Source organism: Pteronotus mesoamericanus, unplaced genomic scaffold, assembly GCF_021234165.1.
Source record: "Pteronotus mesoamericanus isolate MK-2021 breed Mesoamerican mustached bat unplaced genomic scaffold, CSHL_Meso_final contig_75, whole genome shotgun sequence".
In the NCBI taxonomy this organism is placed as follows: domain Eukaryota; kingdom Metazoa; phylum Chordata; class Mammalia; order Chiroptera; family Mormoopidae; genus Pteronotus; species Pteronotus mesoamericanus.
In genome coordinates, this window is record NW_026555249.1 from 3249350 (window position 1) to 3321438 (window position 72089).

Below are 72089 nucleotides of genomic sequence, written 5' to 3' on the forward strand. Positions count from 1 at the left end.
AACGTCATTGAGTTTTGGATATATTTTTATTTGAATTAGGGTGAGTGTCTATTTCCTCGTGTACAAAAGTGGATATGACAATGCTTTCTATTCCTACATATCACACATTGGGTGGAGTGATTTATATATAAATATATGATATATGTCACTTATATTTATACATTATATATAACATCTATTGTATATATTATATGGCAGGAATGATGATTACTACATATTCCTTTACAGCAACCAGGGGACCAAGACTGCTACAAAAGAATATATTATATTCCTAAAACAACAACATAATAGTTATCATCTATTCATTTGTAAAATAATGAAAGTTTATTTACTTCAGTTTACTTACCAGAATCAGAGTCAAATGGTCAAAAGTGAAGCAATTTAAGCTCTTCACCTGCCACATGAATTGCCTAAAAAAATTATGAACCACCAAATATTCCTTAACATCAAGCATTGTTACCCTTGGCATTGTATGGTTGACTCACAGGACCCTATCTTAATACCCCACCATATTAGTAACATTACTTAGGCATTCTTTTAGATTATATTAGTTGCTACTTCCACAGAACTGAAATGGAGGCTGAAGAGATAGAAAGATACTATTAAACACCAAAAATAATTCTTAGGTTGAAAACCTAAGAACTTATTTTTCAAAATGGGTCAGCAAACACAATTCACCTTTTAGTAGAATTGAGTGCTGGAGCTGGTCCCACTTGAAAAACATTAACATTATCTTTGATTGTGGTGATAATTAGATCTGCAATCTATCCTGAGGTCCTACATCTGGTAAATTAGTTTCTTGACTGAGTTAGATTCCAGTGTCAGCAAGGACAACAGAAGGCACTCCATGCCTCAGGGCATCTCATCTGGCCACTTCTCTTTGACCTGTGAACGTCACACAGTAGTGACTTGTACTTTCACCAGCTGCCCAACTGTGTTTTGGATCCATGTGTGACCTTTACTAAGTTATTGAGTATGAATGAACAGTTAACAGGGATTCACATAGCTATAGTGCAGTCAGTTCATTACATAAGTGACTGAGTTCATTTGTAGAAGTGTTCTTTAAACTATCTCTGTGAATATCTCACTGCTTGAGATGGAGAAGGAGTAAATTTTAATATGATTATGAATAGTAAATAATATATTAGAGGAAATATTCTTTATCTTTATATCAATAGACATAAACTATTCACAAGAAATACAGTATAGTGTATAGAAGTCTGCCAGTACTACAGTGAGATTCCCAAGGAAATTAGCTATGTATCCTCTCCGATGTTGGCAACACTCTCAGGGAGGACAAAGAATCAATTCATCTGGCATCTCACTGTAACATTACCATACTTTTTTTATTTTTCAAAATGGAGAATGAGCAGAGGGTATCTATCTATCTATCTATCTATTTATCTATCATCTCTGTATCATCTATGTATAGGATATGATGCTGAGAGTGCTTGCTGCCTCTCTGACAAACTATAGTTTCCAGAGTTCTTCAATAGGCTTTTAACAAAATAATTTGTTCATAGTCATGCCATGACATTAATTAAGAGATTCTCTTATCACAAGAGGCTGCCACCAAATGGGCCCATAATGGAGTATGAATTGGAAAATCTAATACCTTTCGCTAAACCCAGTTGCTTGATATAACAGACACAGTAATTATTCTCTTCAAAACTACTCATGTTCTTTGCAAAAGCAGACACTTTGTTGGATAGACAAAAATTCCTTCCTCATGTTTAGCACCTGCTCCATAATCAATTTATGTTTAGAGTCAGGAATAATTTGTAGATATCTAGAAGAAATAAAAGTCACATTTAGCCACCAGTTTTCTTGAACCCTGAAGCATTTTAGGGAATCTCTGTGATAGAAGACCTGAGTGAAATGTTAATTATTTGGATGGCAATCATAAGCAATTTTGTCTTGAAGGGCACTTTCAGTTCAAGTAATAGACTAGAGTCTAGATTACCAAGACATAATTTTTATTCTATTAGAAATAATAAGCAAAAACCAATACTATTTTAGCTAAAATCTGGGCCAAGGTTCACTGAAACAGGTATATCACAGGATAATGACTGTGATATGGTAAAGTGTAAGTCTGGTCTGGACATGCCCTAATAGTGCAAGGGAAATCTGGGTCTTGTATGACAATTGGATGGAGAGCTAGGTATCTCACAACCATCAAGCATGCACATGTATTAAATAGGTCATTCCAAAAAGAGTTAGGGCAATGAGTAATCTTTGATTGGTCAAGAATAACCCTACCAAAAAATGAAACCTCTACAACTGCTACAGTTATAATAATCTTGTCTTCGGTGCCCAAATTATGACCAACATTGGAGCAAACTTGAATAACAATCTCTTAACAAAGATGTAATATGAGGCATACAAAAGCAAAGAAAAGAACTATGTGGTTCTTCTAGTCCAACACTATGGTTTGCAATGGTCAGCTACTCTGGATTAATCTTTCTTCTGCAAACATATAATAGGACCTTGCCCCATACATAGAAAGTTGTAAAAAGACACCTGACAAGAATGAAAGGTTTCTAGTGGATATAGATTAATAACAAAACTTGGGTTATGTTGCAGTCACATTACTCTCATTTTCCCAGCCAATATCACAAATTCATGGAGCCTGTGACCCCTCACACCTAGAAGAAAATTAATACCTTCTTTCTAGCCACTCATAACACATAACAATTGATTGTTGTTGTTTACAATGCAAGTTAGGCAAACAACAACAACAACTCATTAAAAGCAATTATCCTGAGGAAATCATCAGTGTAAGGAAAGAGGACATACCCTGCCTCGTGACCTGCCATACCCTCTCCTTACATGAAAAATCTCCCATGTTTGATATATTTTATGTATATATTTTAATTTAATGTAATATTTATTTATATTTTAGAGTAGCATCAAAGTCTAAAAATTAGATATTCAAATAGACATTCTGAAAGAAAAATGGAATTTGCATTATGAGATGCTCAAAATTGGAACTTCTGTTACTAGAAACTACAAGGTAAAACTTCTTGCCATAGAGGAAAATGCTCTCAGTATGGTTAACCATAGCTTGTCATATACTCACTGAGGAATTATCAAACTACCCTGCATTAGAGAACAAGAACCATTACACCAAAGTGGAGAGATGATAACAGCTACTCTGTGACCTCTGGGATGACCAGAAAATTTTTCTCCCATTTAAGAACTCTAGAGGCCCAAAGGGATGAAGTGTCCTAGAATTAAACTGAAAACAATTTTAGTATCAGGTCTGCTGTCTGGGACATAAGACCTACTTTGTCTCATGTGATTTTCTTTAGGAAAAATCAAGTGAAATAAAATTAAAATAAAAACAAAGATGAAAAAGTTTAAGATATATAGTATTATATTTTAATCCAATCTGTTATTGATTATAAGATACAGTGAAATTCCAAGATAACAAAAGCAAAACCAATGCACATCTTAAAGGCAATAAACTGAAATCCATATTGAGACTTGCTGGAAATGTGTAGATGGTTAAACTACTAAATTAAAATGTGTGCAGCATGTGCCTTCTGCATATCCAAAGGCTGAAGAATGAAGCTAAAGTACACATATTGTTTGGTTTCTGTTCCCATATTAGACTAAAGAGATTCCTAAATATTCAGAAAAAAAGGGACCCACTTCATCTGGCAACAGAGACCCAACTTTTCTGTAGGATTCTGTTAGGGTAGTCCAGTTGAACCTCCTTTGAAAACAGTGACATTTCTTCAGGAAATTCAAGTAGCAATGTCTAGAGTTTTGTTTTTTTTTTTAATTTATTTACTTTTTTAAATACATTTGTCTCTGCCTCCCCCCCACCTCTTTCCCTTGCCCCCTCCCACCTTCCCTCCCTCAGCTCTTCCCCCTTGGTTTTGTCCATGAGTCCTTGCTATATGTTCCTTGACTTTCCCCTTCCCTTCCCTTTCCCTGCCCCCCCCTTCCCTCTTGTCTCTGTTGATTTCTTTTCCTTTCAGTGTTGCTGGTCATATTTTCTTTGCATCTTTGCATTGTTGGTTAGAGTTGTTAATATACATCCATCTATTACCCAAATTGGGTATTACTACTAATTATTTTATGTGTAAATAATCAAGTGAAACAAACAATAATCTTTGATATGTAAGAAACATACAGTCACTTCTTGGGGCCTTGCAAGAAGCCAATGCAATAAAATAAGAAATAACGAACAATTATTATTTGAAACAGTGAAATGAATCAGCCTTTGTCCATTTATGATCTTACCCTAGAAATTCAAGAATAGATCTAATATTCATCCAAAGACAATAAGTAACAGTTGTATGCTGGATGGTTTACATAAGTTACCATTTAATTTTAATAACAGTACTATGAAGAAGTCATCTCTTACAATTCCATTTTACAGATGAATAAACTGAGACACAGTTTTTTTAAAGTCACTCTGCTAGAAAACGACAGATCTGGGATTTGAACACAAGTTGCATAGTTGCCCAATCTATACCTTTACCAATTATACTGTATCAGTTCAATGAGGAAATTAGGTACAAAATTAACATTAAAAAATGAGTACTTTCACATGCATCAACAATCCCTAACTGAAAATTTATTAGAAATATCTTATTTTCAAAATTATAACATGCATATAAATATGTTTTTATAAATATAAATGTATAGGTATAATTTTAATTGAATATACAAGACATGTATGGATAAAATGTAAAATTTTTACTCTAGTTCAGAAATGCTTAAATTAATCAATCAACAATAATGCTACTTTTTAATACAAAGCAATATTTAAAAGTGGCCATTTTATTAATAAATTCAATGCAATATATGTAAAAATTTGAGAATTTTCAGTGAAATTAGATATGTTTTTTCTAAGTCAATAAAAACCTCAATGAGAAGAGCCAAAACAAAACAAAAAAAATGACACAACCATAAGGGAAAATATACTTACCAATGATAACTTGGACAAGAGTTTGATCTCCAAAATATACAAAGAACTCACATGACTTCATTCCGGGAAACAAGCAATCCAATTAAAAATAGGATGACATACAGAGGACCTAGAGACACCTCTCCAAGGAGGACGTACACAGGGCCCAGAGACATATGAAAGGATGCTCAGTATCACCAGCCATCAGAGAAATGCAAATTAAAACTACAGTGTAATACCATTTCACAGCAGTCAAAATGGCCATCATAAACAAATCAAATAACAAGTTCTGGCAAGGTTGTGGAGAAAAAGGAACCACAGAGCACTGTTAGTGGGAATGCAGACTGGTGCAGCCGTTGTGGAAAACAGTATGGAATTTCCTCAAAAAGCTAAAAACGGAACTGCCTTTTGACCCAGCAATTCCACTGCTGGGATCATACCCTAAAGAACCCCGAATCACCAATTCAAGAGAACCATTTCACCCCAATGTTCATAGCAGTGTTATTTACAATAGCCAAGAACTAGAAACAGCCTAAATGCCCATCAGTAAATGAGTAGATCAAAAAAACTGTGGTACATTTACACAACGGAATACTACGCAGCAGAAAGAAAAGAGGAGCTTCTATTCTTCATGACAGCATGTATGGAACTGGAGAGCATTATGCTAACTGAAATAAGCCAAGCAGTGAAAGACAAATACCATATAATCTCACCTATAGGTGGAACTTAATCAACAAAACAAACAAGCGAGCAAAAAAGAACCAGAGAAATGGAAATAAAGAACAAACTGACAGTGACCAGATGAGAGGTGGGGAGGTGAATAATGAGGTAGGAAAGGGAAAGGTCAAGTCAAGGAGCATGTATATAAAGGACCCATGGACAAGGACAATGGGAGGTAGGGGATGATTGAATGTGAGAGAGGGGGGTGGGCAGGTAAGATTAATGGGGGGAAACGGAGGCAACTGTAATTGAAGGACAATAAAAAATTTTTGAAGGACCTGACAGAAGAATGAAGAGTAGAGAATTGAATTCATGGGTTTCTATCATGGAAAACTCACATAACCTACAGAGTGAAAAATAGGTTTGAGAATGGACTTTCATAAAACAATCAGAAATAGGTTCTTACATAAATAACAACTGCGTTATATACCAAAAGCATAACAATTCAAATTATTTAAGAAAGGATACATGACTCAAAAAATTATATTGATTCAATTGTAAATATTTGGAGAAAAAAGTAGCTCATCATATATACAAATTAATTAGGCATTTGCTATTAATCTGAATAAGAAACAAAGTAATAGAACAAAATACATGCAACTGTTTCTTATAATCTTTTATGGGGTAAGATACAGTGCTAATTCATTTTATTGTGTTTTTTATAGTTTTTTTTTCCCATTCTGTGTTAGATAAAAGAAATGTTTGAAGAAAGGTAACAACACCAGTTATCCTACAGAGTTTTTTAGACCCTGGATAAAATAATTATTTTATTTAATCAAGTGAAGGAAAGAGAAGAATGTAAAAGTATATAAAAAAATCTTTTGACTTACTCTCTATTTTTTTAAAAAAAGATGCTTCATAGTATCTATTCACTGCATATATGCCTCTGAGTAAATTCCAAAGCAAAATTTAATGAGTGTTGAATTATCTGTCAGATAGAGAAGATCATACTGATTATTTCATATAATCAAAAACCATCAGATTGAAGTTTCTAAAGCTGAAAATAATATAATTATATAGTTCTCTACTGAACTATTCAAAACATACTTTGCATTTCAATCAATTAAATAGTTGGAGGAAATCTTTCATTGTTCTTTTACACCAATTTTTTAACTTAGAAAATAAATTTTTTATTTGAAAAAATGTGAAGACTGACTCACATGAATGGGCCTCTGGGTTACAGTCAATCACTTCCTAGACTGGTCAGGATATTAATATATTTGCTACTTAATTTTTCTAAAACATATATGTCTAATTATATATTGTGGTTATTCCAATTCTTGAACCACCCCTATTTTTTATAATAAAAGTAAAATTGTTTACTAATTCATTTTCAATTTAAATCAAATATAAACTACTCTTAATAAACAGAAAAATATATATTCAAAGCAATACATAATTTTTACATTTACTTGTATATTCTTCCTGAGATAAGTTACTATTTTAAGTTTCATTTTATTTTGACTCTCCAAAGGACAACAGAAGTCTTAGTTATGAGGATATGTCTTCTCTAGACTTAGAGAATAGCGACCCAGCTTTCTTGCTGCCACAATCATTATGCATCACAATATACATGGTACTTCTGATTGGAATCACCTGATTTTATAGATGGATTAAGACTTCTGGAGGTTTTCAGCTTGAGGATGGGGAAGGAAGCATAACTGTCTCAACTCTACGCTGTGAGCGGCTGGTCCTGAGCGCACATGTCCTATGTCTGAATAGTAAATGAAGTCAATACACTTCGCCTAACTCATATAATGTCAGAAAAGGTTCATATTCAAACTTTACTATCTTACAGTAGGCTTTGATAATGCAGTTTATTTTACTGTTTGCCTATAGAGTTAGATGCCTCAGATTTCTATTTTTAGTATTATAAGTGAAATGGCTGACAGCTATTGCTTCTTGGGTGCCTACTATGTCAATGATGCTGTTCAAAATACATAAATATCCTCCCCCAAACTCTAGGAAGTAGATACCATTATTACGCCATTTGGCATGACAGAAACTAAGAATTTGTCAAAGAGAGCGCAGTGGATAATTATCATAACAAAGGCAGTGGGCTGCACTGTAGACCCCACACTCCTAGACAGTGTGCTATATAGTGCTGATTTCCCAAGGATGACAGTGAATTCATTTATAGAAGGTTCAGGAAAATTGGTTTTATATAATTTTTTCCTCTAACTTTAGTGATACAAAGTATTTAGGATTAGCCAGTATTTGTTAACAGAGTAAGCCCTTACTTAGTTCATCAATAGGTTTTTAGCAATGTGGCTAAATAGTATATAATGAAATCAATTTTACCATAGACTAATTGATATAAAGAAGTTATATTCTTAGGACATTTTATCCACGTCATAACAGAAGGATGCTATTCAAGGACCCGCGGTACAGTTGTGTTACTTATGGTATTTAGTCTATGTCACAAATTAAGATATTTATTAAAATGTTTAATGGATCTAGATAAATGCACTTTAAATATAAATTCTTACCAGAGAAACATTTTGGTTGTTCTATTCACACATTCCCTTCAGAATTAGACAATCCTTATTTCCTGAGATAAGAAAAACTTTGTAATTCTCCAACTCTATAATTTTCTCCTGAGTTGCAACTATGTCCATTCTAAGAATAGAGTTGTTAAAAGCAGATTAGTCAGTCTAAGTGTGACTTTTTGTTACTAGCATCTGCAAGGTGGGTAGAATTAACTGGAAAGAGAGAAATTAAGACATTTACCAATTTCTCCATGTGCTATACTCCTAGTGGATTCATACTTCTTCCTTCTCCAATTCTCTCTTTATCTCTTATTTTATTTTTCCATACATAAGCATACATAATCATTTCTATTTCAATGATTTAGAATATTTTCTTAGAGTAAATAATGTGCATGCATTATTGTTTATTTTCTTTAAATTTTGTCACATGCTGCAAAAAAAAATGATTCTTGCAAGGCATATTACATCTGAAACTACTTAAAGGAAAATTGATGTGATGAATCAAATATAATAAATGGCTTCACACTTTGTGTAGTATAATTATTTTAAATTAGAAGAATTATAAGTTTGGTACATTGGTTTTCAGTTGAGTAAGGCTATTCTTTTCTTATTCAATCAGGCAAGTAATACACCAAATTAAATAATGTAATAACATAAGTGTTTCAATTTCAAACAGAGGGGAAGAAAATGTAACATTTGCCTGAAAATCAAAAAAAGCATTCAGATTTCAAGCAAATTTCAAACAATACCCAGTATATCAATAGTAGGAAATAATGTCTCTCTGTATAAAGAATAGATTGGATGCATAGAGCTACCTTTTAAAAAAAAAAAAAAACAACAAATTCTTTGTTTCTTTCTTGCGGGAAACAATGGGGTTTTGGTCAATGAGGTCCGTCCATTAAATAACATTAAATGGAACAGTGTTTTTATTTCAATAATGATCCTTAATGTTTTATTCCATAAACCTCATGTTTAATAAGATAATGCCTCCAGTAAAACTAAATGTAACAAATTATCATTAGCATGATTTTTTTTAAAAAAAAATAAAAATATGAACTGGTAATGAGAGCACCTGATACATTGTCATACTGAATGTATACGTTTATTTCTTCTGATTAGATTGCAAGCTCTGTACAGCCAGGGACCATGTTCTAGGCCATTGTATTTTTGATAAGCACTTCATGAATTAATGAATTATCATTATTCATTTTGATATTCTCTCAATGTGCATCCTTCCTCCCAAGTCCCTTTTTCTGTATACTTCTGTATATGTGTGTATATTCTGTGTGTATATATATTCTGTGTGTGTGTGTGTGTGTATGTCTATATATGAAGCTTCATAATGAGTAAAAAGAGGGGAGTCTCCACAACATGTAGAACCATGCTGATTCCACTTTCCAGCAATGTGCTTGCTAAACTGAACAAGTTAATAGAATCCTCAAGGTTCAAGTTTTCACCTAAAAAATGAAGAAAATAATATCTATTCAATAGGATTATGAATAGTATTAAAATAAATAGCACTGGAAAATTGTTTAACATAATTAATATTCAATAAACATTAATAATCATCTTTAAAGATTTTTTAAGTTGCCTGAGATCTTACTTTTCACAATGCTCTGGTCATTGACAATACTGCAATCATTCTTCAGCTAAGCAAACACTTTACAAACTATGCATGGCCTTTGTCTAGTGTTATGGACTAAATGTCTACCTCGTTCCAGAATTCATATTTTAAAGACCTGACTTCCAGTGTGATCATAGTTAGAGGTGGGATCTTTGGGTGGTGATTAGGTGAGAAGGGTGAAGCCCTCATGAATGGGATTCGTGACCATATAAAAGAGACCCCAGAGAGCTCTCTTGCTCTTCTGCCATGTGAAGACGCAGTGAGAAGAGGACCATTTATGAACCAGAAAGTGGGCTCTCACCAAACACAGATACTGTCTGCACCTTGACCTTGGACTCCCCAGTGCCCAGAACCTTGAGAAATAAATGTTTGTTGTTAGGCTGCCCATTCTTATAGTGTTTTTGTCAGAGCAGTCTGAATAGAGTAAGACAGCTTCAGCCATGCTTTCCGAACAGCATGATCTTCCTCACCAGATCCATAGTTAAGAATCATTCTCACTGAGAAACACCAGATTATTTTAATATTAAACACTTTTCTTACTAGGTTCGTTTATTTATATTTAATATCCCTTTACACGTGCACCAATAATGTACTGTATTCTGAATTAAAAAAAAAACTCTATGGTATAATCACTGTAACAATGTATAATTTCACATGGCTTCTAACCCATTAACTATTAAAGGTGGAACCCTGTAGAGCTACAAAAGCTCACTTACACTAAATCCCTTTTGGGGAATCTGAAATGAATGCAAGAGAATGTTGGCATAAATTAGAAACACTAGAGAAATGCTAGAAAGTCTCCCTTTATTGCACTCATGTATATTCGCACTTACTGCAAAACAAGAGTCGCTCTCAGTGGATTTCTGGAAGATTTTGGTCACATTGTTTTTGCAAAATTGATGGTGATATAAAATGTTAGCAACAACTGCAGTCCCTGAGCCTTCAGTTTGTTTTTCATTTGGAAGTTGTCTCTCACATTTCCAACTCTGATGAACATCTTCAATTACTTTCTAAAATGACAATATTCATATTTGTGTAGTCAGGGAAGTTGAGAAAAGCCTTGTTCAGAGGGACTCAGGAGGCACTGGTGTGTATTAGAAAATATCTAATTACATCAACAGAGTAATTCTTTTATATTTGCACTAAAACTGCCTTTTAAACATGTAGATGCCTTATTTTGCTTGCTGTGAATGTTTTATTTCTTAAATATTTTAATATGAAAAACTGAACTAGCAATTAGACATTTATTCTATCACCTATATGTCTATCTATCTTCTATCTATCTATCTCTCATCTATCATCTATATCTCTATCTATCTATCATCATCTATCTATCTTAGTCTCTGAATGTGTAAGGTTAATAGCAGAGGCCCTGTCTAATCATAAGTTGATGCAGTGACAAATACGCTGCATCCAACTGACAAGTGGAGCATAGAGGAAGTTAATATAGAGAACCAGCAGGAAGATTAGCTTGTTTTACCTCTTGAATCATCTGCTGAAGATGAGAAAGATCCTTGCCCTGAATTTAGAACTAAGCTATTCCAAACTTTCCATAACGATGTCAACCAATATTGTCATAATATGGCATATCTTCAACATATTCTACATCTCTTCCAAATGGTCTATGCATCAACAGTCCTGTATCTACATTATATTGCATTAATCTCTTGTCTTCCATCCCACATTCTTGCCCTCTGTACTTCCCCTTTTTTGGAATGTTTCCACAGCAACTTAAATAGCGAAGCAATGTGAACCCACATAGCTATAAGAGGAGCTAAAAATACAGTGTAGCTCAGTGAGTGGACCTAACTGGGATGCAAAAATAGCAAAAATGATATCATTAAATGCTCAGATTTGATGATATTCACACAACAGAGATAATTATTTGTCCAGTATAAATAGAGCTATTGTTACTCTGGCTTTTTTACTGCTGAATTTAACTTTTAACTAGCAAAGTAAAAAAGAGATAAAAGCTTTATTTTAGCTGAAATTCAATTAAGTCTTATTTCAATCAACCATAGCCCTACACATTTTTTAAATGAATGAAAGTTTAATGTTTTAAACTGGGAATATAGTCTATTATGTAAAAAAGTTGTATTAGGAAAAATTCAAAATCATTAGAATACTGTAGGACATTTTTAAGTTAATGCATACTTTCTACTACAGTGTAATACATTTTTATGAAAGACAGTCTTGCAGTTTAGATCCCTGATCAGGCATATTGTGAAAACCAGAGAGCTTTAAAGGAGAATCTTCTTTCAGGCGCTTGAGGATGCATTAAGAAACTGTCTCAAAGACAAACCATGAGGCCCAAATAATTCTTGGAAAAAATGGGGTAAGTGTCTGGCTTGAAAGTGTTTCTCCATGTTTTTAGAAAAATATACACAACTTTCTCTCTGAAAATTATCTATTTTTGCGAAGGCTTTTCACATAGAATCTGACAAATTCCTAATATGTTTACTCCTTCTAAGACATTGAGTCATGTGACTTAATTACTATGAATTTCTTCACCATAAAATTGATAAAATAATGCATTCCTTAAAAAAAAACTGAATGATTAAGTGGGATAGTTAAGTCCTTAGCACAGGGTATAACACATGCTACAGTCAATGAAAGGCAGCTTATTGTTATGAAGGGTCTAAAAACAATTTTGGGGAAGAGGGTGTCTTGATACACTTTTTCTACATAAATGTAGTTGTATTTTTTCCTATTATTTGAGCAGTATCATATGTGAAAACTTACATGTCAAACAGTATTATGAAAGTAAATAAAAGAAGAAGGGAGGGAGGGAAGGAGAGAGATTATGAATGTAGAGACCAAAATAAAATTCAGTAACCTAGTAATGAAGAATGGCTAATAAAAACATTTTGGTTTAGAGAAAAGTATGGATATTTTTTCCACTGAAAGGTATTTTGTTAACCAAATAATTATGAATCACTCTTCCTTTGGATTACAAAATTTTTTTAATTTTCTGCTTAAAAGAATTAGAGTATTAATATGAAACAGATGTTTTGAGGATTAACTATCAAAGTTGCTACTAATTATTGAAATTAATCAATGGCTAAATAACTATGAAAATTTCTCTTACAAAAAAAAAGCTTTAAAAGGATAAACTGCAAAGAAGTTTATGATGGTGATTATGTAATAAAGAGTATTTATAGCATTGTGAAAGTTTCATTTTAACTTTATCTGATTTGAAATAATGTAAACCATTTAAACATCCAAATTACTGCATCACCATGAAAATTAGGCCTTGGATCAATTTTTAAAATGTATTAACCTTCTAGTTGTTATATATGCTGGGGTGGGCAACAATTGTTAATACACAAGCGCAGAGTTTATTCTTGTATTTTATTTATTAATTTCTATTTTTCCATGCCAACAACTGTAAACCTACTTTTGCCACCCTCTATCTATTTGTTAATTACATGAATACTCAAAATAATACCCAGTTGTATAGTCTTCAACAGTCTTTGAATAAATGGTACTGCTAGATGTTAAATTCACCTCTTGAATTTAACATTTCTTGAACAACACCTTTTTAAGAATTCTTGTTTCTGTGCACAACAAAAAGTGACCCATTAAAATTTCATTTTAGTAAACAAAGCTCATCTATGACTTTATATATGGTTTTATTTGAGAAGATCTATTAGTATTATCTAGTCCTCAAAATATATACCTACATATTATGGTCATAATTTAATTTTAAATATACTTTTAAAAAGGCAAAAGGATTCATGGAAAAAATATATTAAGGTTGAATTTAAATAAATAAATAAATATACTTTTATATTATTATTTTTCACTTAAATAAATCTTATTAACAAGTCAATCTACTGCAAATGTTTTGTTCATACAAAAATTCATGAATATCTCTTTCTAATTCCTATGTTAAGCTTACAACAGTCTTATTTATTTCTATTACCTTTAGAAAAAAAAAGATTCCTTGATGTTTTTCTTTCGTTTGTACCTTTGGATGTGAATGGCAAGAATTTAAAATTTAGGCTTTAGGAGTTTTTTTGTTTTCATTGTGTTTTCTAAGAACTTTAAGAAGTTAGAAGAAAATAAGAAACAGAAAGAAAAAAACTCTCATCATATATAACACCAGATAAGTGCTCTAATCCCCAAACAAAACCCTGTGAGAAAATCTAGACCTGGATCATATTTCTATTTAGAAGTTGCCACATTCCTCCTTAGACCTGAAGCAAGCTATATATCTTCTCCAAAGTATGCTCTGTTGACTTGAAAGACACAGTTATCAATTCTGAATGGAATATAATATAGAGGTATTTATTGAATGCATAAAATAGTTAAAGATTAGAAAAGGTGTTGAAAACTCTAGAACAGAGGCAGGACTAGAGAAAAGAGAAGTAGATTTGCAATGCAATTTTAGTGTCCATTGTCTATGTTCTCAAATTTTACTGTGTATTAAAATCATTTACACTACTTATTGAAACCCAGATTTCTAGATTCCAAACATAAAGTGTGCAGCCCAGCAATATGTATCTCTAGCAAGTCTCTAGATAATGAAGGAATGGCTGATTCAGGGATCCCAGTTAAAGAAATACAGACCCCTGTATCCAAAATTACTAACACAGAAAGAACTCCACAAATGTGTGGGGGAAAAATAACTGCATGGAAACTGTGTGGAAAAAAAAGAGACAGGAATACACACATATATCAGAATTATTTAGAAGGTAATTTGAAAAGCCACTTGCAAAGAAATGATCAGAAAGAATCAGAGACTTTTTTTCTATTGAGAAAAATGACTAAGATTTTTAAAAATGTATAAACAGAAAAGGAATCAAAGAGTATAATTTAAAAAACAAATTAAGAAACACAAAAGACTCTCAGTTTTTTATGTTCTAAAATATATTACAGACAAGGTAAACACTCAAAAGAAAAACCTGAAAATAATGATCAAAAGGTTCAAAACAGAAGAGAAAAGGTTATACCACAAAGATAATGAAAACTAAATGAGCTAGTGAAATTTAGGGAGCAATTAGAAAAGAAAGCAAAATACAATAAATAAGATAAATTAATATTAAAAACAACAAACATAAAAAGAATAACCTGAAAATATAGGTAACTGCTAGTTAGACCTGATGAAAATATTTACAGAAGAATCAGAAGATATGAGAATGAATGATAGACATGAAGACATAGTCAAAATTGGGTTCCTATAAACATAACAAATCTTGTCCTTTTGTCCTCAGGATAGCTGTCTTATTTAAATAATATTTTAAAATATTTTATACATTATGTCTATATTTCTGGAAAAATATTGGGAGGGTTATACATAAGATCACTCCTGGATTTTACAGAAATTATACTATAATATTGTATGTCCAGTAAAATTCCAACTATGTAATATAAAATATATATTTTTTAAAATGTTAAAAAAAGTTAACTAAAATGTACATGGTATTATCTGTTTGGTTGTGTTATGTGTAGTAGATAGGATTCTCTAACAAATAAATTACTGAAGTTCTACTCAAAGTCTCACATATTTTATTCCTAGTATGTGTCACAACAGCTTTATGAAGGTTAACTTTACAAGCAAAATACTAAGTCTTGAACCATGTGAATTTTCTCTCCATGTAATAATTGAGTGGACTGGAGAAAACCATCTATAGATCATCGCTGGCTAATAAAAATAGTCTAGTGGGGAAAAAAATCTCTTTAACACCCAACTCGGTTCTGAGGAGTGTCCAAACAGATTCTATCTTCTGTATGTCAGATAAAGAAATAATAAATTGTGTTGGGAAATAGCTGGTTGAAATTAAGAACTAAATCTGGAATCAACAACATAACTTTAACAGTACTGCTTTTGTGATTTGTGGTGCATTAGCTGACTTTATTAAGCTCCAGTTTTCTGATTCTAAAATGTAAATTATGGTAAGTAATATCAATCTTGCAAGGTTGCAGTAGGAAGGAAGTAAAGGAGACCATGTTGGTAGATGTGTTTGGTATAAAATAAGCTTTCAATATAGGCTATCTATTTTCTTAATAAACAAATACTACTAAAAAAGAAAGAAGACTCTGAGGAGCAACATTTTGAGGCAGCAGGAGCCATGAATAAGCCAAGGGTTGGAATAGAGAAATATCTTACCTGTGGGAGACCATTGGATGGAACTGCATTCATGAATTTATCGAGTCAGGAGCAGGTTATCTTTGGCAAAAATAAAACACCTCACCATTTTGTCTGATGTCCACTCTGTCCTGATCTACTTTCTATATTCATGATCATTTGCTGTCTGTCTTTTGATACATTTCTATTTTTCCAGTACTTTTAATGTATTCGTACAATAAGTCCTCATTAATGAAAGCATTTAGTTTCATCTCTGCCTTCTAAACATAGCCTGCTGCCCTTCTGATAGTCATTTACATATCATTTCCTTTTGAACATTCTTATCTATATTTTATTTCAATACTTTTCAAAATCTTGTCAAGTCTTGTTCCAGGTTCTTCTGCACCAAAGTACCTGGAATGTTAGTTTAAAATGAAGATTCCTTTTTAGAAATGGGGTCACCTTTCTATATGCAAAAGAAAACTTCTAGAATTAAAGCTTAGAATCTGATCACTTTAACTTCCTATTCACAGAAAACTCAATATTAAGTCATTTTAGAGTTTATTAGTTTTCTTTTCTTCAACCTTTAATCAGTGATTTTCAAACAGCCATTTGGGGTTATTTGATTCAGTTTCTAAGAAGTCTCCATTTATAATCACCTTAGGTAAAACTGATTGAGCTTTCTGTGGATTACAATGGGAAGTAACATTTTAATATTATTTTATAAATTACCCATGTAACAATGCAGTAGCTTGAATCATTATTGAAAAGCTTCAAGTGATTATACGTTTCATATTTTTTTCAACTAAAATGTAGTGGAATGCTGGGCCCAAGTCTTAAAACTTCCTGTATGATTTATAGAGACCAATAAAGTACTATTTATACTAAACATTACATAAAAACAGTAATTTGATAAAGTTTTCTAAGACTGCTAGCCCTCCTAGAAAGTAGAAAAATATTCTGCCCCCATGAGTATTTATTGTTTAAATTTCTGAACACCCAGTTAGCATAATGAAACTTATCCAATCTAAATACCAATCTAAAGCCTTCAGCAGGAGATTTATAAAGGTTTGTGTATGTGCCCTACATATGTGGAGGTAGCAAATAGTGTGGAAAAACAGACACACATAAGGCAAAAGTTATATATGTTGAAACGAAGAAAATGGTTTCTAATAAGTATCCCATGGATGACCTTTATTATGTTATCTTGCATATATTGGTATATTTGCTATTCATAGGAGGTGGTTTCAAATATTCTCCCACCTGCCTCAGAAACCTGATACTGTATATTTAGTGCTTTATTAAGGCACATTTGTACATATCATAAAATTATATATTCAACTTATACAAAAACCGCATTCTGAACATATTGAAGAGAATTTTAGCAAGTTGAAAAGGTTACTACTATTTTATCACCACTATTTAAGATTTGTCAAAAAAAAATGACAGGATTGACAATATTTCCCTGATATTTATTTCATTTTATTTATTTAAAGCAAAATTCATCAAGTTATGTTCATTCTGTTCAAATGTAATACACTTTATATATTTAGTTGACTGAAATTAAAATACCAACTGAACGAAATATGTTGTGACTTCAGGGGAAAATTTTTTAAAGAAAACATATTTTGAAATTTCATATTGAATCAATCATTATTTCTAACACTAAAATTTTCATAGGAATGAAAGATGGATGAGATGGTGATAAAGGCAAATAGTTTTTATGATATTATAAGGTTTTGCCTTGTTTTATACCCTGTTTGACAAACAATGACATATGTCTAAAATCTGTCAGTATGATGGATGGGAAGCATAAATCACATTATCTTATGTCAACACTCTTCTCAGAACAATATTTTAACATAAATTCACTGCTCTGTCATGAACGTGACCCTTGAGAATAATAAAGAGAGAACATATAACATTAAGCCGGATCCTGTTTCTATAGTTATTTTTAACATCTTTTGACTTAGGAAACTTAAACTTTCGAAAGAAACTTCAAAGATATAAACTATATTCCATACACATTGAGGGCTGTTAATATATCAAAATGAAATATTAAGCATATAAGCTGTTGCTTGTTAATATGGACAAGGACATTCTAGTGAAATTATATTTTAAAGTTAAGAAAATAAAGTACCAATGCACAATTTTGGAGTTTTAGTTAAAATATATTTGAATGAGTTTATAAAAGCTCATACAGTTTTAATGCCATCTTGACTGCAGTTTTGTAACTAATGATTTCTAGTAATTTATAAAATGTTCCAAAATATAAAATCACAAACCTCCTGACCACTGAGAAGCATTACTTCAGAAAACCAAAAAATATATATATATATATACACATATATATAATTTTAACTCTTTAATTTTATAGTGTTTGTGAATATATTACATGTGTCCTAAATATGTTTGGTTAAAATATTGTTTCATTCATCAGAGCAGTGCCTTCTGCAGGGGCAAGATAACTAGACTCAAATTTGTTTAGGCAGTGTTTTATCAACTACATTTGAATTTTAATAAAATTATCTAGAATTCTGATTGGTGTATCTGAGCTTCTCCACCTCAGCCCCCAAACTCACATGCATTTGACTGTGTCCCCTTCGCTAAGGCGGGATGATGAGCTCCTGTCCATGACATCAAACAAGCGAATCTTTGACTTTTTTGTGTTAGAAGACATAGTCCCCTCACACTACCACTGACCTCAATTTTTTCACTACACTGAGTGAATCAATCGAAATGCCTCCCTGCCAACAAATAACCATCTAGTGGAGTTTCCTTCTATAGTTTCCAAGTCTCTCCCAGTTGTCCTGAAGCATAGAACAGAAAGGCATTTTCTCTAATGACAGTTGTTCTGCCTAAAGGAAATTAGACTCAATTGTCATGGCACAAGGTGAAGGGATATTCTGATCTTTTTAACCACACGATAGCAAGTGGAACTACCACAAGTATTAATGTAGTTGCTGAAGCATTATTACTGCTATTTTTATCTTCATTTGTTCATTAGTAAGTCATCTGACTAAAACAAGTTATCTGAAAGAAAAACAAAAGTTCACTTCATTTAGTACTGTGTAGTTTTAATACATGCCAAGAAAAAGCTTTGTTTCCAGAGTGTATGATCACCCCACATAATTTACACTCAAACTCTGTTTTACCTCAAAGTACTTGTCTATTTAAAGGTTGATCATTATTCACATTTTCTACTGAAGCTGGCTATACACATAAGTCCATCTGAAAAAAATAATAATATGATTAAATTCAGTAATATGATAACCTATAACTAAAATGCAATTTGGATTCAACTAAGTCATTTAATCTTTATTTTTCCTTTTCTTGATAGGTGTTTTTATTCTTTGTCACAGTTTTCATTTCTAAAATCACAACATAGGAAAGGTTATAAAATTAGGTAAAGATTAAATTTATGTCATGGGAAAAATCCTGATTTGAGGATAACTCTAACAGTCCTCATCATTTTGCCTAGAATGGCAAGTGACTCAGACAAACTACCAGGCCAATCTGGAATTCCCAAGACGAGACATATATTAGGTCAGGTAGGACAAGCCTCTATGATGGATTGGCTATTACTCTGAGATGAATGCAACTATAGTTTCAAGTGAGCCCATGTTCCCTTGATGTTCTTATTGAAATTCCCAATAAGGCTGCAGTCACTTACCGAACCATAAAGGTGGCAATAACCTTGGATATAAAAAAATAATAAGATATTGGGAGACATGATAATATAAATAAGGCAATCTGCATAACTTTGTTGAAAGAATTTATTCCCTAGATAAATAAGAATCACAGAACATTTGGATTTAATTTATAGACATGTAGGACCAAACCATTCTCTCAAAACGGTCCTTCTTGAATTCTTTACAAATATGTAAAGGATAATATAAAAGAATAGCTCATTTTTATTATGTGGAAAAGAATTCAAAGAAGTAAATTATTTTTAAATGAAGGAAATGTAAACATGATTATTTCTGTCTCAACCTTGTCCCCCAAATTCTTCATTGCTCCCCTATATCTTCAAGCCTGAGAAACACGCATGATAAGAAAGTTACAAGTGGAATTACACTATTATATATGTGGAAATAAAGTCAGAGAAAACGCAAACTTAATTTCTTTAAGTGAGTCATTTATTAAGAGTGACAAGAGAGGAAACTATATTGTGAGCTACCTGGTGCGTGCCTAAGTTTGCCCAATGTTTCTTTGTCTTGTCCGAGCATAGCGTCCAGGTGGCTTTCTCAAGTAACTGCCTACCTCTGCAACCACTGAACAAGAGTGCGAGGGGCTCATTCAGTATTATGGATGCCATCACCAGAGCTACAATCTTGAATCGAGATACTGACATATCCTAAACAACACCCAGTACATATCTTAATTCCAACGACTAGTGAAGTATGCCAACAATATGTTTCTCAGCCAACTAGACAGTTTCCAAAAAAAAATGCTTCTAAGCTTAGCTAATGCAGAATTAGAATGGAGGTCCTTTCTTGACTTTTATTTCTTGGTGGCAAAGGGAAAAATCAATTAATAGTGTGACCTTATCTTCAATCCTTTAATGTTCTGATTTTCTGGTGGTATTCATCTTATCCCACGAAGTGGCACTCACTGCGCCTTCAGCACAAAGCCTCAGGCAGTGCAGTAATATTTGATTGGATTCATTGCTATGGGCTGCAGTGCTCCTGAGAACATTTTCATTGTCCTAAAATTCAAAGAGCAAAAATCTCAGGAGAATGCATTCAAGATTGAGGTAAGGATAGAAAGATTTTGAAAGAAAAATTTATCAGTTCTTTCCTTTAAACATGAGGGGCTGCTTGGATAAAAGCTGGTGATTCTATAAAGAAAATTTATCAAAATCAGGTAATTGTGGACAGCTTATTTCTGACTTCCAAAGACATATCTGGATTTAGGAAAAGATAAGCTTTATTAGGGAGGAAGGCCTTTTAAGAGATGACATTTCTTAGAATTCTGCATAAGAGAAAAAAACAGGGTATCAGGTGAAGCACATGTGAAGTATTCTCTTTAGCATAAAAGCTGAAATTACAAGTCAATCACACTAGGAGAGAAAATTCCCAGTGATCTATACCACTAGAAGACATTTGATCACCTACTGAGTGGTAGGATTGTTACCCTTATCAATTACTCACAAAACTTACACTAACAGTTTATTAAAACGTAGGCAAATTGGAAACCTCAAACTCCTGGGGGAAGAGTAATGACATTCTCATCCTTAGGGCACAGATGCAAACCAATTTCACCTGAAGAAAAGGAACAAGAAACAAACATTCTGCCTCTGGGGACAGAGTGGGCACATGTGCTGGACTCTGATCTACTCAAGGAAGGGCATGTGGTCGAAACAGACCACCACCTTAAACCAGGGCCACACTGAATGTCTAAGATGCAAACTTAATCAGAGGTATGATATAAAGGAAAGCTTAAAGCTAAGAGGGAAGATTAGGAATCAAAGAAAAAAAATATAACAATCTTGGCAAATCATCCCTACCCCACATGTTAAATACAGTATCACTAAAGAACTTGAAGACTGTGGATGAACTTAGAGTAACAGTATCAACTACAAATCTCAAAACTACCCCGACTATTGATTAGATTAACTCCCCTCACCCCACATATTAAAAGCCAAGTAGAAGTATGCTCAGGTCCAGGCATAAAATGGTTTACCTTCATTGTATATAAGCTGATATAATCAAAGAAATAAAATCCCATCCTACTTATGAATTCCACATTCAAAGGGAGAGGATGGTATAAAGATGTGAGTCATTGGGGAAGGGGCCTCTTAGAATTCTGCAGAACACAGAATGAACACCACTGATCTCTAAATTTAACACACAGTAGACACCTTAACTGGCTCCCATTTCTGTTAATGGTAGAACTAAGTGAGATAACATTAGGGAGGTCTTCTTCCACATACAAAAAGATTGTGGTCAAGCCAATCTTTTACCCCCAAAAAATAATTTTTGGCTATTGTGTAAATCCCTGGAATTAAACCTAAAGAGAATTTCATAAAGAAAAAGAATTATAGTCATGCATCTTTTTTACTAATTGGAAAACAATCATCAGATGATTCCTGTCATTCATGAAAGGAGAGGTTATTAAGAATTACAAGATGAGTGATTAATCTCAGACCAATTAACATCTAAACTTTTATTTTTACTTGACTACTTTCATTGCGCATTTGGAATTTGAGGCCACGCTTACTGCATGTGGCATTTGCAAACTATTACTTTGTTTACATAACTGCAAATATTTAAAATTTTTCTATGTGTGAAAAGTGTTCTAGAAATAATATTCCCCTGTAATATTCATTCACACTTTATTAATAAGAACATTTAGCATGCCAAAAGGAAATGACTGCATCCTCTAACTAAGGATACATGATAGGCATAGAGTTGGGCTTTGAAATCTAATTATATATAAACATTACAGGAGTTTTTAAATGTAAAATATAATGAACTAAAAAAAATCTGTGTTCAGAGAATAAAGAGACATTTTCCAATTGTAAGGATCACAGAAGTGTTCATGAAAGAAATGGCATTAGTGAGAAATTTTTAGTGTGATTTGCATAATTAGACATAGAAAAAAGATTTCTTGTTTGAAGGGGAAAACATGGGTAATTAATAAAAAAGGAAGAAATAAATCATAATTGAAAAATAACAATTTGATTGGGAATAGTAACAGGAAATTATCACTCTGGCTTATGTGGAAGACAATTTAACCATTACTTCCCAAGGACAAAGCCAGTGGGAGAGACAATAGATGAAAGTTCTAACTATCAGTAAGGGGAAAAATGTGTAGCTTGAGGGTACTTTGCCAAATGAATTCATCATTCTTTGTAAAGCAAAATCAAAAAAAATTTTATAGGAGGTTAGGAAGGCAGGTGCATTTGTGGCATTTAGGCAAGTACAAAAATTAGAATGAAATATTTTTGGAATATTGGCCATAATTTTGAGGATAATAAAAGGATGTCTGAGGCAACAAGAGTTAAAATATTGTGACAGAATACATTTGCCTTTGAAACTATGAAAAAAGCTTTAAATTTGTTCCCTTTAGTGTGCCATCACCTAAGATTTAAATAAGCCCTTCTCAAAAATGAATACCCTCACAAAGGAATTAAGAACAGATAGATGCTAATGTATGAAAATTGAGAAGTAAATAAAGAACAGTTGAGAGAGGGAAAGAATTATATACTACGGGATTGTAGTTATAATTGGAAGGTTAAACATTGTGGAAGTAGAGTGGTTTTAAACAAAGGAGAGGTATAGAGTTAGGTCTAACTGTCAATATTTCAAAGTCCAAAGAGACCAAAGCTAATTGAGGTATACAAGGACCTGCAAGGTCAAAGAATTGAAAACACCAACAGTCTCTTTGAAGTCTCAGACATATTGGCAGAATAGAGTGGGAAATTATAATCAGGTGTGTTAATAACTGAATATAATGAGAGGAGCTAGCTAGATAATATACAGTTTTAAGCATTGTTGTAAAAGTAGTTGGTGTGAACTTCAAAGGAAAAGGTGTTGAAATTTTGAAAAATCAACAGAGAGCTTTGAAATTGTCAAATTCTGTCCTTCGTCTTAAGAAATGGTGAATGGAGCAGCAGAAAATATAATATTTAATTACGATTTGTGCTACATAAACTATATAATCTGTATGATAAAATTAAACGGTGAAGCAATTAGTAAAGTGTGGTCCTCATCCTTTAGTGGTTAGAGACCATGAGAGCTTTTCTAATTATAGAGTGTTTACATAGGAAGGTAATGGCTTGCTTACAACAAATATTTTGTAGGGAAGTTTAAGTGAAAATGTACAGGATAATATAATAAAAACTTCAAAAATAAAGAGACTTCCTGAGCAAAATAAAGAATTAATTTGAGAGAAAGTGAGCAAAGCCCACTTTCAGAATAACCAGATATAGTTGCTGACAGCAGATTGGACATGACATTTCATACACTTACCTTTTAAATGCTGGATTAATTGAGCAATATCTATATGCAAATTGTGTAGAACCTTTGCCGTCACTTTGCAAACCTATCACTTTGCCTAGTGAATGTAATAACTCTTTAAAGAGATTCAAATAATTGTATAATGAAGTGCAGAGAGCAGATGACTTCTTAGTCTACCCTGAGCAACTTTACTTTAAAGCCATGACGATAAGAGTATTCTGGAACAGTTGATCTTAAATGGAATTACCTGGTAGAATGCTAAAAGATCACACTGTACTAAACAAAGAAAGAATGAGTGCTGGAAAAGGGATAAGGTAAAACATATTCTTCTATTTCTTATTTTTAATTGACAAAAAGATAATCTGGTCCAAAGCAATAATAGCAACAATGTTAATTTTTTATAGTACTTGTAAAAGTTAATGTCACAGAGAGCGAGGGAGGAATTATGAATATTCTGTCAAAGAATCTGCACTGCACATGTGATTTCTTTTTAAAGGCTTTGTAAACAAATTTTTATAAACTATATAGCCTGTGACAAATGTAGGATGATATTTAAAATTATGATCTCAGATAAATGCACTAGAACTCCAATCTTCAGAGTTCACATGTATTTAAATTCTAATGCACTTGTCTTTTAAAACATAATTTTTACATTTACATTTATATGACTATATTTTACATTATATGATAGGATCATTTTTACACTGAATTTATAGTTTATTTTTCTACTATTCATAAAATTTTATTAATACACAGCTATTTTAATGTAAATAGAATAAATAATGTAAGAACAGTTCTTATACTAGAGGATTTTTTCATCAAATTGTAACCTTTTAACTTAGAAATACCCATTTGAGAGCATATTTTGTAAGATATTATCAATAAAAGTTAACTATAGAAGAAGTCCTTCATTTTGTAACAAATTGTGCAAAAAATATGAGTAAAGTCATGCAGAACTAAATGGCAGTGTGTTTGTAGATAAATCTCATTATATATATATAGTACAGAAAAGTGAACATGAAAGATAAAGTGTCATTAATGTTTTAATTAACATAAATATGTTTGTAATCACTCGAATTTCTGAGATGTTATGTACAAAAAACAGATTATTTAAAAAAACACACTGGAACACATTTAATGTCATAATTTCTTTTAAGTTACTTAAAATTCAGTGAAAATTTTTATCTCTTTAAGGATATATAAGTGAAATAAGATTCTAATGCAATACTCAGCAGTATAACGTAGTAATACATAACACAATAACATAATTCATAGGCTTAAAATGAAAATATTGCCATTGATTTTCTAAGCATGTTCCAAGTTGTTTTTAAAAGTTGAGTAAATCTGAGTTGTTGCTTAAGAAAAAACAGTTAGTGTCCATGGGCACATTACATATGTATACATGTATCATAGATTATCATAGATTATGTAGGACTTGTTCACTTATGAAATGCAAACCCATCAGTTATATAGGTGGTGTTACATTCTAGAGTCTATTAAAGCAACACAATTGAAGCAGGACAAGACTCGAAGTTAGGAGTAATCTTTGAAGTCAAAGAATTCCTTCGACTACTTGAGGAAGCTACAAACCCCCAGAATCAAGAGCAACAAATTACTATTTCCACAATTCTGCCAGAAAATTTATAGTATTTAATTAAAAGTTTATGTAACTGGCACTAGCAGAGAACATCAGGTAACTAAACAGGGTGAGGTAAAAGTAGGTTTACAGTTGTTCATATGGAAAATAATACAATAATTAATAAATAATAATATAAGAATAAACTCTGTGTTATGCATACTCACAACTGTGTATCTTTTTTTTGCCCAGTCCTGTATTGAGTGAATAAAGTTGAATAACATCCTTCCTTAAAGTGTATGTGTGAACTCACTGATAAATAACTACAAAATAGTTTTAATCCTCCCTTGAGGATATATTTATTGATTTTAGAGAGAGGAAAGGAGGGAAGGAGAGAGAGGGAGAGAGACAAGGATGTGAGAGAGAAACATCAATCAGTTGACACCCATATGGGCCCCAACCAGGGCTCAACCTAGGTATGTGCCTTGACCAGAAATCAAACCCACAACTTTTTGGTGTACCAGAATATGTTCCAACCAAACCAAGCCACTAAGCTAAGGCAGTAATGACCAATTAAAAAAAAAAATGAATGAATGTCACCATATATGCTTTTTCAAAGAAAAAATATGAAAATTCCCACAGGGATTCAAATACATGTCTATATCATAATTTGTGGCTTTTATTTTAAAGACTACTGTTCAGAAAAAAATTGTACTTTAAGGAAAAATTATGAACTATGATCTTTCTTCTGTTCCCACACATAATTCTAAATGTGGAGAACAACTGATTTTAACTAGTATGTAATCATTCAAAGGTAAGAGAACCAATGAAACTAAAGTAAGCATTTTAATGTATACTTTTGCAGCATCCTCGAAGTAATAATAAGAAGACATAAAATTAAGTAAATCTGGTGCTAAACAGAATAACTAGATAATTTCAAGGCAATAGTTACATGAGATTTAAAAATTTTAGATGTATTTTCATAGTAATATTAGAAAATGCAAACTGTCAATTCAGACTCAAGAGATTCAAAGATCTTACCCATAATAAAATTAACTAATAATTTCAGAATTGTTCAATGTGTTAAGCCATGGCCTACTTATACTTAATATTTATAAAATCTCCACATATTTGGATACACATAGGGCAAGTACCTATGAAGCAGGATGGGTAACATTAACCATTTTTATCTTACATTATTATTTTAAATAGAATATTATACAATTTCAAAATTAATACTATCACATAATCAGTAATAATAATGTACGTTTTAATATTATGCTTGTGTGAATTCAGTTAACTTTTTAGGATTCCTTAAACAGCAAATATAATTTATTTTGCTTAGGTTTATACACCAATTTTGGTTATTTAGTTACGAATATAATAGTTTCTTTGAATTTGAGATACAGATCTTTTACAAAATGTCTACTTGTACAGTTCTATTGCACTGTGCCTGATATCTAGTATTTTCTAGAAATACATAATAAAAATTTCATTCCTGACTTCTGTGAACCCTTAGATATACATCTAACTGTATTTGGGTTCCTGTTGCTTAAACTTCTTTTTGTTCTTCCTCCTCACTTCTAAAATGTCCTTTTTATAGTTAAAAAAAATACCTTTTTTAACCTGGTTTAAAGTTGGCCTTATTTTACTAATTTGGGTCAATGCATCCATTTCTGTCATTTTAAATGGACCTTTTTTTCCCTAGGTGAAGTGGCACCAAGCAGACTCTGGCTTATATGAACAATTTTCAGGTCAGTCTTTTCTCAGAAACCCATCCTGTTAAATGTCCTCAAAATTCATCATCCGCTTCAGAGAGTCCACATCCTGTCATTGGCAACACTCTAGGAAAAATGTTTTGCTTTTATGCCTGTGTTATTTTATCCAAAATTAAATAAATATCATGTTAATTTGTAAAGGAAATATCAAAAACAAAAATATATTAACGGAATTATTATCAGGTAAAACAACTTTCTTTTCCCTTCATTTGTTTATCCAACAAGTATATAAATACTTAATATTTTTATGACATTGTGTTAGGTACAGACACAAAAAGATGAAAAAGTGAAATGCACTCACTCAGACCTTGGTGTAAGAGCTGAGATTAAATATATCCATGAGCATACACTACAGAAGGTCATACGACATAAAAGAATAATATATATTACCTGTGGGAACTGATCCATAGATGACAGGGATCAATACCTTTCTTGCACTTTTCAGTTTTTCAGTATTGCTCATGTTACTATGTATACTTTTAGCAGGCAGTCAAACATCTCCTCCTTTGGGGAACTCCTTTGACATAAATTGTCAAAAAAAAAAAAAAAAACTTTTCATGGTCTAAAGAGGTAGAAATTAACTATTTGGTGTGACAATACTCGTGTCTTCTAAAAGTTATCATTTATCATCAGTCAAATTATTACTTCGTAAATGTATCATGCATTGCTTGTGATTCAGTGACAAGGCATGGTTGTTTTAAGCAACAGGCAGTAAATGAAGCAGGAAGTCACAGCAGTGACAGTGATTAATAGCCTTAAAAATGTAGGGCCAAAGTTCTAATCACATGTCTACCTTTGTTACATTGTGCTCTCAGTCTATAATCTATTTTCAGATTCTTTTTCCTATCAAGCCCCCTTAATTGTTGTTCTCAAGCTTGTTCCTAACTCCCTTTTTTCTGATTATGTTCTCTGCCTTTTGGGGAACTTGTCCACACCCTTATGTGGTAGGCTCCCAAAATTCCTGCATCCTGGTGTGTTCACCGTGTATAATTCCTTCCCTTTGATTAGGGGCTGGACCTATAAAGTAATTGGATACCATTCCTCTGGGCATATTACATAGCCAGTATATTGCATTCCTCCTCAGTGTCCTCAGGAAAAAAAATACAAACACCTTAAAAAGTTTTATAGGTTTCCTTGTGATCTTGCTCCTACAAATCTCTTAATCCTCATATCTTGACACTACTCTTCCCCATCCTCTTACAAAGGACTTGTTCTTTAAAATGCTGTCTCTTTTGCTTTTGGAATTTAACCATGCCATTCCTTTTCTGTGTTTTGTGGATGTTTTAATTTATCTAACATGTATGTCTGACTTTAAGTAAAACAGAGTATTTCTTGAATGACATTGGCATTAACTCATTCTGTTTTATTGTAAAAGCTTCTAACAATAGCATTGCAGTGAAAGTTTTTGAAAATATTGACCATGCTTCAGTTTGTAGGGCTTCCCTTGGTGGTCTTTTCCTCTTTCACAGTTCTTCTTCTTCCCTAACACAGGCTGAGGCCTGCATTCTTTTGGGATATAATTTACTATCAGGCTTCCTCTTCAAAAACAGGACCTGTCTGATCAGAGCTCTCTCTCATACTAAACACACTGGTCAACATTAAGCTCATCTCCTAAAGCACTTGTGGTCAGAAGGTTGTATTCCAGGAAAATACCTGCTAAGCTAAGACATCATAGATAGTTACATTATTATTGCAATGTTTAAAGCTCTCAATTTTATTTGCTCGTAAAATGAAATGTTAGTCTAAACTTTTTATAAACTAATGCAAAGCATATAAGAATATCAACTGACCTAAACCAAACATAAAAAATTTTCAAAAATTATTATGAAGAGGCCTGAGACAAACTGGATGAATTTGGCTAACTCCAATTCTGCTAGCTTCTATACTTATTCCCTTTAGGTTTTCTTAATCTATACAATTTCCTCACCTGTAATGGCAACACTGGAGTGATTATTTTCTACTTACATAGCCTTGAGGCGTATTATTTATCCCTAAGACCTACAAAGGGTGAAAGCATAGATATGTTGACCAATGGACTTTTCTGACACCTCACAATTCATCTCATTTAATAAGCCACACGCTCTGGTTACCTAAAGCGGTTTGTTATTTACTCAATGTTAAAGACAACATCTGCAGAAAACACCAAACTACAAAAAAGGAAAACATCTACATCACCTACTACTGAAGTCATTTGATTCGTTACACTAGCTAGAAACTGGAAGAGGTCTCCTGTGCTCTAAGATATATTTCCTTCCACTTAGCCTTGACTTATGTAAAAGCTTCTTCCACCACAGGAAAAAAATTGTCCGTTGAAATAGAAAGTGGTTAAGAATAAGATACTTCGATGACCAGAAAAAAAGAATAAACGTCATGCTTTTTCCCCCCAGTTCATCAATTCCAGTCGGCTTTCCAATCACACTCAATCGATTGTCACCGAACGTTTACCGTTTCCACGGCCAGAGCCGTGAGCCGAGCCCGGGTCGGAGCCGCGTGGGCACCACGGTGAGTCACTGCGGGCATTGAGAGGTCGCCTCGGGGGAGCGTCGGAGAAAAGACATACATATTTTATACCAAAAAACACTCTACGAAAACAATTGATTCTCAAATTTCCAATAAATTTTATTTGGTACTAAGCCCTATACATCAGAAATTCTTGCCAAGGAAAGTTTTCATCATTTAGTTCAATCATAGTTGATAGATTGACTTGGAATTTATCATTTGGATCACAGATAAAAAAGATAAACAGACTTGAACCCTTTGAATCTGAGTGGAACTACATATGCAAGAGTTCCTGGCATCTTGTTTTCACTGAGTGTGTAGAAATGATATGCTATCTTTTTGCTCACAGTCAGACATCTGCAAACACAGGTCTCTATCCAGAGGCTGCAGTAAATACAAACTGCATGGGTACTTACGAAAAAGAATAATCACTGGGACTAAGCTGTCACTGATAAATGATTTTAATTGTAGATGTTAACTGTATACAAACAATATTCCTCTAGCTTACTATTAACATTTTTAATGAGTTTTTAGTTATATGGATTAAAAATTTCTGGGACTGTTTTCTGTTTCCCCATGTGACAGTAAATTATTTCATTCTGCATAGTTTATATCCTCATGACTATAGTGGTCTTTTAACCAAATGGCACATATTAATGTAATCAGTGATAGCTTCTTTACTCAAGAGGCTGTACACTCATCAAATGTATTCCAAGCATTGTTAGAAAAAAATCTTTCTGCAAAATATATAAGGTGTTCTGCAATTCATCAACAAGATTATCTTTAAAATAAAGAAAATATTTATACATCATTAGCACTCTCATTGCAAGGGTGTGAATAAATTTTGAATACTCTTGGAAATAGGTTTTGTGGCTTCTCCATATTTATTACTTTGGAATTATTAAATTTATGTTTAGTTGAAGAACATTTAGAACTTTCTAAGTTACTCTATCAGTACACAGATAATAGTCTACTGTATAATTATAATGACATTAAAAACAGAAGGTTTTTATAATCCTTAGTGGTTAAAGAATAAAGCCAGGAATGAAAAGATTATATATTTAACTACATGGAAATCAGAAACTAGGTACTAAAAATAAAACAGTATTATAAACATAAAAGAAAAGGTATATTTAAGGGTTTTTTGTTAACTCTTTCTTTGGTAATCCATTATGAATTAATTACGCAAAATTACTACCAACATTGTTTTTTTCTATGTAAACAACAACTCACTATGTTTTCATAGAACAAATTTAAAGTTTCGCTTTTTTTATGCCTAAATTGTTTTCTTTTTTACAATTTTACTGGTAAAGGAGAAACTATATATAAGCATTTTACACGTTGTCTTAATTCTGCAGTTCATGCTGTACAGAGCACACATGACCTTGGAACACACGAGGGCCTCATTGCTCTTGACGTCTCCCATAGGGATGCTCAGGGGCCTGCGATGTCCTGGAACTTGCATATTTGCAGATGTTCAGAAACTAGCACTATGATTTCTCAAGTCACAGGTATAGAATACAAGGTTCCAATAAGGGGCTATGACAAGCGTGACAATATTTCAGGTTAGTTTTATATGAGACGTTGCATAAAATAAATGTGTTTTTCTATAATGGCATATTATAAAAACCAAGTTGAAGATCAAGAAAGTTTAATTGGTTATTGGTTTCTACAGAAATAAAATTCACTGAGCAATGATTTTAATTCTATGTCATGCTACACGTGCAACCACATACACAAATACAAAAATATTAGTAATGTCAGTGGGTTGATTATATGAGAATTAATATACAGAACCTATTTACACATTCAAGTCACATTATATTTTTCATTATTCTACATGAAATTATTAATTGTAAGCAAGGATGTATTATATATGTGTTCTTTCTAATCATGTCATATACTGTCTCAAAAGTTTGTGTGTTTCAAATTTTTAAGAGCAAATATTTGTCTATAGTAATATTTTGCAAATATTAACATATATAAAAAAGCAACTGATCAACCAGAAATGATGGGATGTAAATGTCAAACTGTAAAAAGCTTCAAGGAGCAAGCCTGGGAAAGTATCTTCACAATCTTCACATAGACAAACTCAGTGAGAAGACAAGTAGGCTAATTAAAAAATGAACAAATGAACAAATACTTGAACAAGCACCTCATAAATGATGATATCCAAATGGCCTATGGGTACATAAAATGTTTTTTTAACTTCCTTAAACTGGCAAAAGGCAATGAAAAATGCTAAAAGATAATATCGTATGGGTTTAGGATGGATAAAATTATTTTTTTAATTTAACTTTTATTGTACTATTTTCCATTATCATTTATTCCCTTAAACACCCTCCACCCTCAGCGATCATTGTTGCCCATGTCCACGAGTCCTTTTTCCTTCTTGCTCAATCCCTCCACCCCGACATCTCCCCCCATACAAAGTGTTGGTGAGAATGTGGAACAACTAAAACTTATATAGCTGGTAAAAATTAAATTTGTTTAATTATTTAGAGAAAATTTGACAGTTTCTGATAAAGTCAAACACACACCTATACTCTCTGACCCAGGAATTCCAATTCTAGGCATAAGATTACTTATGTTTTTTACTTTAAGTTTCAAACATTAGGGACACATCCAGAGCAAAACTGCATGTGCCCTACAGCTTTTTTTCTGGCCTTTCTTCTTATCATTTCAATTCACAAACTCAGGAGTATAAATTTTATTAAAATAGATATTTAAAAACTTACTCTTAATTTGAAGTAGAAACCTTTTGTAGATATGATTATTTATCAATTATTAATTTTTTTTACTAATCATAACTTTTTTTAAAAAAAGCAACAACATTGGCTGATAAATTGAAGGCATATTTTGCAGAGAGGCAACTCAACAAAATAACAGCTCAACAGAATTCTAATGTAATTTTAAAAGTCTCTCAAGAGCACCAAAGAAATATTTATTTTAAGTATAAACCACAGCTAAATACAAATCACAGCCAAACCTCTTACAATATTTTCTCTATACCGTTTTTCTGCTGTCGTATACCACAGCTACTCAATAATATTCTCTTCTTCCAAATTACAAAAAATGTACCAGTCAACTCAGCCAAAATACATTCCAAATCCTTCTCTCTTTCTCTCTCTCTCCCTCTTCTTCTCTCCCCCCCTCTCTCCTGCTTTCTCTCTAGCATTCTCCCATGCATGAATTTATCTTCCTAATCTTTGTGCCTCCATACATTTCCATTTCCCATGCCCCTTCCCATAATGATGGGCAGAGTGGCACCCATGGACGTTTTCACAGTATCTCATTGATTGGATGCACAACTATAATTCAAGCTAAAATGACAAAGATTGAGTTAGAAATAGTCTTCTAAACTCTCTTGACACAGATATTAGGAGTTTCTGGGTGTTTCCCATCTCTTCCAAAGAGATCACTGGAAGAGAAAGGCATTACATGTCTGTTTATATTGGAAAATGCTGCAGCCATCTTTCATCAATATGGGAAACAAGAAAACAACTAATGTAGCAAGTAGAAGAAAGGGCTAAGTCAATCAACTCTAACTTCTGCCTGCCAATGGACCACGAATTCTTATATTAATTTAAAAAATCTATTGTTTGAACAAGAGGATTGAAGGTTATTGTTTACAATAAAATGCTTCCTATAGGAATCTTTAAAATAAGGACAAATCACATTGCACAGTAGGGTGTATTTCTTAGAAAACTGAGAGAGTATGTAAGGTATAAGACCACATGGTTCAAGAAAAGGCAAGGTGTGAGGCAAAACGATAAATCCCTCCATAAAATTCTGAAGAAATGAAGGAAAATAAGGTGAAATGTCCTGCAAATCTTGTATTTATAATGCAATGAAATGATTAAAGAACTTAATTAATTGCTAAAAATATTCTTTCTTAATCATCAAATGAATATTAGAATTATACATTAACTTAAATTTATATCAAGTAGTCCACTTTAAATATTTGACAGTTTTTTCAAAGTATTTTGTATAATCTAAACATAATTTACACATATGGTTTTAACATTTTCTCCCTGAAGTGATAGATATCTAAAAGAGCTTCAGTAACGGGTCTTTAATTATCACAATTATGTAATAATGAAGAAAAATTAACCTATCTAAATTAACCTATCTTTATCATTTAGTGGCAGGAGTGCAGCCTAAATATTTGAAAACGTGCTCTGTTAGAACAAGATAAAAGTAATTACACTTGTGTGTTAATGAGCAAATTAATATTATGTGGTCAATATTGTTTTAAACCTCGCAGTTAATTATTTTTAAAGGCACAAGAATTTTTTAAAGGGAATTGCATGCTATATTTTATTTGACAGGTGAAATGTGGTAACTGTTGAATTCTCCAGTGAAGCTTTCAAGGAAATACATTTTGCTTAATTTTGCTGCATTTTTTAAATAATTGGATTGTGTTTATACAATAAGAAAAAATTCAGTTGATGTATGTAATTTTCTATTACTCTCTGATAGAAGAAATCAAACTTTTGGCTACATTTCACTTAATGTTCTTCTAAATAGCCTGAGGCTCACGTGCACATTTAGAATAAAACAATAAACCATAAATTTCACAAGCATATGTTTACAATGGTATGATTGTATTTATATAGTTGAAGAACTATTCAAATGCATAGATATCTTAATTTTAAAATGCATGTTTGGTCTTAAGAACATCCAGCATTAATTTATTTCCTAAAATTTATCATAACCATTTATTATATTCATAAAGCTGATAAACACTAAAATTTCTAAATTATCTTAGTAGACTAAAGATGCTGTGTACCTTTTCTTCTTCCAATCTTGTAAATGACTGAATTTGGCCTCTTGTCTTAAGTATCTAGGTAAAATGTACAAAATTTATTTAATTATTCTTTGCAGACAATAGACAGCAGGAAGCACAGGGCTCTGTCACTCAGAAAAGGAAAAATGAAGCTACATGCCAGGGGGTACATTTTTACTTAACTCAAGGACAGGAAAGAAGATCAACGGAGTGTGTCAGTCTTACTAAACTGAGGAGACACAGTTCAGAACTCATGGCTAAAGCCACAGGTGGTGGGATAGGTTTCTGTAGAGGGGAAGGCAGTGAAGAAAAGAGCTTCGAAACCTGCAATCCCTTAAATCTTTGTTCAATACTAAGATATTAATATACAGGCACTAACTCCACAAGGTGATGAAATGGGTTGACTGGTTGACAGCTGAATGATTCCCAGAAGTAAAAACGTGGGAATTACTTCTGTCTCCACCAGATCAGAGAGTCTTCAGTAATCAAATACAACACTTAATAGAAACCCAAGAAGGGTCATGTCTAAGAAATGGAGATAAATTACTCAAAGGGTAAACGCTACTTTAGAAAATCTTAATAAAATATTAAAATAAGCTTCAAAATGTTCACACAGAACTGAAATTAATGTGAAAAATAACCTGTAGAATAGAAAGAAACTTCAAAATGGTGGAATAAGCAGACAAATTCAATTAAGTGGGTGTTAAAATAATATCAAGATTATTAATACATGAAGACAATAAAGAGGGAAATGAAAAATATAAAAATATCCATATTGAGATAATGAGGTCTGTTCAGAAAGTATCCATCTATATAATATGAAAAATAGAGATATTTATTGAATAAGATACAAAGAACATTTGTACATTGGACAATGATGCCTCAGTCCCCTTCAGAGTAGGCATCTTGGGGCTTCACAGATCTTTGTTGATTGCAGCCTGTGCACATTCAACATTCTCAAGTGTTCTGTTTGTTGCAGGCCTTCCAGAACATGGATCATTTTCAACAGATTCTCAACCATCTTTGAAACATTTGTGCCACATCTTTATTTGTGCTACACGCATTGCATCATCCCTGAAAGCCTCTGAATCATGTGAATGGTTTCCGAGGAGGAATGTTCAAGCTTAATGCAGTCTGATGCAGATTCGTTGCTCTACTTTCTCAGTCATTTTGAATGCAATGGCCACACAGTAGGTATGTTCATCCAAGGGCATCTACCACCCCACCAACTAGTACAGTGAAGTCCTCTTTGTTCATGCGTGTGCATTTCAGTCTACTCTCCTTGGCTGCCAGGTTACAATAATGTGATGCAAACCGTTCTCCTTAATTCTCCTTATATTAACAATGGCTGGGTTTTTTTCAGACAGGCCTCTTGGAATATTATTCATCCCTAAAAAGGAAATCTTGACATTTGGGACAACATGAATGGACTTAAAGGGCATTATGCTAAGTGAAATAAGTCAAACAAAGAAAGACAGACACTATATGATCACTCTTATACATGCAGTCTAAGAAAAAAGATTGGAGGAGAAAGATCAGTAGGGTATGGGGTGGGAGAAATAGGTGAATGACTTAATTTTTTTAGTTTAAATAAATTAATAAAAATTATGCAAAGAATTTAAAGCAGTCTTAATTACAAGTGCTAAAAATAAATGTATAAATAAAATGAAGAATCTTCTAGAAACTAGAAATGGCAGGGAAATGAATCTTCCTTCTAGAGTCTCTAGAGAGAAACTTGCTACATCTTAATTCTACACAGTGATAGCCTTGTTGGATTTCTGAGCTACAGAACTGTAAGATAATAAATTAGCATTGGTTCAAGCCACAAAAATGTATGATAATCTGTTACAACAGCAACAGAGAACTAAAACAGGATATTTTATAAACATGATTTTGCCACACGAGAGAAGCATCTGTATATAAATCCAGTAAAAATCCCAGCTGAACCCCAAAGTAGACAAGCACTGGGCAGATGATAAGCAACCTAGCTAAGACTAAAATAACTGACGAAATGGTCCCGCTCCTACTTTGTCTGAGGGACACAGTTTGTAGTTTGAGTCTAACCAAGGTTACTTCCTATAAAAGAAACAATGAAAACTTTTCAAAGGAACAAAAGAAAATCAAGAGTCTCTACATAATATTATTTACAGAGTTGAAAATAAAATTTAAAGGGTATATTAATTAAAAAAATAATAACAAGAGCCATACTAAGGGAAGATGTAATCAAAAAAGATTGATCATGAGATAATTCATATATGGAATTAGCAGAGAAGTGTTTTAGAGCAGCTACTATACCTAAACAATAAAAGGCTAAGTATTGCCCAAATTGATGACTATAAAGTTAATAACTATACGTATAGGAAGAATTTCTAAAATTCAGATTAATAGTTGATTATTTTGAGAATCTCAGATGAGAAGTAAATAAAAAATAAGAAAATGGAGGGTAGGAGAAGTGATAAAGTAGTAGAGAAAGACCTGCCACCATGTTTCTTTATATCAGGTTTGTAAATGCAAAATAATGTGTGCAGAGGGTTCCCGGAATAGAGAGGGGCCCCTTCAGAAAAGAGCCAATTTCCCAGGTAGGGAGAAACAAGTCAAACACCTTGACCTTCCATCTCTTTCTCACATCTCCTGCTATATTGAAAAGGTAAAGGAGATTTTTACCTTTCTCCTGTGGATTTTATCCACACACATCCCACTTTCAGACACAAATTTGAGAAAAGAGTGAAGGAGCAGATCTATGTTGCAAGAAATCACTGTACCTCAAAAATCTCTTTTAACTTATATAAATTTTTTTATATACTAGAAATAATGTCCTTGTACAGCATATCACTTATGTGTTCTGACAATTTTTAAGTGTTACTAACTTGACTACTGTCTAAATGAATTTATTTAGTTAAGAAAAATATCTTGTTACATATATAATTCTGTATGTCATAATTTAGCTGTATTACATATAGCTACAATGTGCACACAGTATTAAAAATCACAGTTTGACATGATGATTTCTGAAATTTGTGAATTTAATTAAAACCTTGTATTAAGTTTAAATGATTTATGTCACACTCTTATTTCCTCACATATGTCAATGAATTTATGAGAATTTAATATTATGATATTATTTATATTATATTGTATTATATTATATATAATTTATATGTAAATACTGCTTTTCTTTGTAAATTTTCTTTTTGTGTTTCCATTTCTCACCAAGTCTTTTCTAACCCGATGGAATTTTTTAAAACTTTCAATCCTCTGAACAACCATATGTCTTTTTTTTAGTTGATGTTTTTATTTATGTCAAAACAATGTTTTGGTAGATAATCCTTTCAGGTCTGTCATGTGCCTTGGAAAGCTTCATTAATTCTTTTAGGCCACTAGCAAATTACTACTTCAGTGAACCAAATGGTCCCCTCGTCACCTGAAATAGTTTATGCAGCTTCTAAAATAGTCCAATTGCTCTCAAAAAATTGCTTACTGCTGAGAGGCTGACTTTGAGAAAGAATAGTGCAATTCATGGAACATTATTACTTACCAGTGATTCAGTCCTCTCTCTCTGTTGGGGGGAGGGCAGAGGGAATTTATGGTAGAATCCATGAGAGTCTCCAAATAAACAGTGAATATGCATCTTTGCCAAAGAAAGCAGAATGCCATTTACCTCCATGAGAACAGGGTATGCAGGTGTGTGTATAGAAATAAAGACAGAAATAATATGGAGCTTCCCCCAAGCTGTGCAATGACTTGCATACTGTTAGACACAGGGCAACAGATGTTTTTCAGAAAAGTGATAAAAATGAAATACATTTAAATTCAACAGGTCTGAGTTGACTCCAAGAAAGTTAAATTTGGAATGTAACCTGTGATGAAGGGAAATTGAGAATCTTTCAAAAATGTAAGCAACACAAGAACACAATTTAATTTAAACCTTTGAATAAATAGACTGTGGCATATCTACACACACACATGCACACACACATACATATATGAAGAACTTCAAAAATTCAAATTAATAGTTGATTATTTTGAGAGATATTGGTTCTTCAGTTGTACAGGATATTATTTTCAATCATCAAAATATCCTTCTCCAAATATTTACTAGGATTCAATAGTGTTCAAATTGATGTAACAGCTGCAAAGAAAAGAGACATATGTTCTGCCCTAGAGGATCTTCCTGTCTAGGAGGGCAGATGAAGTTCTTATATTAATAAATATAATTTGAGGTAAAATTTCTAAATGTAATTATTATTTTATTATCTAGAAGTATGGTATATGTTTGGGACCCACGTGTGTTATCCTTCTTTTTATATCTACTTCTCTTGACGTAACATTGCTTTATTATAAAAAAATTCATTGACTATGTTAATCCTAACAATAAGAAAAGCCTTTAGTTAAATTTAAAAAAAAGTCTTTAGAAGATTTTACTACTCATTACAGACATTAAATGTGCTCAGTTGAAATAAGACATAACTTACACTATGGTTTGATATAAATCAAAACAAATTATATTTTCCAGTTCCTACAACTTGTCTCTACAATCTAGGTGTGAATTGAGAAATTTACAGATTATGCATTGCTCAAGGTTATCCTCAGCTATGTTGATGTCTTTCAAGGTATACTATACCTACCTATCAATTAATTGATTTATTATCTATCAATCATTTACATTTATGGAAATAAAACAGATTAAATTTAGTGCATTAAATTATAATTTTGGCAAGATACAAGAGAAAGTTGAAATACATGATTAAAACTCAGATCCAGTGTTTTTAGCAAGACAGCCCTAAATAGATGTTACATAATTACATAAAAATGACCAAAGTTTTACACTAAATTGTTTTTCACCAAATAATGTATTTTAAACATTATTCCAACATCTCTTACAATCTAGCTCATTTATTTTGAAAATAGCAGGATAATGATGTACCAGAATTTACTTAATTATACACATTTGATAGATGGCTTTGTTGTGTCAAATTGCTTATTGTTTGTACTAATCATAAGCAGTATTAATGAGTATCCTTATACGTATATTCAGCAAATAAATATAAGTAAATTTTGCAAATAAATTATAGTTGTTTTCACAAGGGATTTATACATTTAAAATTTGGGTAAATATTGATAAACTGCCTTCAATAAACTTTAAACATTTTTATATACCTTTTAATATTATGTAAGAATTCCTGTTTCCCTATGCTCTTGGTCATACTGGTGATCACCCAAAACAATATAGTTTGAAAAGAAAAATTTCTGAATACGTTGTTATTTGCCTTTTCACCAAGAAACTTCTGATACAATTTCAGAAATATGTTATGCTATGAAATCTTTATTTTTTTTATCACCTATCTTTATTAAGGAGTAGCAACAGAAAAAAAAATAAAAGAGAAGAGGAACCCAGTTGAAACCAACACAGGCAATCTCATGCAAAAATAGCCAAAGCCACCTGTGATCATAACCAGATTATTTCACTGCAAGAAGGAGTTCACGGATCAGGTGTGCCCTTAAAATCCTATATGGAGCTCAAAGGAGATAAGCCCTACTTCTGAGCGCGCAGCTCTTAGGAGGTCAGATGTTGGAACGGCTGTCATTGATAGGGCAGCATCTGACAAGCAAAGGGCTTGCACGCCATCCTCTCAATGACCACCCTGCTTTTCCTCTTTCATGCCTTTCATACTTCTCCCCACTCCACGCACACACATCTGCATTTTAAAAATGACTTCTATTTGTTCTACTTGATTTTATGTCAAGCTTATTTGATAGTATTACCCACACAAGTCACCCTCTCTATGCTCTCACAAACAGATTATTGAAAGATTAGTTCCATGACAGTTCGAATTGTTTCTACCAATCTAGTCCTTAAAAGAAAATAATGACAACAAATAAAAGTTGCCTTTTGTTCAATACAGCCTCAAAATAGCTCTTTTGGGTAAGGGTTATGCATTCAGTGCACACCTCATTTGAAAATATCCGGCCTAAACTGCTTTTCTGAGCAGCCTTGATTACAACTTATTGTGCTAAACTGTTATGCCTAACTGTGTAATCAAATACACTATAAACTGTCTTTTTTATGCTGAATTGTGTCAATGTTATACAAAAAGAAATGGATAAGAAGTATACAAGTACAAATGTAAGCACTTTATTTGAGAAACACTCACATGATTTTAGACAAACATTTCTACCAGAATCCGATCAAATAAAACTTTAAACACAGCGCTGGGCAGACAAAGCCGTGTATGTCATTAGCACAGCATTACGAAGCACCGCAAAGGAAACAGAGAAGTCATGTCAACACCTGGCAATGCATGTGGTGTGTGTACAGCCAGACATGTAAACTGCGATAGCCTAACAATAGATCTACTGGAGTAATATTACGGACACCCACAGCATATTCTAGGGTGCTGGTTCTCTAGGATGAAACCAAGCCCTCTTTCCCATGATAAGAGGTACTTGGGTTTTCCCTGAAAAAGTCCAAGACTTCAATATTTTGGCTTTAAGTACATGTTCTGAGTCTTTTTATCTCACCAGCTACTTCTATGAATTATATTAGTATAAGCAAATGGTACATAATAAATGAAATCTCTCCAACTCAAATTTAATATATGACGGTGTCCTCATGAACTGTTGTCAGGTCCATTAAAAATAGCAACCATGTGTAATTTTGAACATAAAAAAATAAAGAGCGTTCAGCTACTCACAATGTCTACTTATTAGTTCCTCTGTATTAAATTTACATTCTTATATTTTTAAATTATACATGCAAATTTAATTAATAGACCTTCTTGAACAGAGTCATTGGGGATATGAAATGTGACCCCAAAAGTCATGTAGTTTGAGTGATGTCTATTTTCAAAAGACAGCTTTTCCAGCAGCCTAGAATGATACTGAAATATCTCCTCAGCACAGGGTCAAGAACTCATGAAAAATTTGGGGATACCACTGTCTTGTGAAAAGACAATGGGTTTATAAGTAAAGAAAACTGATTCTATGACATTTAACAGAATAATTGTATATGTAGTTGTGTGAAATCCTCCACATTTCTAGTTCTCACATATATTCATCTAAATATCAATAATTTTCAGTGTTTTTTCTCTATTATAATTTTATTCTATACATCTCTATGAGTATAGAGATTTTGATAAGGATCCCATTTTACTGTCTCAAATAATGGCAAAGATTAGGCTCAGTAAACATTATTGATTTTTTGAAAGTGTTAAGTGTTTGCAACTTCACTAAAATAAAATAATTTATGAAAGAATCTACCTACGATATCTTACACAGTCACAAGACAAAGCTGAAGTAGACCATCTAGTTACACATAAGTAGATTTAGTTTTTCATGCAGAAATTATCATAAACATAAAGACTTAAACAAATACAGAACTGATAAAAATAGGGGTTCATAATATGAAAGAAAACTGATAGCCTTTAAGTTATTAACAGTAAGTAAACAAACAACAAAAAGGGGAAATTTTCTTGTCAGACTATTAAGACTAAATAAATCCATATTATGAAGATGAAGGTCTAAGGAAAAATGTTATTTTTTTTTAAAGACTTTATTTATTTTTTAGAGAGAGGGGAAAGGAGGAAGAAAGAGAGAGGAGAGGAACATCCTCTCCATGTATGGTTGTTTCTTGTGCACCCCCTACTGGGGGCCTGGCCTGCAACCCAGGTGTGTGCCCTGACTGGAAGTTGAACTTCTGATCTTCTGGTTAGCAGGATGGCAATCAGTCCACTGAGCCACACCAGCCTACATAAAAATGTTATTTTTATTAACACTAAAGGAAAGCACAAATTATTAATAAAAAATCTTTACTTAGTTTTTCCAACACAACTTATACAACAAATATTCTAACAAAATATGTACAATGTCTATATAAGGAAAACAACAGAACCCTGAATAAAACTATAAAAGAAAATCCAAATAAATGAAGAGGTCATCTATATTCATAGATAAGAAGGCTCAATATTGTTAAGATGTCAGTTATCCCAAGTTGATACATAAAATAAACATAATCAAAATCAATATCCAAGCATGTTCTTTTGTTGATATTGACAAACTGATTCTAAAGTTCATATGGCAATGAAAAAGACCCCAAAAGCTAATAATATTAAGGAAACAGAACAAAGTTTGAGGATTGATTCTACTCTGCCTCAAAACTTATTATAAGGCTACAATAATCAAGGAAGTATGGGACACTATGGGTAAAACAATAGGTAAATGGGACAAAATAGAGAACCCAGAAATAGATTTATATACATTTAGTCAACTGATCTTTGGCAAAAGAAAGAAGGCGGTTCAGAAAAAATTAATCTGGACTCAGACCTCATATCTGTCATAAATTTAACACAAAATGAGTTGCAGACCTAATATAAATACAAAATTATAAAATTTCTACAAGATAAGATAGGAGAAAATCTAAGTCTCTTCCATTTGATTATGATTTTTTTAGGTCCATGGTGGTGATTCATGAAACAAAAAAATTAAAATGTACTTTACTAAAATAAAAAATTTTGCCCTACAAATGATACTATATAGAGAATAAAATGATAAATTATTGACTAGCAGGAAAATTTGCAAATTATATTTTTGACAAAATCCAAAACCATGGGAACACCCAATGTCAACCGGGATGTAGAAGAATAGGAACTTTTTATTCATTCGTTACTGGTGGAAATACAAAGTGGTGCAGATAACTGTGGAAACGCTTTGGCAGCTTTTACAAAGCTAAGAAGTTTTACTATACAGTCCAATAGCTGTGGTCTTAGGTGTTTACCTAACTGGGTTGTAAACTTATGTCCATGCAAATACCTGCACACAGACCATTTATAGCAGATTTATTCAAATTGGAAGCTACCAAAATGTAGATGAATGGTTAAGCAAACTATGGTGCATCCATACAATGGAGTATTATATTCAGAAATAAAAAGAAATGGCAGAAGATGATTCGACTGTGGCTGGTAGCACACAATGCAGTATACAGATCATATAGTGTAGAAATGTATGCTTGAAACCTACATAACCATAATAACCAATATGGCTCCAATAAATTTAATTTAAAAAAAAAGAAGTGATCCCTGGCCAGTGTGAGTCAGTTGGTTGGAGCATCATCCTGTACACCAAAAGGTTGAAGTTTCAATTTCCAGTCAGGGCACATACCTATGTTGCAGATTTATTGCCGGCTGGGGACATGTATGGGAGGCAACCAAGAGATGCTTTTCTCTCTCACATCTTTCTCTCTCTCTCTCTCTCAAGTCAATAAACATGTTTTGTTTTTATTTTTTTAAGAAATGAGCTATCAAGATACAAAACTACATGGAGAAAATTTAATGCACGTGGCTAAGAGAAGGAAGCCAGCCTGCAAGGCTACCTACTGTATGATTTCAGTATATGACAGTCTGGAAAGTGGCGAAATTATAGATATAGTAAAAAGACAAGTGGTTGCCAGGGGCTTGAGGAAGAGGAAGGAGGAAGATGAATAAGCAGAGCACAGAGAATTTTTACTGCAGTGAAGCTATTCTACAAAATACCGTAAAAATGCATATATACATTATGTACTTGTCAAAACTTAGAAATACAAAGAATTAACTCTCATATAAAAATGGACTTTAGTTAAAAATAGTGTATCAATATTGCTTCATCAATTGCAATAAAGGTATCACACTAAAATTCAAAATGGAAACAACGGGAAACTTTGTGTGAGGATGACAAAGGAATTATGGCAACTCTCTGAACTTTCTGATCAATTGTTCTGTAAGCCTGAAACTTCTATTTTAAAAAAAAGACTACTTAAAAACATATGCATTCTATTAAGATCTCTTGGAGGAAATTTAGCTCAAAGCACAATACAAGAATAAGCAGTCATCTAAGGAGTCTGTATCTAGTTTTTTAAAAAAATTGAAAACAGTGAAACCAGAGAAACTCTAGGAACATTCACCAGATTAGTAGCAAAAAATGTGTAATTCAGGCTCTTCCATTTATAGTCCTTTCTGTGTTAATATAAAAAGACTACTGAGAAGGGAAACAGGGGATTTATGCTGGGAGAACAAAGCCCTGTGAGTTCATCACCTTCACGTGTGTCTTCTAACAGTCGAAGAAACTAAAGATGTCACGGATTATTCAGATCAACACTGAAAATCAACACACTCCCAGGGCTTATGTCCCTTTTCTGAGTTTCCCCAGGGTCTTTACCAAAAGTAACATTTGATCTCTTGAATAAACAGATAGTCTTTGTTTGTGACTCCAGATCAAAGCAAGTACACAGATGGAGAGTCTCATGGGAAAGGAAGTAGAAAGGATCCATGGCTTATACTAAGCTCGCTTTATATTTTCTGACTTCCTGAGAGTCTATAAAAATCTACTAAATCACCTGGTTATTGACATCACTGTGAAAAAATACTTTAGACAGCTCTCATTGCATTTAGGTCTCAGGGGGAAAAGGGACAGCTTTTATGCATTACATTTTTGTAAAAAGCTGCTCTCTTGTTATCCTCAATAAGTATAATCCTTTATTTTTCACATCACCTTGCATAGTTATAAGGAGGTTATTCTGGTTATATGTTATGCTGATTCAAAGCACTTGGTAATGTCCCTAAGAGTGTGTCATCAACTTGCTAATGACAATTCTGAGTCTGCCTTGATCCCAAATTGGTAAAAGATAAACCATTCTACGTGTGCACAGTTGCTTGTAAACGAGTGTATGTTGCCATTGGTGCTTGTAAATGGGCGTATATTGTAAAGGTTGATTATATCCTCGCTAGCTTGATACTTGCTTGTCATCACCAGCCATAGCACAGAACATTAGGCATCTCCTAAAACACACACAATACACTCAGGTAGCTGCAAGAAGAAATACCCATAAGTAAGACGCTGTGAGCCTCCTTGAGAAGAATGTCGCTATGGGAAAACGTGAGTTGTGTTTCTGAAAGCACACTGACAAAATGAACTTTTGGAATACAAGTCATTCAGAGGATGGGGGTGCCTGTAGGTAAAATTCTTATAGCATAGTGAGAATAAAAGATGATTTTTGAATCCCACAGCTAGTTACTTGTTTCTGCCTGGTGTCTAGGTTGCCTGCCCTCTGGTGTGCTGCTCCTTCTGCTACATTTTCTACTTTTGTTTCCGGTTTCTCACCTACCAAATCATATTTGACAAGTACCATTTAGGGTTACCACTGCACATCACTAGAGTTCATTTTCCTAGCATCTCAAACCAAAGGGAAAACAGGATAAAGAAAGTAGAGAAAAAATAAATCCTTGGGTCAAAGGAGAGTGCAGAAGGCCATGGCTTTCCCAGGGCTACAGCTCTCATTAATGTGCACAGCTCTGAAAACACATCGGCAGCCTGCGCTACTGATGTTACCAGTTCTCTACTAAAATTGTGTACATTGACCTACTATTGCTAGTTATGCCTTACTCTTCCAATAGTCTGTTTTATTTTTAGATTAGCAGTGTTTTAAATCACACTGGTGGCAGATGGGGGAACAATTTGGAGTCTGTGCTCTTCTATATAGAAAAGTTCTTGAGTCAGTAAGACCTGCTGTGACTAAAGGTGTCTCCAAGCTTTTCTTTCTTTTTCCATTCAGTTTAGTTACTATCCTCCCACCCTTGATTATGCAGCAGCTTATCAAAGTAAAAGATCTGTCAATTCTCTCTCCTTTTTGTATCATCCTTAACTCATACAAAGGAAAGCGATTTTTCAAAATGATGAACTTCATATTTTTAAGCTTGAATTCTTATAGAGGGTATTATGGTGGTTTAAATTCTCATACAAGGCAATCCATACCCTGTACATGAAAAGAGGGTACGACCATCTCACTTTTATTAACTTGCTACTATTCATAAATCAAGAGTGTTAATTTTTGTTAAGGATCAGATAGTGTCTGGTACATAGTAAATGCAAAGTAAATACAACCATTCTTGTTTGTATTGTTGCTCTTTGTGTTAAGCTGGTCATTCACTACTGTCCCCGCAAATTCATTTCACACATTTCTCTGCCCCGTTTCATGCCCTGGAAGACAGCGCTCTGTGGAGTGTCTCCTTAGAGCACCCGTGTCTATAGATCTGTGTTGGCTGCTGCTCATGGAGGCACTGCAGAGCATCAGGGGCCAGGAGGAGGGAGCGCTGGGTGCATCTACTCCTCTGCATCTGAGCTGCCTGAGTGAAATGGCTGATATCAGTTATTACCAGTTACTTTTAGCCACAGTTTCTGTAGGTGGCTCATCATTTATGGCCACAACTTTCACTGAGTTTGTGTATCTCCTTCCCAGTTTCAAGGTCAAGAATGTTTCCAGTGCTACAAGTCTCTTCATTATCTCTTCTTAGTTCTGTTTATTCTGGCTATGATCTGTTAATAATCCTTCATCAAACTTTCTTTAATGAAGCCTTCTGTGTGTTTTATCTTTCTCCAGCTAGAAATTTGAATCCTGTAATAATAATACTAACCACTACCTCCACCATGTCGCCACCACTACAACTACTAGAAAACTAGTGATACCATAAAAACTGCTAGGACTAGTACTGTTACCACTTAAGTTACTATTATTACTACTATTAATCCTGCTGCTGCTGTTTCTATTACCATTACTGGAAGTATTATAATACCAGCAGTAATATTAATGGCACTGTGATAAGGATGTAGTAAAAGTAGAAACTATACTTATTTCCTTTTATGAAAGTAAGCACTCAAGCACTATAGCTTTCAAATTTAGGGTATCACTTATAGTTTCTTTAATCTTCTTATATTACTCAACAACCATGGCAATAATTTCCATTTTCCTTTTCCTTCAGTAGCTGTGTGGTCTCAACTTACCTTCTAACCTTGTTTCCTCACAGTTACAGCTCATTTCACAGAAGAGCTTTCACATCGTGTTCAAAAAAAGAGGAAGAAATCAGCTGGCACATTAGGTTCATACTCTTACTTATCTAGCAAACTAATCAAATACATTAGGTGATATAATTGCAGCGAGGAAACTATCAAAGGAAAAAAATAACAAAGACATCAGGCATGCTCAATGACAATAAATAGTGTCAGGTGTGTTTGGCAGGTGATGTCTGTCACACCTGTCACGTGTTATTTCTGATGAATTTAGTGTGGTTTCATCAGGACCTGTCTTATTTTGCAATAATGCAATGTACAGATCACGTATTATAGAAATGTACACTTGGAACCTACAAGGTCTTGTTAATCAATGTCACCCCAGTAAATTTGATTTAAACAATAAATAAAATAAAGAACATTAAAGAGAATCATTTAACAGTGGGATTTAATACCCACATCTATAATAAATGTCATGAGAAGACCTTGCACCTGTGTAAATGATCACGGTTGCAGACCCTGCCTATGTGTATTTGCCAAGAAGGCTACGTGCTGGTAAATATCACAAGCTGGACTAATACTATAGGAATTTTGATCTCTTGAGACACTAGCTGACATTTGATCACACTGTGAACATTTTTTTATGAAAAAAATACTGTCTTCTTAATAATATGAGTGCTTTATATTGTTTTCATATTTTATCTTTTAATTCATTATTGTTTCAAAATAGATTTCATCCAAGAAACATCTAACTTATACATACAATGTCTCATTTACATGATGTTAAATTATGTTATCAATTCCATTGTCATTTCTACCATCTTTAAACCTTCATATATCAACATTAGTTCTCAACGCCATCCGGAGGCATTCCTTAACAAACTCCCTCGTGTTTAAAACTCATGATCTCCTGTATCCTGATAAAAATCAATACTATCATCACAAAAAGTGAATAAAGCATAATATTCAAATTTCCTTCAGTCTCATAGACTCCATAGTCTGTCCTTCAAAACCAAGATAGTCATCAATACAGAAAAAAAATACTGTTTCAATTGATATGCCTACCCAACCATTTGGCAAGTTTATTGCATTATGCTATACATGCTTCTTTTTATGTGGTTGTAATTGTGATAGGCACATAAATGACAGTATTAAAATGATTCTTGTTTGGGAATTTTGTTAGTTTCAAGCAGCTGTCAAAATCTCCATTCTCAGAAATAACGAATTTCATATTAAAACCTCTCATGCACAATTTTTTGCAAATTATGCTTTCCCTTACTTTTCATTTATGGGCCCTGTCCTGTATAGATCCTCATTGCTTGATTTATCTGGCCCTAACCCAACTTTCTCACATAAATTCCCTCAAGATGTCAGTATAAGGCCTTTTATCTCAAAGAAAGAGGAGGTCCTATTGTGAGACAAACAAACATTTATTTAGAACTCCCCATTTGTAAATTTTAATCTATACTTTTTTCTATCATCCCACTTTCTCAAACATCTTAAACCTTGCATTTTTGAGCCTGGGATAAAATGATAATCTAAACTGGTCATAGCCCCTGCCCTCAAAGACTTTAAGGCCTAATGAAAGAAAGCCATCAATTACATAATCTCACAGATACATGCAAAATCATAATTATAGGAACTATAATGACCAAAATAGACATTGTACAAGAAGAGCATGCAACAGGGTGACCTGAAATTAGTTTGATATCTGGGTTAGGCAAGTGTTGGCACCATAGAGAAAGTCACAAGCGAGATGGGACTCTGTTTTGTTAAGAGCATTGGAAATTCAATAAAAGATTTTAAACGAGGTGGGAATGTGAACAGATTTGTCCTTTTAAAGTTTGAATCTGGTTTCCATTTAGAGAAATAATTTAAGGAGGGTAGCCATGAGAACAAGGGATGTAAGTGGCCTTTCTCAGACAGCAGGCGTTCCGTTTATCTGTAAACCTGGAGGGGCGAAAGAACAATTTTTTTAAGTTCACAAATTCTGTGGGTCACAAATTTGGACAAGGGAAAGGGAATATAGCTGAGGATGACTCTCTAAGTTGAGAGTTAATGACATTTGGAAGCTTCTTCACCAACACCTGACATGGATTTAGTACTTGAAGGCTGGGCACAGGTGAGACTGTAGCCAGAATAAGTACAAATGAACTTTTCACCTGGGCTTGGCTTCCTGGTGTGATGGTGGACCATGTTAGTTGGACTTCTTACATGGTGGCTTAGGATTCCAAGTGTGACTGTCCCCAGCAAAGAAGAATGAAGCTGCAGGACCCTTTATGACCTGGCTTTGGAAAGATTACTTCTGCCCCAGTCTAAAGGTCAAAGTATTCATAAGCTCAGCCATTTTCTATAGAAAAGGACAAAAATCTGTACCTCTTAATGGGATGAGTGTGAAAGGCTTTGTAGCCCTCTTTCAAAATTTCAACAACAGTCAAAATGTAATGCTCAATGGGGTTAAAAAACTTAGTATCACAAGAATAAAGTATATTTGAAAACACTGGAAGACTTTTATAATGTAACGGTTCATTCCTGGTGTAGGTTGTTTCTTTTTTTCTTTAAGCAGTCCACCTTCAAGTTTAAAATTGCATTTTTTAAGCAATCAATTTTTGTATTTGCTTTTTCTATTATACATTTGTTTATTATTACAATAGTTGTTATTACTATTATTTCCTCCTATCTTATAAGTAAATTTTGCAGTTTGTTTCCTAACTCATATACATAGAATTTTAATTTTTGGCACTTCATATATAAATGTTTTTTGAGCTTTATATTTCTCTTGTGTTGTTTCAATGAAATTCTTCCAATTTTGATATGTAGTATTTTGTTTTACATTTATTTAAAATATTTTATTATTTTCATTGTGAGGACTTTTTTTCTTTTTGACCCATGATTTTAAAAGTGTATTGGTTAGTTTCCAAGTATATGGGAATTTTGTGCTTACTTTTCTGTATTATTTTTCAGTTTAATTTTACTGTGGTCAGAGGACATATTCTACATTTTATCAGTGTTTAGAAATGTGTTGAGTCTTGCTTGATAGCTCAACATACGGATAATTTTTATTGTTGCTTCATGGGCACTTAAAAAAGAACGTGTGCTCTGCAATTGCTGAGTTTAATTGTTATATATATGACAATTAAACAATTTTGTTCTTTATGCTTTACAAATTCCCAATATATTTACAGATTTTATGTTGTTATATTGACTACTTAGAGTAGTTAAAAGTCTCCTGCTGATTTCAGATTTATTTCTCTTTTTAGTTTTAGAGATTTCGGCAGTATACATTTAAAACTATTCTGTCAGGTTCACAGAAATTCTCATATATTCCTCATGAATTGACATTTTATTATTTTAAAATATCCCTTTTTGTTTAATGTAATGCTTCTTGACTGGTTTGATTTGTCTGGTATTTAATATAACTCAATTTTTCTTTTTGTTAATGTGTGCATGGTAATTTTTATCTCTCATTCTTTATAGTCAATCTTTAATTATCTTATATTTCTCATATGAATAAGTAGTACACAATTTAATTTTTGATGTTGTCTGAAAAACTTTTTAACTGTATTTTTCATTCTTTTATATACCGAGTTGAAATTTAGACCTAATCTTACCATTTGTTTTATTTCACACATATTCTTTGTTCTTTTCCCTCTTATTTAAAGTAAAATTCTTTAGGATTCATTGTTTTAAATTCATTTTTTCCTCTATTAGATTTTTAACTGTTCAGTCTTTACTATCTATATGTATATCACTTCTCAGATAATGAATAATCTTAGTATACTATAAGTACAAATTAACTTCTCACATTTTTACTATCCTCTATGTTATTATCTATGCTATTATGTTTCAGTTCTATATTTTTAACATATCATAAAATGTCACTCCTTTGTTTTTTGCAAGTCACAAATTATTAGTCATTTCATCATTGTTTATTTCTTTTTCACATCTCTGATATAAAATCGTATATATTTTTTAAAAACTTATTTATTATTTATTTTTAGAGAGAGAGGAGGGGAAAGAGTAAGAGAGAGAGAGATACATCACTGTTTGTTTGTCTCTCATGTGCCCCCCACCAGGGACCTGGCCCACAACCCAGGCATATGCCCTGACTGGGAATCGAACCGGTGACCTTTTGCTTTGCAGTCCGGTGCTCAATCCACTGAGACACACAGCCAGGGCAAAATTTTTTTTTTTTTACCTACTCTAAAAATAAATATTTCCTGTAAGAGTAGAATTTTAATTTAGTAGTTTTTTGGTTGTAGTATTTTATAATATCATTCCTTGTTTTCTGTCTTGCATGTATTTCTCTCAATAAATTATCTATTTACCTTAGTTTTCATCTTTTGAAGAAAATATGCCTGTATTCTTTGGCTTTCTTCATACTATTCTATGCCTTTTGGTTTTTTGATTTGCTAAATGTGCCTAGATGTTTTTATCTTTTTTTCTGGGGTTTTTTTTCCCCATCAGTCTATCTTTCTGTCTAGAACTCTCAGGAGAACTATCAGCCATTAATTCTTTGTATGTAGTTTTCATGCTCATTCTCATTTTCTTATGTACTCTGATTACATACATTAAAACTTTCTACTTTGACCCAAATATCTCTTATGCCCTTTTATGTATTTTCCTCATTTCATCTCCCTGCAAGTCAGGGTTTATATTTTCGACTGACTTACCTTCTAATTGGCTACTTCCTTATCATGAAGATAGGTTTTATTTTCAATTATCATCATTTCCATTTCTGGATATTTCACTAAATGTGTTTATACTATTAAATTATTTCCCAAAACTCCAAACTGTGTAATTTAATTACTTGGAAATTTAATTATATGTACTTTAATGCCCTTCCATATCTGGATATATTATGGATTTGTCTCTGTTTCCTATTATTGCAAAAGCTTTTTGGTCAATTCTTGTCTTTTTGTTCATGTAAGTTTATTTGCTTGGTTTTCAGATAACATAGGTAAAAGAATCCCAAGATATCAATTTCTCCAAAGAGGGTATACTTTTCCTCCTATAAAGCAGATGGCTATGGATAGTCGATCTTATTCCATATACCAATTGCACTAAGTTGAAACTGGCATCAGTGTCTTTCATGATAGGCCAATTTCTCAGTAAAATGATTCCTTTTTATCATTTTGTGCAGCCCTTTGTGGTCCCAACTGAGAGCCAGGGGTGACTATTAGGGCTTGTTTTCTTTAATGAGCTATGAACATCATTTTTCATTTGCCATCTCCATGATTATGGTGAAAGCTCTATGCACTCTTTTAGATAGCTGTTCTCTGATTTTGAATAATCAAATACCTTGATGAGAAAAGCCATACTGAGTATTGGGATCACTGACTAGATTACCACTCTCTGGGATCTTCGTGGCACAATCCTTACTTCCTTGATATTTGATATAGATATTTTTTAAATAACTTTTTGCGGACTTCCTGTTAATCTCAAGAGAAGAGTTGGTTATAAAGATGTTTTCTACCATTTCTGGAAGCATAACTTCTTACCAACTTTATTTTTTTTATAGTTTGCCCTGGCAAAATATTAGAGTTGCATGAATGTACTGACTGGCTCCTTTCATAATAAAGCAGAGAGGCTTTATCTGTTTGCTGTGTATGTTTCCCCACCCCATGTTATATGCAAAAATGTGAGAACAGTGGTAGTCACATATGAAATAGGCAATACATATTCTTGAGAGTGGAATTCAAGCAAGAGGTCAGAATAGAAGATAACAGTTTTGAAAAACAAAGGTTTTGTGCTCTTGAAAACATTTATCATATATGCATACAGTTCAGTAGAACTCTACCTAATCAAATGGATCAGAACATTTATGCTTAAAGCAAGATTAACACAAATTATGTGTGTTATTGAAAATTGTGATATCTGTGTGAAATCATATTATGCACATATAAATATATACTGTACTAACACTTCTAATGCATGCAGAGTTTGTATCTTTCAAAATGTAAAAATAGAAATACAAATTCTCATTGGGTAAACAGCTAACACATAATATTTTTTTAAAGTATATCATTTTATGTTGCATTGCTTGTATTTTTCAAACTTTTGATCACAAATACAAATAAACAATTCATTAAAATTCCTTTTTAAATTATTCTTAGTTCACAAATGTACTCTTAGTCTTAGCTATGAGCTCTTCCATAATGAGTAGCCAAAACATGCAATCTTTAAATTTTAAGACTTATTATTTTCATTTTTTATTTTTTAAAAAATAATTTTAAATGTGAGAGAAATGATAACAACTTTAAGTCATGTTAATTTTGACAGAAACAACATTGTCTCCAAGGCTCTTGCTGATGGAATGACAGTAAGATCAGAGCACTGTCCACACCACGCATGCTCACTGAATCTGTCTCAAGCAACTTCAATCGGAGAGTGAAGTACAGATTTTAAAAACGCCTCAAAATACATCATGTATTTTATTATCATGGAGAGATACACTGCCATAAAACTTGCTATTTATTCTTCTAGAAAAAGTAAGTCATGATTCACTTAAAATATTATTGAGCAACACTTAAAATGCACACTTATGAAGCTGAATGAAGTGGTAGAATAAAATGAAAGCAGTTACATTTTAATAAAAAAATATCAAAATCATAAATGAATTCAGAATTTAAATTAGGACATCAGGAAAAAACATAAAAGTAAGCCAGAATGCATAGGAAAGGGAAATTAATAAAGTTGAAAGCTGAAAGAGTTGAAAAATCTCTTTCATAAATCAAATTTAAAAAATCAATTTAAAGAAGTTGATATAATGCTGGTATGGGTATCTAGAAATAATTTTAGAACAAACAATAAAAATGACAATAGAGAAAGGGTACAAAATGTCATATATATTTCAACGTGTATTTAAAAAGCTCTGTGTAATCAATATTTTTGATAAGTATGGATTTTTGCAATTGTCTCAAGAAAAGATTTAAAAATATAGGCAGTAAAAAAGCTTTTTTTAAATTTACCCTAAAAACGGGTACTTGTTCTACATGCATTCATAAATTCATGAGGTAGGACTTAGCTTTGTGACTGACCTTTCGTCACTGCCCCAGAAAGTCCTTAAGAAGATTGTTAGAGGGAACAAGGTGGACACTGAGAAAATTCTTGTAAGAAATTGGAATAAAAACAATATGTAAAGCAGATGTTTAGGAGAACTATAGCCTGTAGTTACAGGGAAAATAGAACATTTACTTTCAACCTTTCACATCAACTAAGCAGATTTCCAAGTAGAGTTTTTGCTGTGTATGATAAGGACTACAGAGAGATGAGGTGAGGTCTGAAATATTTGACTTTAAAGACTTTAATCAAAATATAAAGGAGCCAAGATTTTTTAGACTAAAAAATAATGTTTCACTATAAATCTTTTAATTGAAATGTGAAATAATTAAGGCAAAAATAAAATCCAGCCTGCTGCCTGAGACACATAATTTTGGAGTAATATTCTTGTCACAGAGGTGACTGTAAACTGTTCTGTTGAGACAGCAGCAAGATTTAAGCAGAGCCTTGTAAACCATCTCAACTAGACTATAATCAGCAAACTTTTTAATAAACACCAAATCCCAAATATTTTAGACTTTGTTGGTCATAAAATCTATGCAGCAACACTCATTCTGTCTTTATAGAGAGAAAGTAGCCATAGATAATACAAGTATAAATGGATATGGTCATGTTAAAATGAGACTTTATCTACAAAAAACACACAGACAAAAATATATAGGCTAAATTTGGCCCATGGGCCATAGTTTGCTAATCTTGAGAGAGAAAAAAGGTATCTAAACTTCATAAGGACATGCCTCTTAGATTTCCTCTGATAAACCAAAAGTCTTTTAATAATTCTAAAGTTGTCCCACATTACCTTGTCCCTTAGGCTACAGCAGAAAGAGCCTGTCTCAAAGAAATTTGAGGGTGTACCTCTTGTCCAATGAGGTAAATCTCAATATTATCCACACACATAAAAGTTACATTGCTTTAAGAGAATTGCATTGGAGGGAACACCATCACATTATAATAAAAATGACATAGGTGGCTCAAGATGAAAAGAGGTCTCTAGGCCTCAATCTTCTATACATAAGAAGACAGGGAAATATACTCAGTTATAAAATAGGTCATTTCTAATTAAAAATTAAAAACTGACAATGTCAGAAACAACTATCAGAAGGTAAAACCAATACCATAGGAAACTGCTGCAAAGGAGAAGAACTGGGCCTTAATCAGGGACCTGGTGTATGTGACTGACTGAGTCTCAGAATTGTCATGGACCAATGGCTTCAATGTACATTCCATTTTTCCTGTTTTAAAGTATATGCCTACTTCATTATTACATGTTGAAGGCAGGAAAGGTAGATAATTTGTCTCTCTAGCTCTAAGGTTTTTAGGTAAGAGGAATTGTGAACTTGTAGATTTTATCCTAAGGAGCCCCATTTATACCTGGACATTTAGCTGATGCCTGGACTTGAATTAATGATGTACTAGTATATTTTAGAGTATAGAATGAATGTACTTTACAGGTAGGAAAGGTGTGAATTGTTACAATCCAAGGGAAGACTGTTTCAAGTTGAATATTGCTAAGAGGACTTCAGCACAATCTTCTATTATACTTATTATTCTGTAATATGAGTCTGTGACTCTGAAAACTAGAAAAATTTAGATCACCATACCACTGAGCCTCAGTGGGCCCACTGATTGTTATTAGCATAAGAATACAGCAGAAAAGATGTTGTTTTACTTTCAAAGCTATGCTTTTTCCTGGGCCTTCTGGAATACGGATTTGGGGATAATCTTTCAGAACTCAGACACCATATGTTGAGAGACTCAAGCCAAAAGGAAATGTCATTATTAGACATTTCATTTGCCATACATAACTCGGGTCTGAGTCAACAATCAGCAACTCTCCGCCATCCAAGATTGACATGTTGGGGATATTCAAGCTCAGTCGAGTGTCTAGATGCTCAAAGCCACTATCTGATTAAAACTACATGAAGATCTTAAATAAAAAGTGCTTAACTGAGCCTAGTCAAACCACAGAACTGTGGCAGATAATAGAAAATTTTTATTTAAGTTGTGACATGTTGGGCTGGTTTGTTATGCTGAAATGAGTAATCAGAATATAAAATGAATAAATTTGCAGGTGGCATATAATTGTATAGTTCAAAAACTCAATTAGGAGTTATTTTAGAATAAAACATGAATCAACAAAATGTTTAATATTTTTACTACAGACCATCATTGAAGTTATTAAAATAAAGATTAAGAGTTAGCAAAAAAAAATAGATTATGGATATCAGTGGTCATTTAAGGCACTTGGTTTAATTACATAGGATGCAAGTTATAAAGTTATAGCACTGGAGGTTAAAAAAGAAATAATCAACAGCCATATTTTTGTAATTAAATATTATTTGACAGATATTTTCCTAAAAGAATAAGAAAGATAAGTGGTCAGAAATTTCATCATTCTCCCACGTAAAAAGAGTTTGTGCCTTCCACTAGGATGGTTCACACTGAGATTACTACCATTTTTAGTCTGGTTGATTTTCACAATATCAAATTTTTAACAGGCTTCTGAACTCTGTGTACCTGTGATAATCCTGAATCACCTTGTGAAACTGAAACATAACATAAAAATAATCACAGATTTAAATGAATTATGATTCTCAAAATATTATGACAAAAAATTTAAAAATGTAAACAAGCTTGTTGTATAGATCATAGAAAGTCAACTCTTTTTTATGGTCTTATTCTTCAAAAGTTGATAGATTCAAGAAAACAGAATCTCTTGCAATCTCACATCTCCTCTTACCAACGAAAGCCATGGATATATTTGCCTATCTTCAATACCAAAAATATAATTTCTTACATTCAAAATGTATATATATGTAACCATAATGTGAACAACATAAGTCTTCAAATGAATTTCTCATTCTTTTCAGGACAATTAGAACACGTACTTGCTTAATTCTGACATTAGCAGACCTTTGAGGAAACATTTTAGAAACACTGGGACAAGGCAAGGTTGAAGAATAATAAAATATTTATTTCATTAAAATATAGTAAATTCAAGAGAGTAGGAATGATAGTCTGAAATAACAACTGAGTGTAAATTATTAAAGCTCCTTCAAGTCCAAAAAGTTGGAAATATTTCAATAGGTAATAAAAAGCTATTTTATCATGCATTTTGGGAAATGAATTTAGGAGGCCAAAATTTTGTCCTAGGAGATTCAACCTGATGAGATTATGGAGGGTATGTTGTAAATACAGGTTAGGAATATTAATACCTGAGTCAGCTCATAACTGCCCTTGTTCTGTACTGATAGAAAGAAGAAAGAAAGGAGAGGTGAAGGAAGTAAAAGAAAAAGTAAGGGAAGGAGAAGAGAGTGCAGAAAAGAAAAGAGAGGACAGGAGATAATAAGAAACATAAGAAAAGAGAGAAAGGAGAGCAGAGTCCAAAACAAAATACAGTCATCTATTTATTGGCACGCTGTACTTTTCAAAAGTTATTAGAACATGGAACTTTTCTTGAGAAGCTGTGACAAGATTATATTAAAAGCAGATAACCAGCAACATTGAAGGAATAAACAAACTGACAGTAACGAGGAGGGGGACAGGTAATGGGGAAGAGAAGGAGAAAGTTCAAATCAAGGAACATGTATAAAGGACCCAAGGAAAAAGCCGAAGTGGGGAAGGATTGAGGATGGGAGGTGGGAATGAGTGGGGCAGGGGAAAGTGGTGACAGGAAAATGGAGACAAAAGTTTTTGAACAACTAAAAGATAAATAAAAGCAGAGTTTAAGACTGAGACTAACAGCGATGAAAAATCCAAAACCCATCTTTACTTTGCCTTTTAGCTTACAGCATCTGAGCAATAGTCTGCGTGAAAATGTTTATCATGAATTTCTACAGAGTCTTCTCCTTGAATTTTCCTCCAGTTCATGGTGTATGCATTTGTCTTTCACCTGTTTAAACCTCAGTATAACTTCCATGTTCAGTTTAACTACTGGTCCTCCCTTTTGGTTTGAGTTCTTGGTACACTGGTATACTTTACTGAACACTGTAGCTTTATCATCAAGTCTTCTCTAGAGTCATAGAGTCCTATAATCACCTAATATTATTCTTCCTCTATTCATCTTTCAACCAGATATTTTCACTATTTGCATATTCTGGATCTCTATCCCTCTCACTCTTACACAGCTGGAAAAATTTGCTGCACTTTCCTCTCAATTTGCTGCCATTGCCACCAATTTCTCTTACATTACAACTTTAGACACCTCACCATGGCAACTATGATTAGGTTATTTTCCCCACTGTTTCTGAGTATCTGTAGATGAACATTACAATGAAATTGTGATGAATTATGAAGAATATATTGCACTTCCATCGCTTTCTAGAAGCTCAGAGATATTTTTTATCCTATGCAAAATACTTTCATGGAAACTAATTTTATTAAAGCTAGAGCGGGAAAAAATAAATCCATTGTCAAGTATTACTGAGGATAACCTACTACAGTTGAGTGTTTCTGAAACTTTTGCAGCCCTTAGTAAAATATTTAATTGAAGATAATAAAGAATTGATGACAGTCTGCCATTTTTAAGATTATAAACAAAAAGAGATATTTTTGAAATTTGAACTAACAGTACCCCAAACATAATGCTGATTCCCTAACAATCCAAACATTCCATAACATCGTGTTCCAGACTTTATTTCAATGAAGTCTAATATAGTAAAATCTATGAGATATTTGAATATAAATATTTCTAAATTTTGAGTTTTTTTAGCAAAGGGAATAAGTGGGTTTATGGAGATACTGCTAAATATCATACTCAATAGCTGAATTACTAATTTTAACACAGAAACTTGAGTTCCACATTCCAACTGTTGCAAAAATAGAGATTGGATTAAAATATTCTATGATTGTGTCTTTAGTGCAATATATTCAACATTAATAACTACCCAAGTAAGGAAAACTATGATAAGTGAGGGTATTTTACTGTTTGTTTCTACAGTGAATTTTGATACTCATTTTATTCAAATTGGGATTTCTTCTCAAAAAGTTAGTAGAAACTATAGCCCAGTGGAATGAGCTAGAATCTCAAGACTTGTGACATTTATGTCTATATAGCCTTAATCTGAAAATAAGAATGTACTAGAAATATGAATTCATTTAAATTTTGTCTGTTGTTCATATCACAAGAGAAAGTACAGTTGGGCTGAAGTTTTTTGCCACTCTGATGGCAGTCATAGTTTCTGTATTACTGATTTAGAAGACAAGAACAGAAACTGTGTCGCTTTGTCATGGTCATTTCCTGTAAATAGTTTCCTTTCAAGGACTATTGAAAATCATTTTTGAAGACCCATCTCATGTTGATAAAAGCTTTATTTTCCCCCCAAGAATAAATCGCACCAACATAGAAGAAGAATCAGTATTTTTACCAAATGAGGGCAGCAGAGGGACATGATACAAGTTAATGCAAAGGTCATGTTGGGTTGTCAATAATTCTAATGTAAGGTTTTAGAATTCAGAAGTCCAGGCACAGGAATCAAATGTAAATAAGAGTTTGAATTAGCAGTTAGCTTCCGAAGAAAAGACCTTAGCCTTCCTTTCACCTAATTATTGCCATTATCCCCCTTTGTAGGTATGAGAACTTGATTTTATTAATATTAATTTTATATAAAGTTCTATAAAAACACTTCTTTAGATTATTCTTAGAACATGATTACTGTCACTCTACAGGAATTCTGGAGCTGCCACTTCCATTGCTCATTTCAGGGACTATAATACATTAGTTTACAGTTGCCAAGGATTAAGGCAGCACACAGTAAAAAAATAAATAACTCAAAGATCAGAAGATATTTGAATAAATATATTAATTAATGAATAATATAATCTACAAATGTGGTTCTTTTTTAATTAGAGGTACGCCATTGCATTTCTAATGTCTTCACTTTGGGAAAAAATACATGATAAAATTAAAATACATATTTTAATTAAAATCATAGACTTATTAAACACTCAATAAATTACTTGATAAATAGTTCTTCTTTCTATTCCCTCCTATTATGTTACATTGATCTATCTCTTGTGTCCAGTCTGATTTTATAAAATACTGTAAGACCTGGTGGTATATGTACTTATTTTTTAGAATTTTAGTATCTACTATTCCATTATTTTTCCTTCAGATTATTTTAGAATGACTTTGTTTTTAATTTTTTCTTCTCCCTCTCCCCAAAACAATAACAAAAACATTGGGACTTATATCTCAGTAGTATTTAACCAGAAGTTAATAGATTCTGAATTTACTTATATTTTTAGATATCTCTATGAAAGTTTATTTTTCTATATGTTATATTTTATCATTAAATTACTCTATTTTTATTATGCTGAATGGAATTTCTGTTATCCTTAGATTTTCTACTAATAAATAACTTCCTTAAATTACTAGTACCTAAGTTTCTACTTTATAAATAATTTAAATCATTATAATGAATTATTGATTGATTTAATGTGCTACCATTTTCAGCAAAATAATAATCTCATCATGAGTTACAGTACAATAATTATAGTTTAGACAATATTATAAAACTTTTGCATAAAAATCTTAAAAGGTAATTATATTGAAACTGCTAGTTGCCATATAAGATTCAGTCTCCATTTTCTTTACAAAACAACAACAAAAAACCACCAAAATAATTAACTTGGCTTTTTGAAGTGATGTTAAAGATAATTAACTTCCTAGCTTTCCTTGCAGCTAGAAGGAGCTAAGTAATTCAATTCTAATTCATAATATTTATATGGAGGTTACTGGTGGAGGCTTCTGGAAAGATTCTTTTTAAAGTAGGCAAAATCATTATGCCTCTTTAGAGTTTTGCCCTCTACTCCTCCTCCTGTCTGGATTATGGAAGCAGAATCTAGAGGGGAAGTGATTGTTATTTGTTTATATTATTTATAGCCAAACATGCTTGATGGATGCAGATATTAACATTACATTAACTCTGGGTTCAATTATTTATCTCTAGAATATGAAGGGCAAAAAATACATTAGACTATAATATGGATCTGAGAATCATTTGCATTTATTTTTATGTATTATCATGGTCATTAAATTATTGAAGTGGATGAAAAGAGAACGAATAAAAAAGAACCTAGACTATTAGCATCTTTGGTTCAGACCATGAAAGTGTCTTGTGTTGTTCATAACTCATAATGGGTATTGTTCATAAATTAATTGCTTTTGTTATTCCTAGGATTTTATTCCTATTTATTTTCTATACTCTTACTGTAGATGCTCCCTTCATTTGTTTCAGAGAAATGGGGGAAATGGAGTTGGAGACATCCAGTACAGTCAACAGCCTTGAGAAGTATTGCAAAGGGTAGTAAATAAACAAAGCAATAGCTGGGAGAAATGGGATAAAAAAATTTTTAAACAGGAGAAATGTCAGAATGTTGAGTGTTAATGAAACTGATCAAGTAAGGGGATAAATATTAATAATGTAGAAGAAATAGGAAAGAATTATAGAAAGTATGCCCCTGATTATATGTGAGATGATGGAGTCTACTGCTAATATATTGGGAATATCTTCAGATAGGAATATAGATAGTCATTCTGTAGTAACAGCATGAAATCCAGAGTAGGTAAGCACAGATGCTGGCACATGATAGTAATAACCTATGTGTTCTAGATGAAATCTCCTAAAGCAGAGACTAAAATTGGGATTCTTGTGTAAGTGAATTTTCCAATGAGTGTTCTCAGAGAAAAACTCATATGGAAGTTAGAAAAGTAACTGAGGTCATGCTCTTGTATCAGTGAGTTATTGGCTAGTGGTCATGTGTTCAGTGATGTGAGGGGGCTGGTGTAACAATCAAGCCCTTAGAGAAATGATAACTTCTGTGTCCGAGGACGAATCTCTGGAGAACTACACAGTAATACACAATTAGCAGCCGATACTCACGGAAGGTGGGGATTGGGGGTATCAGCTCAAGTAAGGGTGTCAGTTACTATAATTATGAGAAGGTTCTTTTTGATTATTTCTACTTCACAGAAAAAGTAGAAAACAAGTTTGCTAAATGAAAGAAAATGTAAAAAGGAGGTGGCGATCCTTTCAGGAGAAAAAGTAGGATTGTTAACTAATTATCTGGGACACAGGGAATGAATGAACAAGAGTCATTAAAAGCCCACATGAGATTTTTAGTCATGAATTTAACATAAGACAAATTAGTGTCTCTAGAGTGCTTTTCTCCAGCCACCCGCACTTGAATGGCTGCAGATATGTGTGCAGAGTTTGGCTGAATTAGGTTTAACCAAGGTTGTGAATCTTCTGAGTTCATAAGAATAAAAAAACAGGGTATAAGGCAACTGAGCATATATATTCAGGGGAGTGATTACATTGATTTACTATAAAATTTAAACTGGATAAGAGAGGAAGAAAGAACATCAATGGCATAGAAATAAGTGGAAGAAGAGATAGATGATCAATACATGAAAGAGCTCATTGGAGTTAAATGAACCTTAGGTAGAGCTCAGAGAGAGAGCTGCGTTGTACCAGTTAGCATGCCCCAGAAAAGCAGAAGCAGAAGTGTGTGTGTGTTCCTATATATACATATGTATGTGTGTGTATGCATATGTGTGGAGGGACCCCCAAAACACAAAATTTACTTATAAAAATTGTTTATTCTTACGCATTTAAGCTTCAGTCACCTTCAAAACACTCTCCAATTGATGCAATAATGCCTATCAAGATGTTTTTTCCACTGCTCAAAGTAGTTTTTGAAGTCATCTGTTTTGATGACTTTTAGTGTTTCTGCTATTTTTTGTTTTACCTGTTCTGCATTAGCAAAATGTTTCCCTTTGAGGACTTTTTTTCATCTGGGGGAAAAAAAGTCACTTGGGGTGAGATTGGATAAATAGGGAGGTGGGGCATGGTGGTCAGGCTGGTGTTGGTCAAAAACTGCTGAACACTCAGCACGGTGTGGGCAGGTGCGCTCCTAAATCACCCATCATGAAATTGGCAAACGTGTTGAAAGAGTCATCAAAAAAAAAATTTCACTGAAGCCAAAAGCAGCTTCTCACAACACCACCAGCTGGCAGACTGATACAGATGGGTTCCTAGAACACTCAGCTAGCGGGGGGTAGCCTGTACTATAATGCGCCTGCCCTCCGGAAGATAATTTCAAGTTTTTAGGGTCTCCCTTCATATATCTAAGTCCAACTAAACCTATCTATCTCATATATCTATTTATATATGTATATATACTTGATAGATGATAGATTAAATAGAGACAGATTTATTTCAAAGAATCAGCTTATGTAATTAACTTCTTAATTACACCTCTTCTTAATAGTGGCTTGCAAGACTGAAATTCATAGGGCAGGTCGGCAGAATGAGAATTCTCTTGGCCAAGAGCTAATGCCAATTTCTTGAGGCAGAATTTCTTTTTTCTCAGGGAAAAAAACCCTCAATTTTTCTTTGAAGAGCTCTCAACTGATTGGATGGGGTCAATCCATCCCACAGTACTAAAGTTATCCTTTACTTAAAGTCAACTGATGGTAGATGTTAACCATGTCTACAAAATAGCTTCACAGTAATACCTAGATTAGCATTTGATTGAATAACTGGCTACAATAGTTCAGGGAAGTTGACACATAAAACTGTCACCATGCATGGACTTCAAATCATCCAGGATTACAGTTATTAATGATGATAAACTTTAGAGCATAATGATAGGTAGTGATCAAGTAAGAGTGGAAAACAAGATCAATCATTACCAAAGAAGTGCACTTTAAAGGAACCAGGTTGTTGCAAGGATAAGTGAATCCTGGAATACTCAAAAATTAATACAGGAATAGTACTAGAGCATGTGATAGGGATTCAAAAGTCCCAAATCATCTGTATATTGGAGAAATAACACAGAGGATATAGAATGTCCCAATGGGAGAAAGTTTATCAACATGTATCAATAATAATCTGATGTTCAAAGCTGGGGGCTAGATAAGGTAACTTATCTGGTATGTACAATAACCAGAAAATATGAAATTTGCATTCAGTCACCTATTCTGATTTTATGCTTATTTTCTGTTTATTTTTTTATCACCTAGATAAATTTTTTTATTTTTTTATTTTTTATTTTTTTATTTTTGTATTTAAAAAAAATTTTTTTTTCAAATACATTTGTCTCTGCCTTCCCCCCACCACTTTCCCCCACCCCTTCCCTCTCTCCCTCCCTCCCTCCCTCCCTCAACTCCTCCCCCTTGGCTTTGTCCTTGAGTCCCTGCCACATGCTCCCTGACTTTCCCCCTCCCCTTCCTTTCCCCCACCTCCTCTCCCTCCTTCCCTCCTGTCTCTGTTGGTTTCTTTTCCTTTCAGTGTTGCTTTTCTGTTTAGTTTTAAAAACGGCCTGCTTGGCAGATGGCAGGGACCCAGTTCTAGGTCTGTGAGTCAGAAATAGGTCTCTTAGACCCTTCTGTAAGTAGTTAAAAGGAATAAATCAGGGTCTCAAGCCTTATATAATCTAGGACGCTAATTTCCAGTGCAAGGTAATAATATTAGCCCCCCACCCCCAAAAAAGACACAACATTTTTGCTAAAACTAGAAACAACGTTCACAAATGGACTTTGTTTTCATCTCTCTCCAAAGTCTTCCATCATATTATTTGGTAGTAATATACCAGAAGATGTTCACACCAGAAATAAGGAGTTTGAACAAAGAATAGCATTTTTACCACACCCTATCTGATTACAGATTAATTGATTTCTAAGCTTTGCATATCTCTCAAGTTTGTTTACTTGTCTCCACCTTTGTTATCACTGTTCTAGTACAAACCACAGTAACTATTTTTGGATTTACTACAATGTGCTTTCATGTGCTTTCTGACTAACTTTACACTGCTTTATTTGAAAAGCACAAAGAGGATAAATTACTTTCTTACTTAAAGCCCATCACTATTATTTTTATTTTAACATTAAGTCCAGTGTTAAAAATGTTAGGATCTGACCTCTGTCTCTCTGTTATCTTTATCTTTTGCCCTTTGTCTCTTCTTCACCAGCCTCTAACAGTACTAAGCTTCTTTCAGTTTGCTTTGTATTTGCTAATTAGCTCAAATCTTTCATAAAATAGTTTGCCTCTGTCTCCCATCGTTACCTCTCTTCACTTTTCAGTAGCAATAAAAATGTAATTTTTGTTAGAGAGCATAATGACCTATACATTTGTGTTGCCTCAAAATGTTTACATTTGAGTCCCAGACCCCAATGTGATGGTGGGAGTAGTTAGTGTGAGATGTAACCAGGCGGGTGGAGCCTTCACGATGGGACCAGTGCCCTTGTAAGAAGAGACGTCTGAGACCCTGTATCTTCCTCCTTCTCTCCTTCTCTCTCTTTCCATGCTCACACACAAAGACAAGGCCATATGAGAGCACAGCAAGAGGGTAGCCATCAGTGAGCCAGAAAGAAAACTCTCACCAGGAACTGAGTAAGACAGCACCTTGATCTCAGGCTTCCCAGCCTCCAGCACTGTAAGAGTCAAGTTCTGTTGTTTATGCCACTCAGTCTATGGTATTTGGTTATGGCAGCCCGAAAGACAGAGTTGTTCTGGGACTCCTCAGCTTTTCTCTCCCAGGGCTATTCACCCTTTGTTTCTCCTTTCAAGCAAAGTTTCATGTTTACAATGCATTACGTGTACAATAGTTTTTCCAAGTGTACATAGGCCTGCAGAGATAGAGAATGTGCCCGTCTTGAACCCTAAGCTCCTAACAGACTAGTCGGCTCATAAAAAATACTCAGTACTTTATTCATAGTAAATTAAGTGTATGAATAAATGAATGAAATCAATTTCACTCACTTATATTGACCATAGACAATTGTGAAGTTAAGTGCAATATGTAAAATAAACATTCAGATGTACAGGTGGCTAAATATACATGCTTAAATAGAATTGTTGTGGAAGCAAAGATATTATCTGAGAAGTTTACAGAAAAACAAAATGACACAAATCAAAAAAGCATTGTTAAGATAAAGTGGGGCTTATGCATATTTGGAGGTGATAGGGAAGTAGTTTGAAATTAGAGAGAAATATGAAAGGCTATGAATCAAGTTTTAAGTGACATCCTAGAGAAACAGGGGCATGAATAACGCTTGCTCTCTTAGATGAATTTATGGTATAAGGAGGTGTCATATATATATATGCAGTAAATATTGTAATGTGCCAATATTTCAGAAACTGATGCAGTTGATTACATACAGAATTTTATTTTAATCATACCATCTCAAATCTCTTATTTGTAACTATTTGTCATGTTAAAATTAAACATAAGCAACAGAAACAATAATGTATAGCATTAACAGGGTGGTTTCACATTGAGTGAGAAGTTGTACTAGATAATTTTCAATTGTTACTCCAAATCATAAATATGATAATAGTAGAATCTCTCAGAAGTGAGACAAATAATTCTTTAAATGTATCCCCCAGTAACCAAGCCATTTCTTTACCTTTCCTTTAAATCTGTGTCTGTATTAAATTGATTTCTTGCAAATTACCCTGCACTGGCCATGATTGTCCAGGGAAAATTAAATTATGACATTACGGTTTTTAGATACTTAACTAATTTAGAAAAGATAATCAGCAAAGAATGGTCCCAAAATATCTTTATATTATCTACAGTGGATGTTACGGCTGACTCAGGCATCTAAAAAGCAAAACCAGAAACACATTCCTTATTCAGGGATAATTTTTTCTAATCGAAGTCATGCTTCCTTAGATGTAGAGTTCAACTTCATAGGTTATGATTTTCAGATTTTGCACATATATTTTCTAATGAGAAAATGCAGCACTGAGGTCAAAAGTGTAGATGGCCATTTATTCAACCAATCTTCCCATGAGTCCCTTAAATCCTCACAACTTGTAAAATAAAATGAGATTGTAACTCCACTACATGCTTTGTTTTCAGATCTGAAGGAAGCAACAGGGGAAAAAAAAACATAGAATGATGCAAAAATGATATAAAAGTTATTATCATGCATTTACCTATCAGAAAGAATATGAATGTAGGGTGGGTAAAACAATCTTTGCCATGAAATGTATACATGTACTCCCTAATTTTAGAGTTGTTGGTGCCAGAATTAAGCACTGAGTATGTAGCGTGAGCCTGTCCCTGCCAAAAGCAAGATAATACATTTAAAATTCTGTATTTTATTCATTTCTCAATTTTGCTTAATTGTTGGGGTAATTAAATGGAAACATAATCAAGGAAAATTGAGTAACATTTAGAATTTTATATTTTTCACCTGGCTTTTTCTGTGACTAATATGACACACCTCTATCTCTCTTAAATACACATACACACACATTTATAGTCTTCATTATCGATGTGTGCACACGTAACCCAGGAAATATTTACAAGACTAATCTACATACTCTTTGTAAAAGACTTTTATATTTTCCCTGTTTGTAAATATTAGAAAATCCCCTATTAAAAGCAGCCAAAATTAATCTGGAATCCATACGGGGAAATTTTTTAAACACTTGACAACTTTATTACTACAGGTTTTCCTGAAATTGTTCAAAATATTTTGTTGCTTGTTATTTATATAATTTATGTCACAAAACATTTGCATCTATAAGTCAATGTTGGGTTCAAGACTTTTATCTCTGCCAGGGCTATCATAATCTAATATTCATGTGTTTCATGTAGAGATGTATATCTAACCCCTGGAGTTGGCTCAATTAAGTCCTAGTGTGAGTTAATTCCTGTTTATTGTTATTTTCTCTCCTACTGCTATGATTGATTTAGGCCAGTTATGTTTTGAATCGACAATTTAATTACTTTTATAATTAAGTAAACACATAAAAAATAATGGAATAAAAATTCTCCACTAAGAATAATATTTCTACTAAGAATTGAATGTACTAACCTTAGCAACAAGACCCTGTCTATCAATGTTATAAATTTTTTAAAGAAGTTATGCTTTATATATCACTTATATCTCAATTAAAATAAATTTTTTAAAATTTTAAATAAAGGGTTATCTTTCGATTCATTTCACAAATGATTTTCTGTTTTATTGATGTAGCTAAAAACAATTTTTTTATTCCAAAATTGATGCATCTAACTGAAAATTGTATTAAACTTACTGAGGAGCCATTAGCTTTTTAACATTAACCTTTTAAAATTTTAATTTTTCTTTAGAATAATGTATTTTTATGTATATATCTGTATTTATGAAGACATTATTATATCTTTAAAAATTCTTATGCCATGTTTTAAATATTATTTTTGCTATATCAGACATAATATATTTAAAACATATATACTTAGAAAATATACTCTTTCCTATTTCTTCCTATAATGTAGGCACAATTTGTAAGGACTTTAAATATATATATATATTTGGGAGAACTGTGTGAGGTCACAAGATGCCTTCTTTGAAGGGGACTGAGACATCATTGTCCTCTGTAAAATGTTTCAATATCTTGTATCTTCTTCAGAAAACATCTCTATTTTTCACATTACATGGCTGCATACTTCCTGGACAGACTCATTTATATGAGGTCTGTTTTATATATATATATATACAGACATTGTACATAAGACAGGGACACCTCAGTCCCCTTCAAAATAGGCACCTTGGAACATGACACTGTTCTCCCAGTCTCCATCAGTCGCCTCGTCATATTTTCCTGAATCTCATCAACAGTCTGAAATTTCTTCCCTTTCAAAGGTGATTTTAGCTTTAGAAAAAGCCAGAAATTGCAGGGTGCCAAATCTGGGCTGTACATGGCTGAGTCACCTGGGTGATTTTGTGTTTCACCAAAAAACTCTGCACAAGACATGATGCATGAGTGGGCATGTTGCTGTGATTAAGTTGCCAGTTACCAGTTGCCGATAGCTACAGCCATTTTCATTGTACTGCACCTCTCAACCAATGAAGAACATTGAGGTAGTGCTCCTTATTTATTGTGTGGCCTGGAGGGGTGTGTTTGTCATGGACAACACCGTCCCAATCAAAAAACACAGTTAACATGGTCTTGATTTTGCTGCAACTTTGCCGCACCATCTTTGGTCATGGAGAACCAGGAGACTTCCATTGGAACAACTGGGCCTTTGCTTCAGGATCATAGTCATAGACCCATTATTCATCTCCAATCATTACATTCTTGAGGAAATCTGGTTCATTGTAGTGGTTTGAATCAAGTCATTAGCAACTGCAGCACAACGTTCCTTCTGCTCTGGTAGAATGAATTTTGCCGTGACATGTTTCATGCCAAGATCCAGTGTCAAAATGTAGGACATAGTTGTTTTGGAATCCCCAGATCAGCTTCTAGTTCTTGCACTGTCAGTCACCAATATTTATTGATTACAACCTGTACATGTTCAACATTTTCAGGCATTCTGCTTGTTGCAGGCCTTCCAGAACTGGGTCACTTTCTAAAGATTCTCAGCCAGCTTGAAGAGTTGGTACCACACTTTTATTTGTGCTACACTCATTACACCATCCCACAGAGCCTTCGGAATCATCTGAATAGTTTCCACAGGGGAATGGTCAAGCATAACACAAAATTTGATGCAGATTAGTTGCTCTACTCACTCAGTAATTTTGAATGTGACGGCCACACAGTACATAGTACACAGGCTCACTCAGTGGCTTCTACTGCCCCCACTGACTAGTACAGTTGTTCACACACTTGCTTTCCAGTCCACTCCCCTTGACTGCCAAATTATATCAATGTCCCACAAACCAGTCTCTTCAAATTAACAATGGCTGGAGTTTCTCTGGACAGACTTTATACCTGTGTGTGTGGGGGCGGGGGTTGGGGGAGTGAGAGAAAGAACACAGGCATCTCAAATGTAATGACTAAACATATTTTAAGGTTTGAGTGGCACACTGTACAGCATTCAGGACAAGGTATTAGAAATAGTTACATCTAAATTACTCCACAGAAATGCCTGGAGCGGATACCATTCAGTTTTTGTTCAGTCTCAGTTATAAACGTGACCCCTTTCAAAATTTATTCAAAGTAGCCGAAGCCCCAGACAGCATCTTAAAAATCAAATTGAAAATGAGAACATAAGAAGGGTTCTGAAGCTGTGCCTTCTAAATTGTCGAGGTCATTATTATGTTATGATTTGCCACACTCTTAGTATCAACTATATTCAATTTCACAGACTGGAATGTCAGTGTTAAAATCCAAGGCTTTACTAAGCCAATAGCAGGACATATCAAGCTCCTTAGTTTTCCATTCATCATTCAGACTCTATTGTTATATATAAACTATATATAATATACATATATATCCCCAGTTAGTAGAACCTGCCAAATTAATTGTGTCAATTTGTGTAATATAACTACACCAAAAATCTTAAACTATCCTTTTTTACAAGTGTTTTCATATTGAAAACCATTGCTAAATGTAAATTGTTTGGATTCTAAAGGCTTTTTTTTTTTTTGTAGATTTTAAGAGTAATTTCTTAGAATAATGTATCAGGTGATTTGACATGATTAATTCCCTGGACTTTGTGATAATCTTCTTACAATTACATACAATGGAACAGGTTTGTCCACAATATAATTTCTACTGCTTTGGTTTGCAAATGGATTGCTTTCTTATTAACATATTGCCATGTGTTAATATTTTTGTTTAGTTTTAAGGTGGTATTAGTAGCCTGAAACATTAGGCTTGCATTTATATATATTTCAAACTCTTTAAAAAACTGAATTAAACTGTACAATGATGTTGTGCTAATTCATATTTGATATTTACCAAGCATCCCCACCAAACTAAATAAGGTTGAAAAACACTATTTCAAGTTATTTGATCAAGGTTAACATCAACAGTGATAAATCATATTTATAAATTATACCATTGACATGATGTGATAAGAATGACATTTTACCTGTGTGGTCTCCTTCCCAATTTAATTATGAGAAAAACATTAGACAAATCCCAATTGAGGGTCATTCTACAAAACACCTGACCAGTGTTCTTCAAAATTCTCAAGGTTATCCAAAAAAAGGCAATTCTGAAAAAAAGTTACAAATAAAGAAAGCTTAAGGAGACACTACAAATGTACTGTGATATCCTTGATGAGATCACAATACAAATAAAAAAAATAGAAAAAGGACATTAGAGGAAAACTGTACAAATTATGAACTTAGTTAATTATAATGCATCAATATCTGTTCATTAATTTTGACAAATGTATCATTTTAATGGGAGTTGTTAATAAGGGAAATGGGGTGTGGATTATGTAAAACTCTCAGTATTATCATTGCAATAATTCTCTGTGCCTAAATCTTTTTAAGCTTAAAAGTTTAGTTTTGAAAGTGATGCAAGAGAAATTAAAGGCAGTTTGTCTGACTCTTTTCCAACTGTTACATGATTAAGACCTAATTTTGAAAGCAAAAGACCCATTGTCACTTTTGTATCCCTAAAAATTATTTCTGCTTCCATCACCATTTTGTACTTTGTTCACCTGCTTCTTCCTTTACTTTTCTATTTTCTTTTCCATTGATCTGTAGTACAATTCTGTTAGAGGTGACCTGATTTTCAGTGTGCTTTCACAACAGCCAATGCAGACATATTAGTACTGGATCCTCACTCTGAAAGAGTTGCAGTGATGTTTCCTGGGATTGAATTGTAAGCAGTCACTGAATCCTTTGGGTGAACAAGAGAAAAAGGCGAGAAAAGAATTAAAAACAAAAACAAAAAACTGGTTTTTGAGAATATAAGGAAGACAGTCATAGGATTCACAAAAAAATAATTTTAACAATCTAGAGAAAAAGTCTTGAATGCTGGAGAAAATAATAGTTAATTAGAAAACACTAATTTTAACACTGGAAATAAATAATTTTTAACAAACATAGAG